General features: G+C 41.0%; 1 protein-coding gene across 1 annotated transcript; it reads left to right on the forward strand.

Moving 5' to 3' along the window:
• The first annotated feature begins 24,039 nt into the window (after window positions 1-24,039).
• On the forward strand, window positions 24,040-50,322 carry LY86 (lymphocyte antigen 86). Its single transcript, XM_007434109.3, has 5 exons — window positions 24,040-24,219; window positions 37,717-37,803; window positions 40,441-40,569; window positions 48,296-48,348; window positions 49,834-50,322. The coding sequence occupies exons 1-5, from the start codon at window positions 24,096-24,098 to the stop codon at window positions 49,915-49,917; spliced, it is 477 nt and encodes a 158-aa protein (XP_007434171.1). The 5' UTR covers window positions 24,040-24,095; the 3' UTR covers window positions 49,918-50,322.
• Window positions 50,323-67,057: the final 16,735 nt, after the last annotated feature.

Genomic DNA, 67,057 nt, shown 5'->3' on the forward strand with positions numbered 1-67,057 from the left:
CAGATCACCTAAGTTGGTATTAGTTTTGCTTTTGACTCAAATAAAGTTTGCCAAGGCTTAGAGGGACCCATTATTAACAATTAATGGTATGCATCTGAGTAGGCAAATGGCTGAAGGGAGCAGTTCGGTTGACCTGTCCCTAAATTTTCAACTCTTAATCTGATGCCTCCATCCCACAGGAATAGTAAATATGGAGCAACAACTGACTTAAGCCCAATGCACTAACAAGAGTAGGTGTCTAGCCTAATTCACTACATTATAATATGGCACAGATATTACAGAATATGAGCAAATAACACAATAAGATGCTGTTTCTTCTCAGCACCTAATGAATTGGTGTAGTGGTTAAGGCATTAGGCTAGAAACTGGGAGACCTTCTACCTTAGGCACAAAGCCAACTGGGAGACCTTGGGCTGGTCAATTTTATTTAGTCCTAGGAGGAAGGCAATGGCAAACCACTTCTGAAAATCTTGCCAAGGAAACTGCAGGGACTAGTCCAAGCAATCGCCAGGAGTCAACACTGACTTGAAGACGCGCACACACACACACACACACACACACACACACACACAAAGGTGATAATCATTGGCCCTTGTGTTCGTTCCTGTGAGATCTGCTTTTTTCATGGTGTGAAGGTTCTATTTTTCCCTCCTAGCTATTATTTCAGAGTCTGTTTCAGTATGGGTTCCAAGAAATACCATCGATTATTTCTTGCCAGAAAAGTGGTTCATATGGTATACTTTACAACAGCTTTATTTGACCAAAAGTATTGTGAAAATTGTTGGATTGCCATTCTGAATTCTTTTAAGAAGAGAAGTGGGTGGGATATGTTTGGAAACAATTCAGATATGATGTTTGATTGTGAAGCTGTCTGCCAATTTAATCTCTTCTTTTAATTCTTCTCCAAAAGAGATGGCGCCCTTCCCACTGGATTCTTTTGTTTTGAAATACTTAAAGTGGTTTAAAGAAAACATCAATACTTTGTCAAAAAGGTTTGCAGACACTGAGGACAAATCTAACATTTTAACATCAATTCCTTCTTCCTAACTGACTTAGGTTATTCATTTTTGAAGGAGAGAAAATAAAGGATTGCCAAAAATTATTATATCAAAGAGGGCATCATGTTTTGATACTCTCAGTACTTCTTAAATTGTTATCTTTCCAGTAGAGATAATCAGAAATGCAAGATAAGGCAGATTTTTCTCTGTATCAAAATATAGCTATTTCCGGTGAGAGGGAAGCACTGAAATTTTGGGAAACATATGCTATAGCAAATGTGTTAATCTTTAAAAGTCACAGGAGATGGCCGTACTTTGTATGGCTAATCTATACAAAGCTAAGCAGGGTTAGACATGGTTAATTCTTGGATGAGAAATCAGCAGGAAATGCTTCAGCTGTAAACTAGATTGGGAACTTGAAAAAACATCCCGGAAAAGAGTGATGGTAAACCACTTCTGTACTGCTGCCAGAAAACTACAAGGGTGTATCCATGTAACCATCAGGAGTCAAGTTTAGCATAAAGAATCTTTGTCTTAGGAGGCCAACAAGTTGGGGAAGACTGGACTGGATGCGCATCTAATTTCCCTGATCCCCAGAGCTCCTTATGAGAAGGAGGAAACTAAAAAAAGAACAGTATATTGTTCATTTTTGTACCTCTAGACTTGATAGTAGAGAAAAGAGAAGAAGCAGGATTGTTCTTTCTGGTTACACTCCCTTTTTCTAGACATTGAACTCAACTATAGAGAGTCTTTATCTTAATCTTTAAACCCTGGGTCTTCAACTAGGTATCCACTGCTGTCAATGTGCCTGCTGACAATTTCCATGGCATTTTGTTATATTTTATTAGATTTTCTTAAATTGAAAAAAATGAAGTGGGAAGCTGGCATGTTGTAAAGCACATTGCGAACTTTAAAGACCATCTTGACTTCCAAGAATGCTTCTGAGCCTCATGTAGACCCAAGATACATTCATAGCAAATAAAAATACTACAGCCCAGGGTTAGGAAGCATGCACATTTACCCAGAAAAAAAAGACACACCCTAGCACCATATGGCTTCGAACAAAGGTTGAAAACTGAGAACTCCAGCAATATTTGCATCAGTGGTGATTAAGTATCATATCAATTTACTTTCCCTGATGGCTAACACTTTCCTGCTGTACGGAGATTTTACAGATAAGACGCTACTCAAGTATTTAAACTGCTGGCGGTATGTAGCCTTCATTAACACCTGAATGTTGATTCATTAATTAAAATCTTGTTCTTCACCCTCCTCTCTGCTTTTCCCCTTTCTCTTTTTGTTTTCTCCACTATCAAAAATCAGACTGTAAACCTCAGGGGGAAAAGTTGTTGTTTGTCTCTTTGAAATATCACATATCTAAACAGAAATAAATAAGAAAATGTGCTTTATGTAAAATGAACATAACCAGAGATAACTATATCTGTAAGTACCTTGGCAGAACAATAAAATTCATCTGGGGAGTGTAGTCATTTACAAGCTGAGCACAAACCAGCAGGGTGATATAGCTGAACAACAAAAACAGAAAAAAGGTGAATGTGAGTCTAGTATTAACAGAACCATAATTTCCAAGTTATGGGTCAGACTTTACCTTAGGAATTCAGTACGTCACTGTTCCTCAATCTTTGCTGGCTGGGGAATTCTGGGAGTTGAAGTCCGCACATCTTCAAGCTGCCAAGATTGAGGAACACTGCACTGTGTGATACCCCTAGGCACCAATATGCTCCCAGATATCTCCCTGCTCTAGCTGATATTTTTGAAAGACTATTTTCATACTGTGGAGTCCTTGGGGTTCTCTGAGCTTGGTTGTGTTCTTGCAAATGTTTCATTATCCGGCTAGGTAACATCTTCAGTTACCTAGCTGGGTAATGAAACGTTTGCAAGAAAACAACCAAGTTCAGAGAACCCCAAGGGCTCCACAGTTCAACCCTGAGCTACACATATTCACTTCTATTGGTACTATTTTCATACATTTAAATAAATAAATGAGAAAGAAGCTGGTACAATGCAAAGTAAAGCATCAATCTCTAGCATCATACTTTTTTGTGGCAAAGACATTGGGCTCCACAGAGATCCCACTGGGATGGCAGAGAACTTTTGGTGAAGTTAGTTCACCTTCTGATAAATGAGTGTTTGGTGACTGGCCATGCTTATTATGACAGCTATTTCATGAAAAGGCAAGTTTCCTAGGGCAACTATTTTGTGAGTGTACCCATCACATCTCCTCAAATGTGTCCCAGTCCCAAAAGTCTGACCCATGACTTGAAAAACTGGACCCATTTTTCTAATGTCATATAATTTGGACTGCCCTAATTTCTGTTTTGTCCATGGCACTTTTAATACATGGAAACAATCTCCATGAGAGAGAATCTGTGTTTTTTTCACAGCTATTCTCTCTGTCCATGAAAAATCTAACATCCAACACAACCAGATGTGGTTGTGTAAATTGCACAAAAACAATTATTATATTCATGGAACTTACTGTAAAGGTGATAGTTCAGGCAATATTTCAAATTTTGTGCCCAAGGGATCAACTAACAGACCCCTTTTTAAAGAAAAGGAAAGGAAAAAAAACCTTTTTGCCTCATCATCTATTTTTCTAAAGTTAGCAAAATAGGAAAAAGCTGGAAAAGTGGCTGTTAATGGATAATGACAAGTCATTTCCTGTGGTCTTAAAACAGGCCATCAATTACAGGCAGCCTTTTAAATTCTACAGGCTAAAAACGGAATTCAATATCGTTCAGCTGGTTGTGTGTTGCTGAGTGATTTGAAACCTGGATAGGAAAATAATGTATTTTTAAAAAGAAGAAAATAAATTACAGTCTAATCCTTTATCTGCATAATAGTACAGTACTGTACAGTTGAGCATTTTGCTAGAATTATGGTTTGCAAGAACCCTCTCTAGCACTTTCTTTCATCTGTACCCTTCAGATCTCTTGGGATTAGAATTCCTAGCCAAATGGCCAGTATTGTTGCCTGAATTGTCAGCATCTAAATGACTGTTTCTCAACCTTAGCCACTTTAAGATATGTGGGCTTCAACTCCCAGAATTCCCCAACCAGCATGCTGGGAGCTGAAGTCCACATGTCTTAAAGTTGCCAAGATTGAGAAACACTGGTCTAAAGGCTTGGGACCCAAGAATCTGGAAGTCTCCCTATTCTGATACTGTCAAGGAATGTAGAGTTGACCTTGAGGAAGGCATGGGAAAGCTGTTAATGGGGGGAAGGAAAGAGTGAGCCAAGGGGGGGACTCTAAGAAAAGATTACACAATCCCGTGATGTAGGGAAGCATGAGAAAGAAACTCTGAATAAAGCTGCCTTGATTTTATTAGGATAGGATAGGAAAGGGAGAAACTGAGATAGGATTTCAAGATTCTGTTATTCTACCTGAGTGTTTCTCAACCTCAGCAACTTTAAGATGTGTGGACTCCAACTCCCAGAATTCCCCAGCCAGCAACTTGGGAATTCTGGGAGTTGGAGTCCACATATCTTAAAGTTGCTGAGGTTGAGAAACAGTGTTCTACCCTACTAGAGTAAAGAGCATCCCTGGACCCCCTGCTGTGCCAGTTTCTGGACCTGGACCTGACCTACCTCAAAGGGCTGCCATCAGTCTTGAAAGTCTGTTGCTTTTCTCACAAATAGCAAAGCCTCTGATCTGGACCCTTTAGCTTCTGTTGCAGTCTCAACCCCCGTGCCTGAATTCACACAGCAGAGAAAAGTCCATTCAGTCTAAACACATTATTTTTTTCCGATGTAAATTGCAGAGCTGGGCCTTCCACTGGATTGAGGCCAGCCTCACGCAGACATCTACCCAGGGTTCTGACTTGCTCTCTCTTTTCCTGGCAGTTCATGAGGTGGAGAAATCCTGCACTCAAGTCCAGATCTAAGAAGTCCATCTTGGACTATGACTTCCTGGTGCACACATGCCTAAAGTCAGATGTTACTGTTGCTATGGTGTTTTCTCGGTTACATTGAATGAGTCATTTAAAGTATTGTCTTGCTCAATATTAATTCATTCATATTATTTCTTCCAAATGTTGGGCAAAGTTTAGCCTGGCCTTAGCAATCCTTCCCTCCTTTTCTAAAAGTACTAGACTTTAGTTGTATATAACAGGACTTGCAATTTAATTCATCTGGTGAGCACCTAAGTATGCCTGCATCCCGTCATTATAGCAGATCTTCTAAACATACATATAATAAGCTATTTTGTAGTTGTGCCAGTTGGAAAGTTTTAACTTTGGCTGTGTCACTTCTACTTTGGCAGAAAGTGGTAAATCTTCATGATTGGAGTCATTTGTACATACGAACAAGTACTGTCAATGCTATTAGAGGAAAAATAAGGAACAAACAAATATTTGGGCCAAAATATTTCCTGTGTTATGGCGCATTTCTGACTTTTAGCTGCAAGGTTATTTCCAAACTGGCTGGCCCACAAAGGACATACTACAAGAGATAAAATAATGTATCCAAAGTTATTTCAGTTGCCACTATCCTTCAACAGATACTGTCTCACTGAGTCAAAGTACTCTGTGAGCTATTCTTTCTATAGTCTGAAGCGCCAGGAAAATCCTCACACCTTATTTAAACATTTACATAAATGATATTTCATATACATAGAAGATGGAAAGGGGCAGGAATTGTCCCAGGAAACACAACTTCATGGGAAATCATTTAGTACAAGTTCGGAATCTTTAAAAATCCAATTTATCTAGAATCATAACAACATCGGCAACAAAATATTGACAGAATTATGCAAGCTAACAAAACTTCCAACAGCATTTTGCAGTGTGGCACATTCCTGTTCAGTGTTTCAGCTACCCATCCATACCTTCTCCTACAATACTACATTCACTTCACTCTTTTCTTAACGTCCTTAGTTTTTTTCTACCTCTAAAGCATTCAGTGGGACAGGACAGGAGGCAGTTGCATATAGTTTCAGGCCATGGGTGGGAGAGAGAGCCGACCTTACTTTCAGACTAAATAGGCCATTTTCTGATTCTGAGTTCTTTTTTTACATACAGTATCTGTATGGATATGCTGGAATTGCCTATAGAATCAATTAAAAGTGTTACTATTTTATTGTAGATGGGGTTGGAGGTCAATGTCTTACTTGTCCACTGCAAACTCCTACAGATAATAGAAAACTGAATCTTTCCTGTGCTAACTTAATTCATACTTAATGTGAAACATTTTAAAAATAACCCTTCCTAATTAAAAAACACACAACCCATACAAGTGGTTTAAAGGTTGAACGGAGACTGTGTGTTCCATTGCTTCAGATTTCCATTGGCTCATTCCAACGCATATTCATTCCAGTGCTCCTCCTCATGTGCTTCTAATTGTGGCAAGATCAAACCCTGGTAACCAGTCTGACATGGCATGTCCTCCTGAAATTGCCTTTGTCTCATCCCCAGTCCATAGCTTTAGCTGTCCCGGTTTAAAGTAGCGTTTTCCCTCTTATCCTGGTCTAGCACACTTCATCAAAAATGCTGTCGATAACATGATCAAGGGTTGGGATCTGACCAGCCCCTACTGGTCATTTTAGGTTGTAAGGACACACCTCCTCCATTCTGCTCACTGGGTTTAGTTCTCTGTCTCTTTTGCTTAGGCTGCAGAACTGGACAGGACCACAAGTTTTCACAGATGCATCTGCCTGCATAATGCCTAACTAGCACTTTCTAAAATGCTTGTCAAGTCTTACAGAGGCTCCTTATATACAAAGATTTAGGGTTAACCCTCTTTTGAAAGCACATAAGACTTCTGTTGAAGAAAACAGTCTAATGGCCTATTGGGATAGCGCTAGTCCTCCACTGCACAGACTATCGATTTAAACTGGGAAAGAGAGCTGGGTTCCATCAACAATGAGCGTGTTATGAGTTTTCTGCTCCTTCTGCTGAAAGGAGTTTTATGTGGCTGGACTTTTCACTGTTTTTTATTACTTCAGTGGAGCAAGTGGCAACATTTTACCTTGCTTACTTTGGGGTGCTTCCAGCCACAGCCCCTCACTGTCAGCACCACCATTCCCTCATAGCATTAATCAAGACAGAGGTTGCTTGTTGTCAATCACTCCCTGCTGCTTCAACCACGTGCCTCTCCTCTGTGCCCATGAACAGTCAGACTGTTTTTGGACACTGTAGCTTTCTTTCATGTGTTGCCTGACTGGCAGGTAACAGGCAAGGGACATCTCCATGTTTGCGAATTGTTAGCTGGGCAACTTGGAAAATGGCTATTCTAAGTCCCTGTGTATGGTTGCCCATCCCTGCCCCACCACATGTTAAGGAGAGTGAGTGGCAGTAGTTTTTCTTGCTGGCCAGGGATACTTAGGAGGAGGGATAAAGAAGCAAGGTGATCCACTAGTTGCTTCCCTTAGATTACCTCCCATGAAAACAGTAAGAACTGTACCACTTCTTGGTCTTGTTATTGATGCAGGATAGGAATCAGGAACAAGGGTGTACAATTTATCCTGGCATACTTTTCTAGCAGTTCATGAACTGGGGCATGGCGCTTTGATCCGGCTGCCTACCTGTGCTCATAGACCAACTGAGCATTTGCAATCAAACCCACAGAAGAGACACTGTGTGTTTTAGTAAATATCTGTACAACCATATTTTTTAAAAATTAAAAAAAATGGAAATAATACAAACATTCTCTGAAAACTATGTATCTGGAGTCGTATGGAAGCGAAAAATCATCAATTTTCTTAAGAGTCCCATTCTCGGTTGCAAGTGCCATCATTGTATGTCTGCTAGGCAGATATCATATCTGTGGAGTCCTTGGGGTTCTCTGAGCTTGGTTGTTTTTTTGCAAACGTTTCATTACCCGGCTAGGTAACATCTTCAGGTAACATCTGGGCTAGATAACATCTATCATATCATGCCCACTCTCCAACCTTTATTATTTGACTTTCCTCCTTTTTTCCCCTCATCTCATCTCAATTTAAATCCTACATCGGTTTAGCCATTCCATGCATCCAACAAAGCGAACAATAGTTCACAAAAACTGATGCTTTTCGTAAAATGTATTAGCCTAAAGAGGTACTACCAAACTCCTCCTGATTTTAGGCTACCATAGACTAACACATCTCTTCTCCTACAATGTCATTTTGCTGGTGATGTTTCTCTCTTCGTGATAAAAGTGAAACCTTGCCACATGATACACTTTTGCCTAAACTATAAATGCAAACCTGTTTAGCTCCGGTCACGGCATCCAAAGCAGCTTTGGAATTAGAATTCCATGGAAAGACTTGGATTCCCGAAGAGAGCATACCAGTAGCCTCCCATTAATTACTAATAATTATTCCTTATTCACTGGCTTCATTGCACTGAAACTAGTTGGCAAGAATTCTCATCCTGATTTTCACTTGTAATGCAGATGTGGAAATGCAGTGGTGGGTAACATTCCCAATCGCAAGGGGTGCACAATTTCTTGGTTTGGGTGAGAGCTTCTCCTCTTTGTGTGGGTTTGCAGAAATGTCATTTGGAAAGAGAAGGAACTGCTTTCCACCCCCATCCCAGGGATTGTTCCTAATATGACGGATACGTTCCCATAGATTCGCAAACTACAGTCTCCATCAAATTGCTGACAGGAAAAGCATGAAGTTTCATTGCTGCACAGAATCAACAGGAAGAAATAGAAAAACACTGATATTTACTTACATTTATTCAGAAGAAAGATGAGAGAAGGCTTCACCAAGCCCCCTCCTTTGCCTGCTCTACCACCCCCAGGAAGCTTGAGCAGCCTCAAACAACACAGGGAAGAACAAGGAACCCTCTTTCCTTCTTCTTTCCTCCCAAAAAGGAGCCAGTTTCTCACTCTTATTAATAATGAGAAACCTGAACACTTGAAGGGAGGGTTGGGAGGTCAATGTGGTTCCAACCACCACCTAGCTAGTGACTATTCATAAAATTCCTAAAGGCCACATACCCCATCTTTGTCATTTGTCCCCAACTCTTCCAAATGGATGGCATTTAGCAGTATACAACCTCTGAAGTTAACATTCTTTTATTTATCCTGCTATAAATATGGCTAACTCCTTGCCAACATTTTTATTGGCTGTGCTTCTCACCTCTGCAAAAGCAGGCTGGCCTAGACCAATTAAGCAGGGGGTGCTTTTTGCAACCCTGCTTTTTTTTTTTTTTTTTTTTAAGTTAGGAAAAACTGTAGGGGGTCATATCTCTGTGGCAGGCTGGTGGTGAAACTACAGAAATAGATTCAAGAGAAAAAGTTACTCCACCCAGAACTAGGAAAGAGTTCTTTTTTTGTGTGCACAACAAGCATGTTGACTTGTAATTTTTGCCAAGTCAGGACAGAAATAAAACAAACTTGAAAAGCTGACCCCCCAAATGAATCTTCTGTATAAAGTCTGTGTTGTTAATTCAGCACTGGCTGAACAATGCAAGCTGGTTCACATTACTGAATCTGGCACATATACAAGACAGATTCAGATGATGGTGGGAAGGGCTAATGTCCAGCAGCCTGTGAAATAAATTTCAAATAGTGCTTATTCTATCCTCCATTCTATGATTCTATCAGTATTTTTTTTAAAAAAAGCTGTATTACATCCCCAAAGATAAAAGGCATCATGAGGTAGTACTATATTAATAATACAGAGTTTCTAAATCTTTGTGGAGCCTTGACCCCCTAAACTTTCCAATAGGTTTGTCTTTCTCATCACTTTGATATCATAAACTCGGGAATCTGCTCAAAATAATACATTTTAATAAGGTTATAAATTGATATCTTTGAGAAATGCACGGGTTTGGAATGTAAGAATACAGAAAAATCTTCCATATAAAGAATTCCTCTTGAGCTGGCATTTTTTGATAGTAAAAGGTTAAAAATATGATCCTGGTTGCTTTACTCAGAAAACTGGAGACATAAGGAGAAATAGCTTCATATCCTTTTTAAATGTGGATAGTGTAAGTAGGAGGTTTTTTTCTTCATTTAACTCTCCTTTTTTGAATATGGCCAATATGATACACAGATCATTAAACAGCTCTGAAAGGCTTTAGTAGTTAAGAGCATTAGTGCTACATCATACACTCACTAGCCACACTTCTGTTGAGACCTGGCTTGACGTGATACAGTTTTCTGCCCAAAGTCCTACTGAACTAAATTAGTATCTGAACACATAAAAATCTGGGAGAAATTCTCATCCATAAGCCATAATTATGTGCATCAAGTGATCAACAGAAATTAAATTCTTCATTAAGTGCTTAGCAGCTAAGACAAAACCTCACATTTTAACCCACTCTGCCTGGCAAGCTGGTTGTCCAGAAAGCCGAGGGCCCAATTCTGTCAGGGCTGTGGCTTTGTCCAAGCATGTAAAGCCCAATCTCTATCAGATGCACTCCACTCTTTCCTTCCCACTCTGCCTACACAAGTGGGGGGTGGGTGGGGAGTGGGAAACACAAGAAGTTGGGTCTTTGCTGCTCCAATGTATGCAAAACTTTTAATAACCAGTTCTCACAAATCAAACTGAATCATCTAGACAGCATCCCTGAGAAAAGCTGGTATCTCAAAGCTTATCAGGAAAAAAAAAACTGCCTGAATTCCTAGAAGGTGCGTGGTAATGGGGGAAGGTGGAACATTCCTGGGAGCCAAAGTCAGCTGCACTTCCATAGACAGTAAATCCAGGAGCACTTCAGAATGCATACAGTACTTAACTCTTTGAAGGCAGAGTGACCTCATCTAAACTTCCTTGCATTAGTAGATTTCCTAACCCACCATATCTCTATTTATCCAGTTTAGGCTTCAGTTTATTAGCTCTCATCCAACCTAATACTCTCTAAGGACTCTTGGTTAGGTTTTTAATAATCTCCCAGAGATCAAGTGGTGCAAAGGAAAAAGGACAACTCAGGACAGGCCTCCAGATGACTCCTCCTAACAGTTACTTACAGATGTTGAAAAGCATAGGTGTCAGCCTTATTAGGTAGACTAGAAAGGAAACATGACCAGATGAGCTAATTCTACTTTATTGTAAAGCTACATTAACAGAATCTTGCAAGTCTGAAAGTACAATTCTTGCCCCATCTCCTTTACAGCCTGAGAAACTACGGAGGTCTCTTCTGAGCCCATTATCCATTTGTGGGCTATGCTGTCTGTTATCTGACCGTTCCCTAGGCAGCATCTCTTGGCCCAGTCTCCCAAGTTCTTTCCCACATACCATTACAATAGGGGACAAGGCAGAACTTTGAGCTACCCCAAATGCCTATGGCTAAGAAGTGCAACAGAAGTCCTACAGTACCATCTTCTAAGTTTATTCCAATTAGAAAAGTCTAAAGTCACTATTATGCCATGTCTCCAAGTCCCATTCTAAAGATTGTTTCCAGAACTGCTCAGTCATGCTGGCTGTCTGTTCAAATATACATATGTCTTTATGTTTCCACCGACATCACCCTGACATGTTGGGTCAAGCATCTGTTTTATTCCAGAAACAGCAACAGAGTTGGAAGCTTAGGAGACTGTTAGGAATGAGAACAATGCCCCAATCAACTACAGAGGATTCAAAACATAACCAGTTATCTACTTCCTTCTTTTATTAAATTTAAGGGAGTTACTGCCAGGAAATTTCAGATATGTGCAAATGTTTGCCTGATTGCCAGGTGCTAACTAGCTACTTCTCCCATGGAAGTAGATTGACCCATCCAGAATCTTGATAAGAAAACTGATTCAGTCCTGAATTTCACACTGTTCTGGCACTAACCAGGACCGGAAAATACCACTCCAAGGAACAGGTCTCTCTGAGCACAGATCAGTAAGCTTAGGAAAAATGCTAAAACAACAATTCAAGAATTCAAGAATTCTGATGAACACTTTACTTTTTGGATGAGAAACATATATTTAAAACCTAGGCAAATAAAAAAAGTTGGATTCTTACTTGTTTTCTTGTGTTCTTACACTTTAAGGGAAAAGAGGCCTGTCTCTTTTGTGAAGGTGAGTGAGCCTATATCTGTAGATTGTTTTCAAAATAGTTATTAGTCTTTTTATCAATGTGAGAATCAACTCTTATACCAAAGCTTCTGGGACAGGGAAAGTTGGAATAAGCAAAGAATGGGCAATTGGCATCATTTCAGATTAGAACCTTGTAAGATGAAGAATCCTGGCACTTTGGAGGCACTTTGGAGCCTCCTGGTGGGCCGCACAGAAATCACCTCTGCCTTCTGGGGTCACTTGTCCCCTAAAAAGGTCAAAAGAGAAAATTTTATCTCCATCACTTTATGTTTCACAATAGCCAACATTAAAGTTCTGAGGAGATATGTCTAATTTCAAGGAAGATACTGTGTAACACTTGCTTAACATCAAACAGTCTGCCAAATGGAAGAATGAGATACATTCTGCAATGCTTAAACAAAAACTCCTGCTCATCCATCTATCCAAAAAAACATTTTTTCTACTCAAAATGTGAAGCAATTTCTCACATCTACAGAACTTTTCAGTGTGAAACAGCTGTTGTGAGAACAAATGAAATCAGGAAGGCTTTGGGAGAGGCTGCGAGAAACTTTTGGTAAACATCTGGAATCCACATTTCCAGGCCCAATCCACTAAGGTATAAAAAGCTTGTGTCTATTGGAGGACACCCAGTGAGGTCTATATGGGGGGAAAAAACCTAGGCCAGCTTGGGACAACATAGCCAAATCAGTGAGTAGAGAGCCTAGAGTTTAGCTGATTCAAGGCCTTGTGTTCCATAACATACTCTGCACATATTTGACCCACATTTTGAAACAAACTGACCTTCTGGTCTAATGTGTAGATGAGAACTCACCTATACTTTTGGGGTTTTGATTCTGTGAATTCTGTGATACAATTCTTGATTGAAAAAAAACATTGTCAAATGCATATAAGATGCATATATTAGGATAAAACATATTGGAGAGAGAATCCATTCAAGAGAGAAAATCCATTCAAATATATATTAAAATACGAACATTTGTTTGGATTAGCCAAAAAGAAAAAAAATGCAGGTTAAATGAAGGAAAATAAGCTGATGAATGAATAAATTCAATACTGACACTGAGAAATTGATATGGCCATGCCCACATGGGAATGACTAAGATTGTGGCTCTGGTCATTACTGAATATTCATAAATTGGCCTCCCTTTTTGAATTATAACAATACATTTTACAAAAGAATTGATGGCAGAGGCAGAGGAGATACAACCAAAAAAGAAAGAAAAGGCTGTGTCTAAAATATATTCTGCCCAGTTTTGGCACATACTGTCTGCCATAGTTGGTATATATCTTGAAGACAAGAAGCTGGACATTTTAGGTTGTTCACACAGCTCATGGATTTCCTACCATGAAATGGCACTTTGACGGAAGTCCTGGGGAATGCTATGAAATATTCATCAGCTTCAATTTGTAAATGGCCTAGCAGCATACTGTGTAAATGACCTCGAATAAAACATCCACATTAAAATGGAAGGGAGCTACAAACAACACGTGTTTTGTGAGCATGGACAAGCGGCAAACACAAACGGAAGAATTGCTGCTTGGAAGCAATCATGGTGTTGAACTACAAATGAAATGGTGACCTGTTTTCTTTGGAGATACATGCTAGTAGAGCTACCAACAACCAGATGCTCCTTAGTGTCCAGCCCCAGGAACCTTGATTATTGGCATGGTGGTGGTGTCTTCCCAAATTAGAAAATAGTGCAGCAATTACTGTTTTATTCCTTTCTCTATATGCAGTTTCATGTATCTTCATCTACACTAGGATAGAGAACTGTAGTCCTCCAGATGTGGCTGACCTATAACTACCAGCCATCCTGGATGTGATAGTTAGGGATTCTGGGAATATTTCATCAACAACTGGAGAACTACATTCACCATTCCTATCTTTTTGTGAAAATTACTAAAACATATTCATTTCCCAGCCAACACAAAGCTTATGTTGTAACAAACAGTTATCTGCTCCTTGTCTCTCCTTCCTTTTCCATTTCCTTTCTTCCTTTATCTCACTCCTGTTGAAATTGTGACTATAGAGTCCTCAGAGTAGAAAATGTATTTCACTGTGTCAACTCTGTAAAGCATGTTGTATATTGGTATAAATTACCAAAAAGATTATAAGGACCTAATCCTGTCAAATGCTTCTGCTTCATAAAATAAAAAAATGTATAAGAATAAGAATATTACATGCATAAAAAATTCTTTACTTTTTAAAATGCAACTTAATATGAAAACTTAAGACGTAAAACCATAACTCAGATATTCACTGAGTATATGCAACATTTTTCGAGATCACCTCTTAGTTTGCCATCTTTTCCAAGATGAAGATTACCTCTTTAACTAGCTCTTTTCTTTTAGGATTATTATTACCCTTTCCACCATTACCATTCCATAAAAGAAATCAAGAGAAGAGAAGAGAAGAGAAGAGAAGAGAAGAGAAGAGAAGAGAAGAGAAGAGAAGAGAAGAGAAGAGAAGAGAAGAGAAGAGAAGAGAAGAGAAGAGAAGAGAAGAGAAGAGATGCAACTGCAATATTTATACATAAACTTATTTCTGAACATGATTATATCCAGGACTGCAGGTTGAATAGCAATGGATTTCCACAGACATACTGTATTTCTTTTGATAGTGTGTTTCATTTTTACTTCTTGGACTGTTTACAGGGATGGATTTTCTCTCAGATTGAATTGAATCTTACTTGCAGATGCTGAGATAGGCAAGGAGACGTCCAGATCTGCAATGCATTCCTGCTGATTCTCAGTACCCTTGTCAGAATGTTCCACTCTAGAGAAATGGGTGGAACTGCAAAGCCATTTCAAAAACCTGTCAGAACAATCTTGGTTATCCATGATATGTAGAGGCAATTAACTTAGCCAGTTTGATCATTTATTACTAAGGTAAAAATTATAGTTGGCTGATTGCCCCATGCCCTGACCTAAATCAAATCAGAATCACCTCAGAGAGAGAGAGAGAGAGAAAATGAGAGAGAGAATGAATTGTGTTGGGAAGATATACCGTTAGTCAATATTCATTGCACAATAATGCACTAGCCGGCAAATAATGGTAATATTAAAAAGTGGAATATAAGCAAACGTCTCCATCTGGTGGCTGATGAGGGAACTGTTCTGCCCTCTCCCTGGTTTGCTGTTATGAATATGGTCACACATTTCTTTAGATGTCATTTTAATCAAATGGCAATATGGTGATTTGCCACCATTCAAAGAAGATAGTGCATAAACATTGATCCCTGACTCATCTCAATCTGCTTAAATAAGATGAAAGAAAAGTAGTCCCAAACCATTTTATCAGGGAGTTCTGAGACTAATGACCCCTGATAAAGAGAATATTTGGATATCTATTGGGGACCAGTGTACTTGATCTTTCTTCCTTCCCTTCCAAATACATATTTGGCATGAGTTTCTTACACGTATTCTAAAATTACCTCAAGAATTACATAAAGATAAATAAAATGAAAAGGTCAGCATATTATTTGGTGCATGACCAATCATATGTTCCTTCTAGGTGACACCTCTGAAAACCAGTCACTAAGAAATACAGTGGCAGATGACTTTGTCCTCATTTCCTATTTCTGGACTTCCCATGTGCTTACGGGGGTTGACTGTTGAGGACAGCAGGAACCTGGACTAGATGGACAATTGATCTGATCCTGCAGGAGTTCGTCTTATATTCTATTAGACTGTCAAGAAAAAAGCTGAAAATACAGACAGTTATCTTGGTAGAAGTGGATGGCTTCCTTGACTAAATAAATTGATTAGAAGAAATAAATCACTTAAAGAGGACATCATTAATCAAATAAGCAGTGTCTTTAAAAAATCAGTCATCCTTTTCTTACACAGGAGTGAATGCTTTTGACTATCAGATAGGAATCAGCAATATACTTCTTCCAGACCATTTTTATACTTGTTCCAGAAATCACATAGTTGAAATTTGCTACAGAACAACTGAAAGCATATATGTAAGCTTTGGTTTTAGCTTACCACAACAAAAACTCTAAACCTGAAAGAGACTCCTCTGAAATGCCATTGTAGTTACTCAGTTTCATCACTTTCCTTCCCATGAGGTCTTTAGCTGCAATCCTTCCCCATGAATGGGTTATAAGAATTGCATTCTGTGGTACTGAAAGCGCTTGCTGCTACTCTGGCAAAAAAATTTATTATTATCTTTGAAAAAGTATGGAGAATGTTAATAAAAAAAATTTAAATTATTTTTAAATAAATGAAGTGCCAGATGATTAGATGAGGACAAATATTTTTATCTTCCCCCCAAAAAGGAAAAGGAAGCTCTAATCTGCTATTGATACTGGGGAAAATGTAGTTATTAACAGAAGACATTAGCTTGGAGTTTTCAGGAATAAGTTTTACAAGACTAACTTTATCTCATTTTAGATTGAGAGACTTTTTTAGGAGGTTGGGAGAATGCTGTAGATGATTTCAGCAAAGCATTTGAAAACTATCCCATGACATTCTCATTAGCAACTTAATTATGTGGAGGCTGGATGGATTGTCAATTAAATGAATACATAGTTGATTAAAACATGGTACTGAAAGAGTGTTTATCAATAGTTCCACATCAAAATGGAGGAGGTGTCCAAGTGGGATGCCGCAAAATTGGTTGGGACAGTTAATATCTTAGAAGACAAAAATAAAATTCAAATGATCTTAGCTATTGTGTTTCCCAGAAAAGAGCAACTTTCAAAGAAATTATGTGATCCTTGTAAAAGATGTGGTTGCTTTAAAAGGTGAAGAAAATCCCATGCACTGCAAAACACCTCTTTCAGCCTTATTAAATAAGAGTCAAGTGTGTAATGTGACTCCATTAACAGAAGCATATTTTCCAAATCAGGAGAAATAACTATTTCACTTTATTTTGTACAGACACCATGTCAAGGACTCAGAGAAACTGGAACAGCTTCAAAAAAGGACAGCAAGAATTATCATGGGGCTAGAAATTGAGTACAATAAAAAGAAACGGAAGGAATTGTGAAGGTTTAACTTTGAGAAGACGGGGGGGGGGGATATGCCCTCTTCAAATATGTCACACAAAAGAAAATTAAGGCCTGTTCTCTTGCACTGCACAGGACCCAGAATGATGGATTTAAGTTACAAGAAGGCAGATTCTGTTCTTTAGAGAAAACTTCCCATTATTAAAGAACTTCAACACTGGAGCCATTATCCAAAAATAAGAGAGGCTTCCCTACATTGGCTTGGGTTCCAGTAAAGACTAGACAGCCATCTTTCAGGAATGCTTTAATCTGAATTCCTGCACTGAGCAACTGTGCTGGACTCAGTGGCCTAAATTATCCTTTCCAATTCTATGATTCTATGAACATCTAAAAAGCAAAACATATGTGTTTCTTTAGATGTACATTCCACAGAACTGTGCACATATTCTATTTTCAAGTGTTCCAGCCCTAACCTAGAGTTACATTCCTTCATAAGAAGGTCAGAGGAGACTAATCACATTTCTGTAATATAAGATTTTTTTACACACATTGTTTAGGCTGAGCATAAAGATGGGGATTCTCATGATTAACAGCCCTATAGATCCTTGTTTTATAGCTGATTCATTGGGTAACCCATAGTGCCATCAAATTTTTGACAGATCTCTATGCCAGGATTCTGTCTCCTTTTCAGACATTGTGCAACTTCCTGATACTGATTTACTTCCTGATACTGATCTCACTTGCCCCATCTTCTTGACTAGGGAGGAAGGGCAAGTGAAGGAAGAAAGACAAGATCTCTCCAGTCATCACCCATCTTGAGTCAGCCTAGGTACCCCTGATCAGGTCCTAAGAAATTGTGCAGGACTCCCACAATCTCCTCACAGAAGTGTTAGAGCCAAGAATTACCAAGCTGGAAGGCTTCTCTTGTGATTACCTTGACTACCCCATAACCCACAGCCAATATTAGGATTGTGGTATGTGATTATACTGCTCTACCATGCAAGTGTTGCTGTGCTGGGAAATACCCTCTGTTCTACCTGGTATAATAAGGAAGGAAGTTGAATGGATAGAGATAGATCCTGAACACTGATGATGTGGGTTCTAATATCCATTAAACAGTCAAACTTCTGCTCTCATTCATAAACATAACCTTTTGAAGATGTGCAGAAGAGACAGATCTGTGACATAATGAGGCCTACAGAGTACACTTTACGTCAGTCTGTTCTCCTACCTCACTAAAATCTGTTTATCAGAACAAGTCTACACCCTTTGTTCTTGCTATCATGCATTGTACAAATGCTGAAAGGGTTGGTGCAAAGAAAAGAGAAGTTTGCAACCTACTATATGGGTAGAGTAATAAACTTTTGGAGAGATAACAAAGGAAATGTTAGAGGAAAGAAAAAATAGAGATGGGACAGAAGAGGAGACAAGTAAAGAAACAGAACAACAAAAGTACAAGGTGGATAAGGATAAAGAAGCAGAGGATTTTAAAATCATCTAGAACGCATAGAAAGGCTAAGCAATGGAGGAAATGTACAAATTATTCAGTGCCAAACTTGGCAATCAATATTTCTCCCATGGATAGAAAAACCCAGAGTGAGGACACCAGAATACTCTTTTCACATTTGTACCATTGCAACTTCAACCGCAGCTGTCATCTTAAGTAGAATGTGACAAACTATATAAACTGGATATCCAAATCTCCTGTTAATGCTGATCTCCATTGGGAACAATGGATTTGCAAACTGTTGCATCCCGTCATGAATGGCAATCAAAAGCTGCTGCAGATTACAATTGAGGGCTGTGGAAAATGGTCCCTTAAATTCTCACTGGTTCTTCAAGGCATGATGAGTCAGGTAAGGATGACAAACCAAATGTCCTACTGTACATGATTGTGATATTTAGGTAGAGCACTCATTGACAGGGTTTTCCCTGCTCACAACATGGAAATGAATTCCTTTCCTGATAAGACTTCTTAGTCTTGCAGTGAATGGGAACGTGGCTTTTGCAGATTATTTTTTAGAAGGGTGTTTGTTTGTGGATGGCATTTCTCTCCCTTCTCCAAAGTCTTGTCCCAGTGCCAGGTAACAGCTAATTTTAAACTTATAACCATTTTTATCATTGTACCATTGAAAGGACAAAAGCTTTCCTCCTCCAGCTGGGAAAAATGGCAAGGAAACCCTGTTTGAAAATAAGCTTGCCTTACTGATTGAGAGCATCATGTGCCAGTCTACTCTGATTTGAGTCCAGTGGACTTACTCTCTTATATATCAATAATGGATTGCAGCACAAACAGGTGAAGTCCCGCAGGGGAGTAATGGATCAACACTGAAGGAATGTGTAACTGGAAGAGAGATTTACTTTTTCTCAATATGCTATACAGTACATTCTCTGGAAAGTGCTTCTGTGTCCCATTATCTTGGATCATAGTTGTTCCTTTAACCAGACATTTCAATCAGTTTATATGACCAATTGTTGGATCAAACCAGACAGACCTGTGGTCCCACATCCTTTTCCAGAGCTCTGCCCTGCCCTGTGAGTCACTCCATATCTGCTGACAAGAAGCCAATCTGCTGTTTGTAGGCCAATGGGGAGATTTCTGATTGCAAATACCAGCTTCAGGAAACAGATTCTCTCTTCAGAGACTCACCAAGGGAAAGCTTCGCATTTCCCTTCAACTCTGATTATCTTGATCACTAGCCTTGTTGCTAACTGAAGCATTTTTGTTTGTTTGTTTTTTGTTTTAACCCTGCGTTTTAGATCAAAGGGTAGATCAACTCAGCCTCAGAACCAGTCAGTAGAAAATGAATAGAGGTAGCAGACAGGACTCCGTCTTATCCTGGTCCTATTCTCAAACCACACCGTTTAATTGGGGGATGGGGTAGGGGTAGGAGTGCTATGCAAACTCTCTGATCTTCATAAATGATCCTTATAAACAATCCAGAGTGTACTAGCTAAGCCCCAACAAAACTGGGGCTAAATTAATTCCCCACCCCACGCCACCCCAGCATCTCCTCTCCGCCCCTAAATCCTCAGAACTGCTTACAAGGAATGGGTTGGCTCTCTCATTCCCAGGACTGAGACAAAGGCCTAGAGAAGCCCCAGGAAAGCAGAACCTTTCTAGGAACCCCAATGGTGGTCTCCACAGTAGTGTTCATCATCCTGGGTCATGGTAGGGTAAAAGATTGCACGAAGGAAATACTACTTCATTTCCACACAACCCATTGGGATGGGAAAAAGATTTCTAAAGGAAGGAGTAAGGAAGCCAGGAGAATAGTCTCCCACTTCCACCCATCTTTGCGGCAGCTGAGAAAGCAAAAAGGCTGATTTAGTCCAGCCTGTAAATGTGCTGCCAGGCCAACCATGCAGTATCTCCTTATGGCCTGTTCCCTCTCCTCCTTTCCTAGCACCCACCTGTACCTAACAGAGGCCTTTACATTTGCTGTGTGGTATAGATAGGACATGGGGACAGGAATGAGTACTCCAATTTGCAGCCATACTTGGAGGGGACTTGGTCCCAGGCCATGAGTCCACTAGCACAGATCCTGGCACCGCTCCCTCCTATTTCTAATGGCCTAAACCAGGTTATTCATATAAAACACAGCTTAATAGAGGTTTTTACAAGTTGTTGGGTTAAACCAGGGTTGCCAATCTTTGGCAATACCCTTTTTTACAAGTTCTAGAAACACCATTAATTGAATTTTAGCAGCATTAGTACCAAAAATGAGCACAGGTTCCTTCCATTTTGAGGTGGGAAACATGAAAATTATAATGTAGGGCCTAAAATAGTTTGAACACTTTTTAATAAAACAAAAGCAAATCTCAATCCACCTACAAAACCCCAGTTCCTCAGCAAATCCTTGCCCTGCCCATGAGTTTAGTTTGGCACTGCCCAATAGGATCATTGCCATCCAGAAGCCCTCAATGCAGTACTCCAGCATCAAATTTTTCCTATTTTCAGGTCAAACTCTCAAAAATCTATTTCCTCTTTTTCCCCCCCTTTCCAGTTTGTTTAGGAATGAAATTCTCAATAACCTGTAATCCAATTAGTCAATTTTCTGTATCACTGAATGATGACAAGAAAATGGCTATTATCAGGAACTGGGGGGGGGGAATGGTTTTGTTTTGTTTTTTTAAGTATTATATGGATGGAAAAGGGAATACAAAAGTGACTCACTACAAGACTGGCCATAGATCAGAGTGGGACCTGTCTCCACTTTAGCCCTGGTTAGCCTATATGCATTGATCATGCACACTAAGAAGTCTTAAAGTCCATACTATCAAGACAGGATTTTTCTTTTGTAGCAAGAAACCTCCTTAATCCTGCTGATTATAGTTGCAGAGTTGTCAATGGCTTGTGCTAGATCAGAGCTTGTAGCAGAGGGGTGCTGCTGTGAACAGGGAAAAATCCCAAAGGGTTCAGACATGGCAACAATTAAGGAAGAAAGAACTGGCCCATCAATTCTTGGTAGTGGGCAAAGACAACTGAAGCTTTCAAAAACCAAATGTGGAGAATCCAATCAGGTGGGGTGTTATGTAAGGGAAAGGCAACCTCCATTTTGTTTTTCTCAGGAATGGGAGCCCTTGTGGCTGGCTGAAAGTCAGGAAAAATATCCCTGACCCCAAACTGGAAATCAAGGAATTACAGAACAAGCTACAATAATTGAAAGCTAAATGCAGATTAGAATTTGGTATTATTTTATAAACTGAGATTGTGGGAGTTGTGTTATATGTGTGTTGAGTAGAACCTGATTAAAGTAGCAGCACATGAAAGCAACCTCTCCAGAAGTCTTCTTTCCTCCCTAGACCAAAGGCACAAAAGAAGTTTTATTAAAATGAAGTTTAATCTAACAAAACCATATTGGATATGCGCTGCTATGCCCTATGATCCACTTGGAGAAAAGAGCTGTACCAATAATCATCTCTACCTGGCAGTTCTTTTATGAGGGGTCTAATTAATACAGCATGAAGTCCCTGTAAAACTTATTGTGCAGAAGGATGTGTCGCACATCCTCCTTAGCTTGGGAATTACATAGGCAGAGGCATTCATGATAGAATCATTCGATAGTTGCCATCAGTGATTGCTGAAGGCAGAGCATCAAGTCTGGCCAAGGCAAATATTCCACAAGGTCTGTAATTTATTAGAGATTGGCAATAGTCCGCTGGCATGGAAGTGAAGGCAAGCCTCCAAGACTTATACTGCCTTGGTGCCGTACTAATGTCTGTTGTCATCCTGTGTCCAAAAGTCTTTTCTTCAATCCTTTTTTTGCTTGGTCATATTCCAGTCTTCGTAATGTCCCACAAGAAAAGCTATATAGAGACAGTTCTGTGATGCGCATCTTCCATGAGGATTGAAAGCTAGGTAGGATATAAACCAGTTCACTGGAAAGCCTTGATTTGATTATCAAAATAGGCAGGAACACATTAAAAGTTTGAAAAAGAGTTACCCTTTGTAAGGGAGTGAAGCTGGGATTGCTGTCTGTGCTTGGGAAAAGTAGCTACAGCCAGGCAGAAACGCTTCTCACCCCATTTCCCACATTTCCCTAACTCAGACTTTACTCACAAGCATCCAAGCCGGTGTTCCAGCTGCCTGTGATAATTGACCCACACCCTGGAATTTTCAAGGACATGCTGACATCCAGAGGCAGCCTCACCCCATCTAGGCTCTTAGCTTAGAAAAGCAAATGCTAAGACAGAGTGGGGAAGTACAGTGGTACCTCAGGTTACGAATTTAATCCATTCCGTCACTCTGGTCGCAACCCGATTTGTTCACAACCCGAAGCAAATTTTCCCATAAGGTTCAATGTAATTACCGTTAATCCGTTCCGGCGTCCGCGGACCACGCATCAAGGGCGGAAAAACGGCCGCGGACCATGCAGCAGGGCAGAAAAACGGCCGCGGACCGCACGGCAGGGCAGAAAAACGGCCGTGGACCACGTGGCATGGGCGGAAAAATGGCCGCAGACCACGTGGCACGGCGGAAAATGGCTGCGGATCCGGTTCGTACCCCGAGGTAGAGTTCGCAAACCAAGGTAAATTTTTGCGGCCAGAGTTGGTCGTAACCCGAAAAGTTCGTAAGCAGAGGCGTTCGTAACCCGAGGTACCACTGTATGTGTATAGGAGGAAAGGTGATAAGCAAATGGCATACAGACAGGGAAGCAGAGGCAACATCTGAAGATTGGCAGCTATTACAAGCAGGCAAGAGGACTATACAGGTAGTCCTCACTTAATGACCACAATAGGGACTGGAAAATTCCGTTAAACGGGGCAGTCATTAAGCAAGGCATCACATAACTGCACTTAATTTTACAACATTTTTTGTGATGATTGTTAAGCGAATCAAGCAGTCATTAAGTGAATCATGCAGTTCCTCATTGATTTTGCTTGCTAGAAGCCGGCTGGGAAGTTTGCAAATGGCGATCACGTGACCCGGGATGCCGCAACCGTTGTAAGCGCGAGCTGGTTGCCAAGCACCAAAGCAGGGCCATTGCAATGGTCATAAGTGTGAGGACCGGTTGTAAGTAGCTTTTTTCAACACCATCATAACTTCCAACGGTTATTCAGTAAATGAATGGTTATTAAGTGAGGACTACCTGTAATACAACTGCTAGGACCACAAGCTATGGTGAGCAGCATATCTTGATGGGAGTCCTGCCTGGAGCTTGGAGCTTTGCTGGGAGCTCAGTAGTAACTAAAACAATCACACTGAAGCAGCACCTCATCCCCACTAGAGTAAGAATGTTAGGAAAAAGGCAAAGGTTGTATGCTACTTTACAGACTTAGAGACTTTTGTTTGAGCTAGGTATTAAAGGACTAAGTATTAAAGACATATTTACATGGCAACATCACCCTGCAAGTCCTAGATGAGTGGAGAGCAATAGTCTGTGGTGGGGGAAGTTGTATGCTATAATAAAGCATTTTGCTATGCTCTGGTGTGTCCAATCCTTGGAAAGCAAAGAACCAGCATCTTTCTATCTTAACATAGACTTGAAGCATAATGAGAGGCCCATCTTTGGATTCTTCATTATTAGCAGAAAGAAGTATGGAACTGAGTGCAGAAAATAAGTAGTGTGGCATTTCTGCATTTATCAGAAGGAGGAAGTAGACAGGCTAACTTTCAAACCCTGGTGACAAGAAAGGCATCATTACATAGATACTCCTCCACAGAGACCATGAAAGCGTTCAAGGTTGTTCCTGTCCTCCTTTTGCTGATTTATACCGCTGCCAGCATCACCAGATGGCCTACACACACAATCTGCAAGAACAATAATTTGGAAGTAAAGTACAGAAGCTGTGGTGAGACCTCATAGTTCTGTTTAACTTCTTATTATGACCTTGTTTTTGTACTAGCAGCGTAGTGCGGTAGATTGTGCAGTAGATTGTTTGTGAAATGTATTTGATATTTCAGGTCCTCTGCAAAATGTTTTGTGTCTCTTGCTCCAGTCCAGACATGTGTATCTGGCATTTGTATATGTATATTCATTTCTTCCATGTCATTCAGAAACCAATCATTGTTCACCAGCCTTCCACAAGCCTCCAGATCTGTTTGATTACAACTTCCATCACCCACATCATAACCAAGCCTGCTGAAGAGGATGGAGTTTGCAGTCTGGAGGACACTAGCTTAGGAAAGGCTGACATACACAAATAGTTATGTATAGCACTTTTCTCCCTCCACTGAAATGAGAGAGAGAACATTATGTGAATTCCAGCATGTTTCAGAACATCTGAACCAAGACATATCACTTGATGAAGACAAAGATCACTGGATTGGGGCAGTTCTTTTTCAGCACATTCAATTTCCACTGGACTATAAAAATATTAATGACATGATTATATATAATGGTAACAGAGAATAAATACTATATTAGAAACCTGCTCAGTTTAACTTCATCATATCTTCTCCCAGTCTAACATTTCAAGCAATGCTTGAAGCATGTCCATTTTTAATAAAGAAAATAAACTCTGATCTAGTGAATGGAGGTCTAACACAGATTCATCCTACGCTAACCAACATCCACCCCAAATAGCTTGGAATGGTAAGAATCCTGATTTCTCTGTCTCCTCCCCCATCTTCTTCTGTCCCTACCTATGTAATAAACAAGGCACTGGAGACATTTCCCCAAGTGGTGCAAATCTGATCTTTTCTCTCCCTTCCCTTCTCACTCAGCCTAACTCAGGTTTAATGTGCTACTCAGGAAGGAACCATGTTGCCAAAAGTGGTCACTGGGTTCCCCCATGCAGTGGGATTCTTAGATCGGCAGTCCTTCCCATAGACAGTTGGTTCTTCCAATCTGCTGGCAGAGAAAAGGAGCAAGCACCTCTGAAATGGATGAAAATGAATGTGCTTGGCAGTGCTCCTTTTCAGCTTTACAGCTTGACTGGCCCTGTGCCTCAGCTGCTGCACTGATGCGAGGGGGATAAAGGGAATGAGCTTCACAGACATCTCATTCATATGAAGCACGTGATATGAAAAGTGATCAGTGGCAGATGAAGCCCCAAGTGTTTGTTTTTTCAAATTCATCCAAACACAAAAGCTGCCCTCTGTGAGTTTTCCTCCTTCCCTGAAGCTCAGGCACAGCTTTACACCTCCACGGAAATTAAAACAAAAATGAAAAAACAGTGAGGGACGCAAGGAGTAAATAAATATTTGGAATGAATCAATTCCTAGGAGACAAAGTCAGCTTTCAATGATTATAAGTGGATCTCCTGTAGTAGAAAGGAATAGTCACAGGACTGTTCAGGAGGCAAAATAGAGAAGGCTGCTTTTTATGAGTCAAACTATAAGTTCATTTTAGTTTAATGCTGTCTACTCCATCTGGCTGTATCTTTCCAAGGTAATATGTACCTGCAATCCATTTTTGAGAGACCTCAGGGATTGACGTTCTACATGAAGCCCAGCTGTTCCATCGCTAAGCTGTGGCCCCAACTCAGAATAAGAGCCATTTCTCATCAAGGAATCAAACCTTGATCTCATGCAGGCCACTATATTACTAAGAAAGAACAGATAACAGCAGTAACAGATATAGGCATATTAATGTTTTTTTTTCCCCCACAGCAAACTCATTCTGTTCACACAGTGGGTCTATGCACAAGCCCTTGGCTCATTTACAAGTAATAGTGACAACTACAGCTGTTAACAGCTATTCTTTTTGTATTATTCCCTCCTCCAGATGCCCTAGAGAAAGGAGAGAACAGGAAATCAGGCTTCTATATATCAACAATTTTGTCTTTAGCTGAAATGTCATCTAATTCAAGCAAATGCAATCTTATGTTCATTGACTTGGAAACAAGTCTCACTGAAATTCATGGGATTATTTCTGAGTAAACATGGTTAAGCTCAAGCTGTACATGTTTTTGAAAAGTGTTAGCTAGCCAGAGGCTGTCTTCAGAGAGTTGGGCATTTGTCCAATATAATAGATTTAACTTGGGGACTCAGTGTTCCTTATATGTAAACATTGCAGTGGACTAGGGTTTTTTTAAAGTATTTTTTAAACTTTACAGATTGGGTACTACATACATAAAATGCACAAACTGACTTTAAAGTATCCTTCAATTTACTATTTGATGTCATTTGTTTTATTTTTTAATCAGTGGGCATTATCAGAAACTTACTGGCTCTCTGTTTGCATACTGAGTTTATATTTGACCTTTCAACCAAACAGTGTTAGTCAAGGTGACTAGCACTAATAAAAATAAAATGCAAAAAATACTCCATTTTAAAACACAATAAGAAGTGTTTGGGGTTTTTTTTAATTAAAAGCCAAAAATTAAACCATTTCAAAACTTCACTCAGCTAATTCACCAAAGGCTGGTCAGAACAGGGACAGGTCCACCTGCCACAAAGTGACAGTCAAGACAGCTTGCTAATAAATCACTTTTAAAAAAAAGCTAGAAGCTGGTCTTCCCCAATCTCCAAATGTATTAGAATCGCAACTCCCCAAATTCCCACCTGGCCCAGTCACTGTAATCCCAGCAGTTCTGGGGAGAAGCAGCAGAAGGTGGTTAGAAGTGACAGAAGGCAAACCATTAGCATGGTATTTCATACCTATTTCAAAATGATCTTCCAGGAAAATTTGTTGCTGATCAGGCCTCTGCTAAGGCAAGTCTGGATGACTTTTTGGTGACCAAGGGCCACATTTAACAATTAGAAGGGGGTTGACAGCTGCAGAATAGATATGGCCACACGTCAGTCATGTGAAAGGAGTTGGGTTTGTTGAGAAATTGGTTTTTCAAGTGGGATGTGCAAATTTTAGAGCTTATACTGCAATTTTCATGCCTCAGGCCATTTCCACCCAGTCACTTATAACATTTTTCAGATTCATCCAGTTAATCATTGAGGAGATATAAAGCTTGTCTGTCCCTGTTATGTTATTTTGGCACAATAATGGTTGGCTGGTTATAGAAGACACTGTAAGTGACTAGTGGGAGGGCATCTATTATGTTGTCTCAAAATAGTGGGAAATTGGGGCTTCAGCAATCATCATCACAGGTGCTACAAAAAGGTCATAGATTGCTCATTCCTGAATTAAGGAGATATATAAAAAAATAAGTCCTATACTTCTGAAGACAAGTGATTTCAGGAGAATCACATTCAGAGCAAAAATATCAGTGGAAAGAGAGGCAGGATACACCACCAGCAGCACTTATTTTTCTCCATATGGATAGTAAGTCTTGCATTTGGTACTCTGTTGCAGAAAAAGCAACATGAGAAATCTGTGTGAAATGGTATTTACCCCAGCCCATGACCCATATTTCAGCTCACAAAGAGAATCTGCTTCATCACTAGTGTTCTCAAGGTAAGACTCTAGGGTAGAAATCCAGAGTCCCACTTAGCAGAATGAGCAGGAGGGCTTCTAATGCAGCAAAGCAGGTTTCCCATATTTTGGAATTATAATGAAAGTAATAACCATTAAAAGGGACTACTATGGTAACCACACATTCTTTATAGAGAATATCCTTCTCTTTGAAGGACTGTCAGAAAACAATCCTCTGTTTGGAGGTGTGTTGAATATGAAGGGCTGTTCAGACCACTTTAGAGATTGGTGTTGTTATGTACTATTGTGTCATAGCTGACTTCTGGTGCCTCTGCGGATAACAGCTCTCCAAGCTGTCCTGTCTCTCACCACATTATGCAATTCTTGCAGGTGCATTTCGATGGCTTCCAGTACTCTGTCCATCCGCATCATGCATCTGTCAGCATCTTCTCCTTCTGTCTGTAGTTGCATCAACTCTTGCGATGTGCCTGAAGTATGATAGTTTTTGTTTCATGTTCCTCATTTCCACTTAGCATTCTGGCTTGCTTTCCTCTAGTACTGAATGGTTGATTCCCTTGGCTATCCAAGGAATACAAAATAGCCTTCTCCAGCACCACAGGTCAAAGGAGTCAATCTTCTTCCTCTCCATGCCTTACACCCATGCATCATAACGGGGAATACCATTGAGTCAACCATTCTAACTTTTGTCTTGATTGAAATGCCTTGAGCTTTCATGAGCTTGTATAGCTTGTCTCAGTGCCTTTTTGTCCATTGTTGTTCTTCTCTAAATCTCTTTTGCCCATCCACCTTCATTATCAGTTCTGGAGCCTAGAAAAGATCCAGAACCATTACAATGGAGAGGAGTTGGCTTGAAGTGGTCCATCAACAGTGGATACATGAACAGCAGGCACCCAGTACAAATCACCTTCCCCACTATGGAGAGATGCATTATATTTCTGTCTAAATCACAGACACACAAACACATACATACATACATACATACATACATACATAGTCATTTATGATTTCTAAATATATATACCTATGACTATATAAATCAGAGTAATTATTTCTGGTGTACTTATACATAAAAATTAACATTGATTAGATTTATGTAATTCCTTGACCATTTTGTGTTCAGAGAGGTATCTTCCCTCCCCCCCCCGATAGGAGACAGGCAGCTAGTTTATACCACTCCATAAGACAGTTAAGCTCACTATCTAAAAATCATCTAATTTCTGAATCTGATTTTCTTTTTAAAAATGGGGAGGCTTGGAGCTGCCAGAGCTGCTATGTTTTCCCCATAATGACTGGGGAACATTATGGCTGAAAGAGAGTTGAACTCACATTCCCAGTCCACATTCCCCTCTGTCCTCACTGTACTAGGCCAGTGCTCAGAGTCTAGGCCTAGAGTCATGTATGTGAGATGAGTGGCTATATAAATGGAATAAATAAATCTTTATCAGAAGGAGATTTATCACAAAGTTCTTTCTCTTAAGTGATTACCTCTAAATTGAGGAAGTTGTCAAGATGTACAAATAATGGCAGGATGGATGCCTTTGAAAACTAGCCTGAATGTTAGTCCTTGCTTTGGAAGAGCTATTTGCCTAGAGGATTTCACCCCTTTTTGTAATATTTAAACAGGCTCCTTTCTTTTTTCTTTCTTTCCCTGTTTCCTTACCTCTCCCCCTTGCCTCCCTTCTACCCATTTTGTTCTTCCTTTCCTTTCCTTTCCTTTCCTTTCCTTTCCTTTCCTTTCCTTTCCTTTCCTTTCCTTTCCTTTCCTTTCCTTTCCTTTCCTCTCCTCTCCTCTCCTCTCCTCTCCTCTCCTCTCCTCTCCTCTCCTGTCTGCCCTGTGCCACAACCTCCTTCCTCTTCTCCCATCTCCATCCTGATAGTTTTTCTTCTTTTTGCTGTTTCCCCTGGAGGGACAGGAGTGAGCATGAAAAAGTTCATTTGTATGTTTCTCTGTGTGAGTGTGGTTGAGGCACAGAGGGATCAATTAATGTTTCAAATGAGATATCATATTTTACATATTAAAATTAATATGTAATCATTAATTGTAATCACTAATTATTCATTCAATTAGCCAGTTTGTTCATTTTTGTCCTGGGCCTGTGCTTTTTAAAAGTGTGGTTTCTGGAAGGTACATCTCCAGGACTGGTATAAACTGGAGTTGGCAACCCTACGTTGACAAGGTAGAGTTACTGGGAATAATTGCTCAGAACTTTTGCTTGTGTTTATCATGTTTTTCTCTCTGCTCTTGTTTTGGGGAGGAGCATCTTCAATTCAGGTTCATCTTCCTTTTGGCAGATCAGGTCACAGATCTTTCTAAAAAAAACAAACCAAACCACAATTGATATATGCAGAGGAACATAGAATCCAGGCTCATCAACTATGGTGACACTGACCAAGAAAACACAAACCAGGGAACTAGTACATTGTCTTTCCCAGAGGCTGTGGGCTTAGATTCAACTCTGTCATTTAACATGAAGCATAACCCAGTGCTATTTCCAGAAATCGACATCATGGCAGCAAGAAGAATAATATCCATAAGCTTCAAGGTTTGAAAATGGCTCCCAAATACCTCTTTAAGAAGAGTCAGCAATAAAGACTGATTAGGCACCAGATGGTTTTACAGATCATGTGAGACACAAATCAGACTGTGCCAGTACATGACAACTTACAAAGCCCACAGATATCTACTGACACACAGGATGACATCAGATTAAATGGCTGAGGGTCCTACTTTAGAGGAGATAGATCTTTATTTGAAGAGCTGTCAGAGACAGCATACCTGGCCACCCTAGGTGGACAAAGACTGTAGGATGGTAGCCCTATTTCTTTTGAAACCAGACACAGAAGCTTCGCATTCATACAGGCAACTGAAGGACATGGTTTAATGTAAGCGCAAGACCCCACTGCAGACTTCTGTGAGAGAGGTGGCTAAATTCTCATGCAAGATTTAAAGGCTATCATCAAGATTCAGTTGCAAAACAGAACACACAGAGACCCAACTTGTCTTTATTAGGAGCATCTGTTGGGATTACTTTCTTTCCTTGTAATACTTATATGTCATCCTTACTGACTAAACTGCCTCTAAAAATGAAAAAGGATTTTTTTGCATTTGGTACAGTAGCTCATAGATACATCTGTTTAGTGACAGCAACAGTCACATGATTGAACCACAGTTGCCTGGTGCAACCGTGGCTAAATAAAGGGTGGGCCATCATGAGTGAACTTCTTGCCCATATGGTCCCTCCTTTTGTCACAGGTCACACTGGAAGGGGGAGTCAGCATACTGATTCAGAAAGAGAGGCGTCCTTGAACCCAGCAGTATTGTTTACCCTGGTTGATAGCTACCTCTTCATTTTTACCAGAGAAGTCAGGACTGAAATAAAGATGATCTTGTTGCAAAGAAAACACTTTATAAATGTTGTACCATCTCAGACACAGCTGCTGCTAAGAAAATAATTCACTGAGCTCAATGCCTGAAGTGGCACGGTCTTCCAGATTCAATATGCTTCCTTCCTCAAAAGGAAGTAGAGGAAGAAGAAGAGAGAGACACTTGGTAGTTGCCTACAAACAATTGTAGATATTGGGCTTAGTGGTTTTATTGGGGTGAAGAACAGTGTACACAAGTAACAGTGGTTGTTGAAGTAATCAGAATGAGAAACGATGCCTTCTTAAGTTGGGACACAAAGAGAGGAGAACAGAAACAGAAGTCTAAGCTGCCAGGAAGTAAGTTCTCAGGAGAGTTTATTTTATTCATTCATTGATATCCAGAATTGGAGCAGTATCTGAGAGTTTTGGGCTGAGAAGCCAATTTAATTTAATTTTATTTAATTAAAAAATAAAATAGTTTTGCATTGTGGTTTGCAGGCTTCATGTTATTTAAGTATCTTTTTTTCTGGTTTGGATTTAGAGAAATGCTTTGCTATTGTGGCAAACCCTGTTTTAATCCCCACTTGTTTTTGTTTTTGTTTTTTAGTTGCAGCAGTATTTTCAACAATATTGTTGAAATTTTATGATTTATAGTTTACTGTAACTAATAAATAAAATAACAGGTTTCCTGTAAGCATATACAGTCAGGTCCAGAAATATTGGGACATTGACACAATTCTAACATCTTTGGCTCTATACACCACCACAATGGATTTGGAATGAAACAAACACAATGTGCTTTAACTGCAGACTGTCAGCTTTAATTTGAGGGTATGTACATCCAACTCAGGTGAACAGTGCAGGAATTACAACAGTTTGCATATGTGCCTCCCACTTGTTAAGGGACCAAAAGTAATGGGACAGAATAATAATCATACATCAAACTTTCCCTTTTTAATACTTGGTTGCAAATCCATTGCAGTCAATCATAGCCTGAAGTCTGGAACGCATAGACATCACCAGACGCTGGGTTTCATCCCTGGTGATGCTCTGCCAGGCCTCTACGGCAACTGTCTTCAGTTCCTGCTTGTTCTTGGGGCATTTTCCCTTCAGTTTTGTCTTCAGCAAGTGAAATGCATGCTCAATGGGATTCAGGTCAGGTGATTGACTTGGCCATTGCATAACATTCCACTTCTGTCCCTTCAGAAACTCTTTGGTTGCTTTTGCAGTATGCTTTGGGTCATTGTCCATCTGTACTGTGAAGCGCCGTCCAATGAGTTCTGCAGCATTTGGCTGAATGTGAGCAGATAATATTGCCCGAAACACTGCAGAATTCATCCTGCTGCTTTTGTCAGCAGTCACATCATCAATAAATACAAGAGAACCAGTTCCACTGGCAGCCATACATGCCCACGCCATGACACTACCACCACCATGCTTCACTGATGAGGTGGTATGCTTAGGATCATGAGCAGTTCCTTTCCTTCTCCATACTCTTCTCTTCCCATCACTCTGGTACAAGTTGATCTTGGTCTCATCTGTCCATAGGATGTTGTTCCAGAACTGTGAAGGCTTTTTTAGATGTTGTTTGGCAAACTCTAATCTGGGCTTCCTGTTTTTGAGGCTCACCAATGGTTTACATCTTGTGGTGAACCCTCTGTATTCACTCTGGTGAAGTCTTCTTTTGATTGTTGACTTTGACACACATACACCTACCTCCTGGAGAGTGTTCTTGATCTGGCCAACTGTTGTGAAGGGTGTTTTCTTCACCAGGGAACGAATTCTTTGGTCATCCACCACACTTGTTTTCCGTTGTCTCCCGGGTCTTTTGGTGTTGCTGAGCTCACCGGTGCGTTCCTTTTTTTTGAGAATGTTCCAAACAGTTGTTTTGGCCATGCCTAATGTTCTTGCTATCTCTCTGATGGGTTTGTTTTGTTTCTTCAGCTTAATGATGGCTTGCTTCACTGATAGTGACAGCTCTTTGGATCTCATCTTGAGAGTTGACAGCAACAGATTTCAAATGCAAATAGCACACTTGAAATGAACTCTGGGCCTTTTATCTGCACATTGTAATTGGGGTACTGAGGGGATATCACACACCTGGCCATGGAACAGCTGAGAAGCCAATTGTCGCATTACTTTTGGTCCCTTAACAAGTGGGAGGCACATATGCAAACTGTTGTAATTCCTACACCGTTCACCTGAGTTGGATGTACATACCCTCAAATTAAAGCTGACAGTCTGCAGTTAACGCACATTGTGTTTGTTTCATTCCAAATCCATTGTGGTGGTGTATAGAGCCAAAGATGTTAGAATTGTGTCGATGTCCCAATATTTCTGGACCTGACTGTATACTGTCTTCTCAGAAAAAGTGGGCTTTTTTATTCTTTTTTTCTTTCCATCTTGTTGGTATTCAGAGTTGCTGTTATAAACTGGTCACTGGGACATAAAAGTTTAAGAAGGAAGCAGTCTAGTTTAAGGGGCCTAGATCAGTCAGTACTGTACCCTACACAGTTCTATCATTCAGTAGAGGAAAACAGGCTATAAGCTGCTTCAGCTAATCCCACTGTTTCACCCTGTCCAATGATAGGGCTGTAAGTAACTCTTGTTTTGCACAAATGAAATGTGCTTCCAGTTCTAAGTTTTAAAAACGCAGGATATGTGTGATTGCTATGAGAAATTTAGGGAACACTGGTTGAAGGCAATATATTTCCTAAGCTGGCATACAATGGTGAGAAAACACTTTAGCTGTGATATTTAAAAAAAAGAAGAAGTCTATAATCATTTCTACACCAGGGCTGTATTAATTAGAGGGTATCTTATTTAAGTCTTTGAAGGCAGAAAGCACAATGGAAGTGCTAAGAATTAGTCTATTGAGTGTTCATTTTTAATTCTGTTCTACTACTGTAGCATGAACTTGGAAAAACAGGAGCTAAAATGATTCACTGCCTTGCCATTATTTAACTGTTCCCAGGAGTGAAATAGGGAAAGGCCAAAAGTATTGATGTACTCTGCAGAGTAATGGGATCCCCACCCCCATCCCAAACTATGTGAACTCAACCAGATCAATGTCTGGAAACATATGCAATTAATCTACTGGAGATTGTTTTCACAAAAATAATTTAAAACAATAATTTGTTAGAAAATTATCAACTAACTGTCCAAAAGTATTGAACCAGGAATAGCATGGGAATACGAGAGAATGGGGAAAGGGAAAATGAAATGTTTCATTTGTGATACCAATATGGTAGTTGGGGCCTATTGTCCCATTGTTATCATAGAAGCATCAGATATCTATTGTGTAGGATTTCCACCACTTGGAAAAACCTACTTGTTTAGGTAAATGGCTAAGACAGAATGTAAAGGAAGAATGGGCAATTCCTTAATGCATAAAGACTGACAACTCTAGTTTTACAATTGAGGATTGCTAAGGAGAGGATTATCAAGGCAGGGATATAACGTCAAAGTGGATAGGGCTTCTGGGTGAAATTTAAAAGCATGAAAATAGCAAAAACAAACCTCCAAGGCGTTACTACTGTGAAAGTAAATCATTAAAGATAATTCAATTGTAGCAATTTTGCAGAATTTTGGTAATATAATCAAAAAGGCCTCAGTGACCATAAGGATGCTATGTAATCTATGGGAGTCCCATCCCTAACTAATTAGCTTGGTGATTTGCATGGCTAAATAAATTTTGCCAAGATCAGTCTTCATAAATGGAGATTGGGTAATATGGTTGAAGAGATGTTTGATGGGTTATCAGGAACCAGCACTGAATGCCACAACCATGGCTGGTAAAGTATTGTACTTTGCAAAGAACTTGTATGTACAAATGAGAGTGAGAATAGTATAATGGTCAAGGTGTCAGACTGGCACCAAAGAGTTCCCGGTTCAAGTTTAGCTTCAGCCATGGAAGTTCATAGGGTGATTTTGAAACAGTCTTTTAGCTCAGCCAATCTCACTGGTTGTTATGGTGAAAAATTAGAGGAAGGAGTGCTATGTACACTGCCTTGAACTCATAAAGGAAAGGCAGGATATACATATAACAAATAAATAAATTTGATTTGATTTGGATTTGCAATATAATTCAATTCAGTCTTTCCATTTCAAACAGGAACATCAATACAGTTTGATTTAGACATCTGAATTGCTTTGGAAACAATGTTTCTAGAGACAGAATCTAGGATCAGAATACCTGATTTGATTCAGATCAACTTGCTAATTCTGTTCAGAAATCTACTTCAGTTTAGAAATTCAATCAAATTGCCTTTGAATTGAATTACCAAATGAAATATTCACCAATGGACGTTTTTTAAAAAATACACACAACAATATATGAGGTGGGAGATTTTGTAAAGCAAGTGGTTCTGAAGAAAAAGGTCTAATTTGGATTCTGGGGGAAAAAATAACAGAATTGGAGAATGTGGATAGACAGAAACCTGGAAATTCAACAGGGCTGTCTGTTTCTCAAATGTGGAGGGGAAATGAGAGGCTGAAGTACAGCATCATTTTCTCCTGGGAAAGGAAGATAAACATTTTGACTGTGAGAATTCAGGATGTGTACATTTTCACTCTGCAGATGGATTGATGGATGAGTGGATAGAACATGGTAACTCTCTAAGCAGTAAACTGGACCTTTTCCCCCATCTGTGCATTTTCCTGCGCAGCTTATTCTGCACCAAAGGTTATTGGAACTTGTGAAGCAATAAAGAGGAGTTTTATAGCCTGTGTAGAGCATTTTCCCTTTATCAATTCATTTACCCCCAACAACCTGCTAATCAGATAACTGGTAAAACAGGGATGGCAGACAAGTTAGACATCAAAGGACCAAGTACACCACCATCAACATCTATTATTTTAAGAAGATGACAGAATGATTATATCAACTGGCTGCCCTAAGCTAAGGCCATAATCATGTGTGCCATCAGCTGCCTGCACAAGACTCAAATTACCCAAACCAGCATCACCATTAGAAGGAAAAGAAAACAATTGCACAGACTGAAAATACACATGCACCAATTTGCCACGCTCCTTTTTCTCTCTATCTGAAAATATACCAACCAACAGAATACCAACTGCTGCACATCTGTTCCTGTGGCAGGAAGAAAACTAATTTACACTTGAAGACCCAGTGCAGAGGCTGAGCAAATGCAACTATGCTCTGACATGTGGCACCTGTAGCAAACAAGCACCCTTTATAGACCTTTTCCTATACTGTGCCATCTGCCTGCATGAAAAGAAAAAGAGGAGAAATGCTTTCATGCAAAGTCAAATAACTCTAATGTGAAATAGGCTGAGGACGAAAAGGGGAACTGGTAACCCAGAAAAGAGAGGTCAAGATGCAGTTTCTTTGGTGTTACAAAATGGTTTCATAACCTACTTAGGATATCTCAGTGACGATGGGATTGCAAAACAATTGTCAAAGCCGTTCAAGGAGCAAAATATATTAAACAGTGCTCAGTTACCACATAATGATAAAACAAAAACAAAACTGATTTTGAAAGATAGAGAGGGAAACACAAAGGGTTACTATTCCTGTCTCCTTACAATATATATCTTCCTTGTTTCCTGTGGCTTTGGTTTGATCATCAAAGCATAAACTTTTATTTAAATAGTTTCTTACAGAGCAAGTACATCTATTTGTGAGATCTGCTCACAAGGCATAAAGAAAGCTTCTGGCACAAAAAGTTACATGTGCTAGGGCTGTTTTCAACTATCTAATGAACATGTTGTAAAATATAGCATTGGTGTTGTTGCTGACTATTTCAGGGCTCTTTCTCTTTGTTCACCCTATGTGCCATGTAGCCACAGTAACAGCCACTCATTTCAAACAAAATAAGGCTTCTGGGTGCTACAAAATTACCTGCACAGTACTGTCCATGTGCAAAGGGGAATGCCACAGCACCCTTTGTCACTGTGTGTTACGTGGACATGTCTGCTAAAATTAAACATAGTATCTTCTTCTCCATACAGTAAGAGGAAAAAAAGCTACAAAATATATAGGTATAATACTATTCTGCATAAGTGAGTCAGAGAAATTTCTGCTACAAGAAATTTCTGCTATATTTTTGCTATATCAATCTGTGAGATTGACCTTTACATCTTTTTTTCTTTCTGTGGTGTTGATTCTTAAAGGGTAGTCTGAGAGGGTCAACTATCACTGGGGGCTCTGCCAAAAAAAAATTGAGGAAGAGGTTGGAAGGTTGGAGGGTGTCTTTGGTGGCCTCATCACATCCTGAAGAAGCAAGGTGCTTCCTGTTTAAATTTCAACACTGGCATTGCAGAAGTGGCATTTCAGAGCAGAAAGCTGCAAAGAAAGGTCTAGCCTTCCACACTTGCTTCTACTCAGGAAGCTCGGTTGCTTAATCGAGTCATGGTGTCAAGAGGACAGGGGCCACAGGGTTTTGAATTTCCTTCCCTGTTGAATCTCCCCAGGCAGAAAGCACAGTGATCCACAGAGAACACATCTACAGGAACTGTGAGGATGATCAAGCAGAAACCAAGTTTAAGAAAAATCCTTCTAATGTTTTCTTATCTATACTCTTGTATAGATAACAACTGTTATCTATACCATTATCTATACTGTTGTAACTGTTATCTATACTATTGTAAAATCAATCACTTGTGACTTGTATTATATTTTTCTCCACAGATCCTCTGCAAGATCTTGCTTTGGGTGTTGACAGTTGTTCCTATGTACCAGGCATAGTTATTAACATCCGAATAGCAACTATTTTAAGTAAGTGTAACAATTTCCTGCTCTGTAGTGCTGGGCTCCAGTACAAGTGGGCAGTCCTTCAATGGTTAAGATAATGCCTTGTGTTCTAAATTAAAATTATCAGCTACAAATTATTTATTTATTTATTTTATTATTTATTAGATTTAGGTACTGCCCAACTCCAAAACAATTCTGGGCAGGTCACAAAATCAAATAGAAAACAGAATAAAAACACAATACCATACAAATAAACAGATGGCATCCAGTTGGTCCATATAAACATGTACAAAAACCTCATCCACCAAGGGGGCCCAATCTACCCTAACCCAAGGCCTGGGAGAATAGCCAGGTCTTCAGGGCCTTCTGGAACATGATCAAGGTGGGAACCACATGGATCTCAGGGGGGATCTCATTCCAGAGGGCAAGTACTGCAATAGAGAATGCACATTTCCTGGACCCTAATAGATGGCATTGTTTAATCAAAGGGATCTGGAGCACACCAACTCTGCCAGCCAGCACTGGCCAGGCAGAAACCATGGGATATTTGCCTTGCTGAGTGAGCTTAATTTTGGAAAGGCATAGACTGGTACTCACCCTGCTAGATTTGTACTTCTTATAAAGTTATAACTGCCCCATATATTACAGTACATGCCTGCTCACTTGCTGATTACTTAGCTGAAGTTTCAGTAACAGACTTATGATGAATTAATGTTACATGACTTATTATTAAGGACATTTCTGATAGGAAACTGTGCCAAAAGCTGTTTCCAGAAGCAACACTGATGTCAGCAGTGAATATTTTCCTACATTCCCTGTGGCACCTCATGGGCGGTAGGTTGTAGGATAACGAGGTTCAAAGCTCAACCTATCTAGAAGATCACAGATTGTTCTCCCTTGGTATAAACCACAACTGCAGATATGACCTAACAACATTTCTTTTGTGATTCCCCCAAGCTTTAATTTAGGAAGGCCTTAAGACTCACAGTAGTTTAGGGAATCCATTTCATTCATTAAAACACCTGAAACCCTCTCCCCAAGCAGCTCAGCCCTGCTTATTTTTGGAGTTCAGTCTTCAACATATTATGCAAACTCTGAGCCTATGGATGTTGTACACCTGTAGTGTAAGATAACAACAATCTTTAGGGGAGGAAAAAATCTGTTCAATTGTGATGCTGTTGGCAGACATACAGTTGGACAGAGAGGGTCAGTTGTGCATTACCTCCTAACACTGTTTGCACCCAATTCAGCCTATTAAAATCTGAAATTAATGTCTATTTTTACTAATTTGTTTAGTTAAGCCATGTTTTATAGGGTGGTTAGGATCTGGACAAACATAATATTTTTTTACACAACGCATAATCAAACTTTGGAATTTGCTACCCTGAAGTGTGGCACTGGCTACAAGCTTGGCTGGCTTCTTCAAAAAAGAGTTGGAACAGTTCATAGAAGTCATGGAGATCAATGGCTATTCGTCTTGATGGCAGTGTGACTGCCTCTGAAGGCCATCTACTGGGAGATCAGTAGGCTTCCTTGTGCAGTTGCTGGCCATTGTGAGAACAGACTGCTAGACTAGATGGGCCAGAAGTCCTAGAAGTCTGATCTAGCAGGGTACTGCTTATGTTCTTATGTTCATTATCATGACCTTGACCTCACGAAACCAGAAAATAAAAGATGGTAATGATTTGCTTCTGAGACACTTAAGAAACTAATTAAAACACAGTGTTCCCAGAAGAGGTTTCAAGCTATGGTAGGGTTATTGTTATAAGAGGTGCAAAAATTCAGACAACAATTACACCTCAGCAAAGTGTTAGAGTTTTCTGTATCTCTTTGTGCTATGTAATAGTTACATCTGGATTTTTGGAGTCCAGATATGGTACTCCTAAACTGTAATTCCAAAGAAATATCTCTGACTGCCCCTGTCTTTGGATAATTCCAGTTCTGAGTTATAGCCACTTGGAGGGAATCCTACTTCTTCACCAGACCAAGTTTGCAAATTACAGTATAATAATATAAAGGTGCATTATAATAATGAACAGCTCCCCGTCAGGTGAAAAGTTCTCCCACCCTCCCTCTTTGCTATCCATGAACTGGATTCTCAGTTTCCTAACCCAATTCTGGTGAAGATCTGATTAATGTATTGTCACAGGCTCAGAGCAGAAAATAAGAAAAATGAACAAGGCACTAAAAAGCTTGGAGAAAGAAATTTGTGGCTGTGACCTCATCCTTAGACCTGCCAGATTTCCAATCATAATTTTTAGATCCAGCCATACTCTTCCCCCGACTTACCAAATTTCAGTTTTGTTCAACTCTGTGCTTGCAAGAATCAAATAAGTTTTTAAGCCAGTCTGAGCTCAGACTGTAATTCTGTCCCAAGCATGAAACTTACTAAAGATGGATCTTGTACTTGTTGGCTCAAAACTAAAGTCCCACTACATTCAATGTAGATATTTTTCTCAGAACATTGAGCATAAGTGGGAATGACAACTTGCTTTAAATTTGGGAATTTACAATACGTGAGGCATATTACATAAACAGCATTTTGCACACACATGCATTCTCTCTCATTCTCTCTCTCTCTCTGAAAAGTACATTAGCACAGTGGCAAGGCCTTGTTCCCGTGTACTTTCTCATTAGATTCATACTACATCTATTCTACAGGGTACACCATCAATGAACTCTCTGTGGATATCAGTCTTATTCTTAATGGACAAACTATACCAATTTACGCCAAACAACTTTGTGAGCAAAATCACCCAGAGTTTCAATTCTGTGGAAAGAAGAAAGGAGGTAATTTTATATATATTTATATATATAGTAGTGGTTCTTAAAGTGTTTGATCTGATTACCCATTTTCTTGGTCTTGAATAATGTCATTACTCCCACAAAAAAAACAACAACTCTGCTCTTTGAGACAAGCATCTTGGCAGTTGCAGCTCCAAACTGGATCCTCGACTCACAAACAAGCTATTACAAATTGCTCCATTATCCCCAGGATATGCCCTTACCCCTATCACAGGAGGGTGTGCTTACCATTCTGTAATATTCATTCATTCATTCATTCATTCATTCATTCATTCATTCATTCATTCATCATATTTATATAGCCGCCCTTCTCACACAAGGTGACTCTGGGGGCGTTCAACAATTAAAAAATAAATACATAAAAACAGACATAAAAAACTGTAAAAACACACAAAATAGGAGAGGATGAAATTAATAAGGGAGCCATCGTAAAATCTCCCCAGTCCCCTGGGAGCCCCAGGCCTGTTCACATAACCAGGTCTTGAGGGACTTACAGAATGTTAAGAGGAATGGAGCTCTCCGGGGGGAGAAGATTCCACAAGGCGGGTGCCACAGCAGAGAAGGCCCACCTCCTGGGAACCGCCAAATGTAATTCTCTAGCAGACAGGATCTGCAGCATGCCTTCTCTGCCAGATCTGATGGGATGGGCAGATGTAACTGGGGAGAGATGGTCCCTCGGGTAACCCGACCCCATGCCATGAAGGGCTTTAAAGGTCAAAAACAGCACCTTGAATTGGACCCGGAAGCAAACTGGCAACCAGTGCAGCTCACGAAGCAGAGGTATAACATGTACCACCCTAGGAGCACACATAACTGCCTGCACCACTGCATTTTGCACCAACTGAAGCTTCTGGATACTCTTCAAGGGCAGCGCCATGTAGAGTGCATTACAGAAATCCAAACAGGAATGACCAGGGCATGAGTGACAGTAATTAGGTCCCTCTGATCAAGGAATGGGCGCAACTGGCACACAACACGAAGCTGTGCAAAGGCCCTCCTAGCCACAACTGCCACCTGCTCTTTGAGCAGGAGTCATGAGTCCAGGAGGACCCCTAGATTGTGTACAGGGTCTGTCTGGGGCAGTGCAACCCCATTCAGTCCAAAGATGGCATAACTCTAGCATCAGAAGGCCCCAGAACCCACAGCCACTCAATCTTGCCGAGGGTTCTGGGTTGAAGTTGAAGCCTGTTGTTCCCCATCCAGACCCTCACAGCCTCCAGGCACCGGGATAAGACCTTCACAGCATCATTTAATTCACCAAGGGCATAGATGTATAATTGGGTATCATCAGCATGGCAATGGATGAGCTCACCCAGCGGCCTTATGTAGATGTTAAATAGGAGGGGGGAGAGCACTGAACCCTGTGATATCCCATAGCAAGGGCCGACGGCAGGATCTCTCCTCCCCAACCACCACCGACTGGAATCAGCCCTGGAGGAAGGAGGTGAACTGACACAACACAGTGCCGCCCACCCCCAATCCTCTGAGCCGATCCAGAAGGATACCATGGTTGATGGTATTGAAAGCCACTGAGAGGTCAAGTAGGGCAAGGATGGATGCACAACCCCCATCCCGCCTCACCAGAGATCATCCAAAAGCGCAACCAATGCTGTTTCCATCCCATACCCAGGCCTGAATCCCATCTGAAAGGGATCCAGATAATCTGCTTCATCCAAAGTCCTCTGAAGCTCTTGCACAACTACCTTCTCAATCACCTTCCCCCAAAAATGGGAGGTTAGATACTGGACAAAAATTGTCCAGCATAGTGGGGTCTAGCGATGGCCTCTTGAGGAGGGGGTGAACCAAAGCCTCCTTAAGAGGTGAGGGAACAACCCCCTCACTCAAAGATGCATTTACCATCACTAGAGCCCACTCACACAATACCCCCCGGGCTGTTTTCACAAACCAGGAGGGGCATGGATCTAAAGAGCAGGTGGCTGAGCTCACAGCCCAAAGGACCCTGTCCACTTCCTCAGGTCCAACAAGCTCAAACCGTTCCCAGATAAATGGCTGCTATAATGCTTTGTCATTTCAGAAGTCTATTTAGAAACAGTCCTGGTTTCTGAATGCTTGTTTTTTTCACTCAGGTTATTGGAAGTTGTTTTTCTATTTTGCTGATTGTGTTTTATTCCTGGATCTTATATAGGTGATTTTATGGATTGTGTTATGTGGTGGTTATATTGTCTTTGTTACATTTTTATCCCATCTTATTCAGAATCACTTCTAACAAAAAATAGCCTGGAAGCTCTGTAAATAAATAAGTGAAATGAAAATGTTTTGTAACAAATTTCAGATAGACACATATATAAAGAAATATTCTCCAGACAAATCTTGTAGGCAAAAATATTAGTTATAATAACTATTGTTTAAGATTTGAGCATGAAAGTTCCATGTGGCTCCTTAGTTTGACCATAGGCAACTGAAAGGAATATGTAATACCCGTAAGCAAAACAGCATTCTATGTCATGATCCAAGGGAATGTCACATTTGGACAATATTGTGGTGATTGAAAACCTATTACGCTAACAGCATTCAGTGAGGAGAATGGAAACATCCATTCACAAAAGAGAAGTATCAGTCAGCTCAGAGGAACCCATGTTTACCAAAGATCTTCGGGGAGGGGAAGCCCTAAGAATAGGGAAAAAGCCAAAACATCCCAATCATGGTTGAGCAGGAATCACAGAATGCTGGCTGACTGAGGCAGAAGAACCCCAACCAGATGGGGAAGTGGAATGGTATATACAGGATGAGCTCCCACCTACTAGTTATATCGCAGTGATGGTTATTGATCTCTTTAGCACCAACAACATAAAGTGTGGTAAACAGAAAAACAAATAGTTCATCTCTAGAGCTAACTAACCCGAAAAAAGAGCAGGACCAGAAAACAGAGAGCCAGTTTGTTGTAGTGGTTTAAGGTACCAGGCTAGATACTGGAAAACTGTGAGTTCTAGTCCCACCTTAGGCAGAAAGCCCCTGGGTGATCTTGGGCCAGTCACTCTCTCTCAGCCCGAGGAAGTAGCAATGGCAAATCACTTCCAAAGAACCTTGCCAAGAAAACTGCAGGGACTTGTCCAGGCAGTCTCCAGGAGCCAAAAACTGATTCAAAGGGACAAAAAACGAGAGAGAAAGAGAAGATAACATTGATAAACTGAAAGCAATATCTGAGAGAAGTTAGGGCACTGAAAGTATAAGCTTTGGTCTATTTTCATATTTAGAAAGTTGGGGAGGAATGCTTGTTAATAAAAAGATAGAATCTCCCTTGAGTCAAATAGCATCTGTGTTATTTTCTTAGCAATGATGTAGAACTGATTTGCATTACTGCCTTGCAGGATATTTTTCAGCTTCCTATTCTTGGGCTTTCTTGATGGTGTTCCTTTCAAATACTACCAATTCTGACCCTACTGAGCTTTTTCCAGATCAACCAAAGTTGGATAAGTGCTGCTCCCTTTTCTACAGAATGTGTGCTAATTCTCTTGGAGTCATATCTGCTACTTGATTTTTTGCCCCAAATCAACGGAAAGGAGTAAAAATAAAAGTAGGGGCAGGGGACTCAGATGCTTATCTCTGATAAAAGTAGCTATAGCCCAAAGAAGGCTTTAGAAACAGATTTAGGAATTTAGGTTAGGAATTAGAAGTCCACTGCTGGCCCAAACAGCTGATTATCACCACCTGTTCTGCTTAATAATTCTGTTTCACATATATGAATACATGGATAGTGCAGCAAATGAGAAATAAACATCAGGTATAGCACAATAAGCTAATCAAACAGATTGAAAAGTGTCTTAAGTCTCCCATGCTGACATCTTCATCAGGATCATAATCATGAATACAGTGCTGTAAGCTTCATGCTGATGCAACAATCCATCCACTAAGATGTGCTTTGAGGAACAGCTAACACAAAGTTTATATGGCTCGAAGATATCAGACAGAATAATAGCCAAATGCCACCTAAGCAAGCAATCATGTAAATTATGGAGATGAGACTGATGACAAACTTAAATTCTCATGTCCTTACAAATCTCCTGGACAGCTGTCTCATTCTGATGAAGTACTTAATAAAAACCTGTAGAGAATATAAGAGAAAGGGAATCCATTGCAGAACCCACACAAACAGTTCCTTATGTAGACAAGTAGAAAGCCAAGTTCTTTTATTGTTTGTTTGTTTGTTCAATTTACATAGCTGCCCATCTCACATACGTAACTCTGGATGGCTTACAAAGTTAAAAACAAAAAACAAAAGAAATACAAAAATAACAAAAAAATATAAACACAAAAACAGTAAAACAGAAATAACGATTAAAACCATGAAAATATAATCAGCAGGAAAACACAGTCAATACAGCCCTTTTGCAGGCTCCACACCACCACTACCAGATCCCCAGGCCAGATGGCAGAGTGATGTCTTCAGGTCCTTCTGGAAGACCAGTCAGGTCAGGACTAGTCTGATTTCAGGAGGAATGATGTTCCGGAGGGCGGGTGCCACAGGAGAAAAAGCTCTCCCCTTGGGCCCCATCAGATGACATTCCTTTGTGGAAGGGACTTGCAACATGCCCTTTCTGCTGGACCTGATGGGATGGGTAGTTATGATTGGAGAGAGTCTCTCAAATAGGGAACGCCTCGATTTTACGGCTCAGAAGCCCTGAATCTTCAAAAGGAAAGGAAACTGTAATGAAGCATATTATGAAATAAAGCCATATCTGATTGGATTACATGAATCAGTTGAAGATAGAAAATCTTTATTAGGACCATAAAAACTAATAAATGCAGTACGTTTATTAAAATATTTAGTCACAAATATTTCTAAAAATCCTTCTGGATTATTTATTGTTCTGCCACAAATTTTGAGCACTCATTCATCAGAATTACTATAAACCTAGCAGATTTTGAATCTCCATCAGTACATACTAGACAACCCATCCCCTGGATAAAATAACCTTCTCTTTGGGAAGAATATGAGTTTATTTTAAAAAAGCAACTTTAGGTCTTATCGTACCCAGTTTGGTAAATATCTGCCTCCTCTTGGAGACACGTGTAACTTACATGAAACTTACAGAGATATCACATTAGACTGAAAATCAATTATAACATGCACAGAGACATTATTTCCATGATCAAGGGGAAAAAAGAAAAAAACGTTAGCTACCATAAATTTTGAAAAAGTAGAAAACTGACAAAATATAACTATAATGAGGGGAAAAGATGCTGTCAGGGTCGACCCAGCCCCTCCTCTGAGGTCCTTCAGTTCTGTGGTACCCGCGCCTGGGGGTGAACAGCACCTGGGAAATTAGGTCCCTTTGTTGCTGCCTCCTCCGCTTCACTAGAAACTGGTTTCTCCCTCCACACAGTCCTCTGGAGAGGATTGAAGGGGAAAGGAACCAAGGAAGGATTGAAGGCCAAACACCAAGGGGAAACAAAACGAGTCAGGAGCTCAGCCAAGCTGAGGCTGATGACAGAAGGCCACCAGTCAGGACTGAAACAAAACATAAACTTTCTTAAAGGTACCCAAAGAAAGTAAGCTTCCACTCACACAACACACAGTTTAAATACAAAAACCCAAATCCAATTTTAACTAAACTAACTTTCAACCTTGCCTGAGGCCACCCCTCATCCGGGACTCCATCCAGCCCCTTCACCAAAGCCCCACCAAAGTCTTCCCGCCAAAACCTGACAGAACCCTGGGAGAATTCTGAGAGTTGAAGTCCACACATCCTCAAGCTGTCAAGGTTGAGAAGCACTAATCTAAGGCATCAAATATCTTAAAAGTCCCAACATTTATGATCCAAATTGTCTGCTAAGGTTTTTATCTACATAAATTCAGCCAATTCTAAAAGCCATAATGTCATGGGGAGAGCACTTAGTCCAGATTAAATTCTGCCCGATCTATTAGCTGGCTTCATCCTGCACAGCAAGATGTACGCTATTCCTTCAAGCAAGGAAGATTTTTGTTTTCTCTGTCTTCTTAATTGTGGACACATGATAAACATGTGTTGGCCAGTATTTTAGATGAGAAAATTTTCAAGCAACAAAGCAATCAAAAAATAAGGAGACTGCCACTTATTCAGGAGAGATCTGAAGTCATAACTTCAGCACTTCACCATATTTGAACATCTTTTTTTTTTTTTTACTTCGGATGTAAATCAGGTAATTATGACTGGAGATTTCAATAAGATTTTAGATCATAATTATATCGTAACACTAAATCTAATTCTCATATATGGAAAGTACTGCAATATGTTGGAGTTTTTATTTATATATCTGTCAACTCCAAAATCCTCTGCAAAAAGAATATACTTTGTTTTCAGCTCCACATTAGAGCTTTGTTTTCAGCTCCACATTAATTACTCACAATTAGACTAGTTACTCCACATTAGAGTTACTCACAATTAGATAACAATGTCTGTTATCTCACCCTTTAGTTGAATTGATTAATAAATGTAGTATAGATACTATTGCTATATCTGATCATCATCCAGTATCAATATAAATTACTACAAAAAAAAGTTGTCCCAATTTTTCTGGATGGCCTGTAAATATATAATTATTAAAAGATCTGTTTTTTAATCAAATTTTTATAAAATAGAAAAACAGTTTGAAGAATTTTTTTGCCATTTTTTGATTGTTTCAGATGCCTTTAAAGTATACATGAATAGTTGTACTATTATTCTTCCTTTATGGAAAAATTAAAAATCAAAAAGTTAAACAAGAGCATTTGTGGGGGGGAGGGGTCTGAACACATATGCAGCATGACCTACACCAGAATTATAAACAGCTTTATGACTATTAAACAAGAACCTAATTCCCTCTATGCACTTAACAGAATATTCATTGAATCATAGAAGGCAAAGATAATGGGAATAGCAAATTATTAGTCTCTTGGTTGAAACAGTTACAACAATGCAATATTATCTCACTATTAAGGAAGCACAGGGTAAATTATGTAAAAATTCTGACTCATTTTGTCATTCATCTGTTTAGAAAACTAATCCGCTTAGGGTTGATTTGTTTTTTTAAAGCAATATATGTTTGCAGTCTTTAAGTTACCTCAGAATATTCTGTCAAACCCCACTTTTTGTCAGTGGCCCTTTTATGACTCTACTTCTCGTCACCTACATTTACTATGTTTATGTTTGTTAGTTTTTCATTTAAGGGCTAAAGGCAGCATACAGACCTCTCCCTAATTATATTTTTCTCCATATACCTCATCTTGGTAAGGCTACTGCTCTGGCCATTGCAGTATGCTAATGGAATTAGGGCATCAGCTACAGAGGACCCTAAATATATATTATCTGAACCCCTTCCAGGAAGAGTTCAGTCCTGGGCATAGGGAATTATAGTGGAATCAGTTAGAGGTGGGCTATTGGCTGCGACTTGAAAAACAAACTGCTGTAAATAGAACATTATTTGTTAATAAATAATATTATTAACCTTTAAACCATTCACAAAGAGGCAGGTACAGGTTATAAAATTCAGCAGCTCATTATTGTAGCGAGCTGAAGACAGCGTGCCAGGTCTGTGTTAGAATAGTAACTTTGCACTTAAGTTAATTACTGAGCAGAGATCTATTCTTGGTTTCTATCCAAAAGAGTAGCTGTGTTTCTGTGTGTGCATGTGGCATGTTTTAATCATGGGGGTTATGCATGTGTTCATTGTGTAAAATAGTTTCTGCCTCACCCAGTTTTCTTGCTCACCACTGGAAATGTTTGTTTTGCAGAATATATTTACTATGAAGGGCCTGTCTCCCTGAACATGGAAGGCATCCCACAAGTAAGTTTTTCCTAATTCTTTCTAAAATTTTGTGAAAGAAAAACATTATTTGTGAAACATCTAATAGGTATAAGTAATGCTACTATTATTTATAAATGAATGTACTGGAGAAGTAAGAGAATGGGGTTGTTGCAATATTATCTAGTAAAATGTCATACATAAGGATCATGTATTCTCGTATGATATCCTGGGAGAAATTGATATAGTCGCTTGACAACTGTGCAGGATAGAGTACACAGCCTGGACTCCCAGGATTATTTGAGAACTAGAGATAACTGTTACTACAGTACCTTGTAATTTCTAATGTGACAAAAGGAGAAAATGATTAAAACACCAGAGGAGAATCATTAACAATATTAAGTTTCAATGTAAATGAAACCAAATCAAATGTACTGTAGTTCTTGTCTAGGCATGTTTGAAGCAGAGCTCCAAGCACAGCACTTGATGACAAGTAGAATTCTTGGCTTGAAAAAGGAAGACTGGTTGGAAATTTACATTAGAATATGGCCATAATAAGAACAAGCCAGACTAAAGAAACAGTTGGTTTGATCAGCAGAGCTCTTCATATACTCTTAATTTAGGAGATCACTGAAAGCGTATGAGCAAATGATTTAACTCTCTAATGCAATTGTGGAGAACTTATGTTGACGTTGAACAAGTCCCAGCAGTGACAACTAACATGCCCAGTGGCAAGGGAAGCTGGGAAGTTTAGTTCAGCAGCATTTGGGAGACTCCCTGTCCTCATAAGGGACGGCAGTTAACTTTAAATTGCATGCAATGAAAAATAAAACAGGAAGAATTTTGTTTGTAGAAAGACTTGTGCAGACAGGTGCTTGTGTGAAATTAAATATATAGAATTATCAACTTTATTTAGGAAATTATGATACAAGAAGGAGGGAGAGAAAAAAGCAGAAACTGCATGTGGTGACAGCCCTGAGAATATCAGCCTCTTCAGGAGGAGAATGTTACGTAGAAATGAAAGAAGCAAGAATTTCTAGGCAAAAGTGCAGAAACCATCTGCTAGCCGTCATTAAATCTATTACCCCAACGACCAATAGGTATTTTAAGGTTTATAAGGTGCAGAAACCCAGGGGATGCAAATGATGAATCTTCAGACACCCATCCACAGATCCATCCCTTTGCTAAAGCCAATAACTTAGTCTTGTTTTTGCCTGTGAATTTACTCCAAGAACAACCTTGGAGCCTTCAAGAGATTATGCAGCAACAGCAAGATGAAAAAAGCACTTTCACCCAGCTAAGAAAATCTAATCTTATTGGTCTCTCACAAGTCATTTGAAAGTCTTTTTTCCCAGTTTATTTCAATGCCAGCCTCAGTGGCAGGATAGCTTTTGACAATTGCCATATAACGGGTTATTTTGACCAACTCAAAGCAACAGCCACAGTAACGTTCCGGAAGAGAAGCAGTAGCTGCCATAAACTAATTAATTCCTTCTGAACATATCCCTTCTTTTCTTTTTCTTACAGGGAGAATTTAATATATCTGCGCAGCTCTTCAATGAAAACCGTAACACAGTTGTTTGTGCTGATTTTTTTATCAGGAATCGCTGAGAAGATGCTGTTTGTTGCTTTTTGAGCTGGTATTGCCTAGGCCAGTGTTTCCCAACCTTGGGAACTTTAAGATGTGTAGATTTCAACTCCCAGAATTCCCTAGCCAGCATGCTGGCTGGGGAATTCTGGGAGTTGAAGTCCACACATCTTAAAGTTCCCAAGGTTGAGAAACACTGGCCTAGACAGTGAAAATCAGCCTAGGCTTGAGAAGTTCGAGGAGAACCCATTTCAATCTACCCATTATAATATACTGAAACAATGGAAAAAGGAGATCTGGTGGCTGATTGAGTTCAATTGCTTTTAAAGAAGTTGCACGACCCTGATATATTCCAAAGGATTCACCGCACTACATTTAGTTTTACTTTCTGTAAGACTATGCTTCCTTTTATTAAACATTTTGTTAAAATCAAAGACCGTATATTTGTGCCTCTATTAGGTCCATTCACAACAAATTAATTTCCCGCAGAAATTCCCTTTCCAAATTATTCTTCTCCAGGAGATTCATTTTCCTTCCATCTTCCATCCTCATCAAAGCAAGACTGAACACCCTTTTTCCTGTTCCTCAATCAGTCCAGCTCAGGTTCAGCATCTGGGATTTATGCAGGGGCATCCAGGGGGTGGTCAAAAAAGTCAAGATGGCGGCCACAATTGTGTAGTTGAGGCTGCCATCTTGATTTTTTTGACCACGCCACCACCACAGACAACCCTGCATGGGGCTGGAAATGAGTCTTTTGGAGAAGTAAGAAAGAAGGTGATCCACAGGAGCCTGCGGCATTATGCTGGAAACTTCTTGCGCTGAAAAACAAGGCTTGGACATAGCAAGCTAATGAAGCCACAAATGGGCAAGTGCTGCTATCCACAGCCAGCTGGATTAATAAATGAGCAATTTTGCCCTCACCCTCTTCCAGGAAAAAAGACCAAGAGCCCATGTGGCAAGCTGATCTCATCTGGGCTGGATGGCAGGGAATGCCATTTTGGAAATTCACTGCAATGTTGTGCGTTCTCTGAACATGCTCCTCTGCCAAGAGATCAGCTTAGTCAGATGGAATGTTGTCATTTGCTGCAGGAGAGGTGGGGGAACTACTCAGTTTTGTTCCCCTTTTGTTGTGAGGTTTCCTGAGTTGAACAAAATAAGAATTCAACTCTGGTTACTTCCACACGCAATAGCTACAATTCAGTATCTTGTCTCATTAATAAATATATCAGCTGAATGAAGAAAACAATATTCACAAGAATATATAAAAAATGAGCCCTCTGCCTTTGAGAAATACATTAACAGAGTTAAGAGCAACTTTGTATAAAAGTGAGGTAGATTTAATGAAATGTTCACAGCTATGAAATAGTTTCCATTTGGGGTTATAGTCTATGCAACCTAAATCCATATTTGCCAAATGCTCGTCTCTTGCTTTGTCAGAAAACGACAGACACGGGTTCGGTTGTCCAGTAGACAGAAGTTTTTTTAATGGGCACGTTTGCAAAGGTGGGTCCCTCCCGCAGCAATGGAGGAACCCCGAAGCAAGGTCTGACAGGTTTTTATACCCCCTATCTGTCCTCCCCCTCCTACAAGGGCTTGGCTCACAATCTCACCTTTTTTTACCACCCCGGAGCGCCGCTAATTAACCGCAAAACCGCAGACATTCCACTTTCCGAATCCAATCAGCACAATACACATTGCAATACCCACTTGACCCGACAGCCGCCCCCTGCCGTTTCTCTTCACTCTGGTGCGAACGTGCCTCTTGCCTGCAGTCTTTCCTCCCTCCTGCCGTCCCTCTTCACTCTGGTGCGAGTGTGCCTTCTGCCCATCCTCCCTCCTGCCGTCCCCCCCAAGGCTGCCCCATGGTGCACAGCGCTCTCCCCTAGCAAACATGGTTCGTTTGAGGCCCTCACTTCTCCCTGCCTTCTCACAATCCCCCCTTTTTCTTTTCACGCCTCTGTTGGGCCTCAAACCTGGCTAACAGGATTGCTCCCTCGTCCCGGACCCGGGGCTTCACACACTGGGACAATTCCCACAAGCAGGGAGGCATTGCATTAAGCAACATACTAGGACCAGTAAGGCAATGAAGCCAATAGCTAGCACAGAAAGTTGTTTTAACCAAGCAAAGTTAGGTAACCAACTAGTGAGCCACGACCAATTCCATCCCTCTGGATCCTTGGATATGCGAGAGGCTAAGGTCTTCAACTTGGCTAGTTTTGCTTCAATATAATTCTCATTGTTGGTTAGGTTAAAGCAACAAAGACCTTGAAAAGATTCACAGCCTTGTCCTGCCCTTAATAGGAGATAGTCTATAGCTATCCGATTTTGAATGACCGCCCTCCTGATCTCAGTGACTTCTTCAGTGAGGGCTGCAATGAGAGAGGATGTAAGGTTGACACTTTTAGCCAGGAGGCAGGCCACCTTCCTTAGGTCCAGGTAAGCTCTTCCGCTTAGTGCAGGAACCCCTACTAAGGAGAGGGCCAGAGCCATGGCTTCTGTTTCGGACAAGAGTGTCACATCACTCTCACAATCAGATGGCAGCTCCCTTTTCTTTTTCTTTTGATGGGTGCGCTTGCATTGGAGGCAGGGCATATAGAGAGGTCAGGCGCCCTATGGCACAAGGGCCCCTGAACTATAGGCTGGAACATAGGTGTAAGCTTCATGTCCACATAACAAAAAGAAACCTTTAGGTAGGTATAGAGGGGTTGAGGCGTAAAGGATATTATAGACCCCTCCACAAGTGAAAGCAGGACCTTTTGAGGGCAATGGGGGGTACGGTTCTGGGTATTGTTGAAATATACACATTGAGTTGCATTGGTTATCCCCAAGAGATTTAGAGCCATTTGCCTTTGATTAGTCCAGGGTCTTGGTATGGGAGAAGACCCAAAATGATAGAACACCCCCCCCCCACGGGGATCATCCCCAGTGATCAAAGCTGTCTGTGCCAATTCTACGCCTTTATGTTGGTCATCTCCTCCCCTGCCTTAGTTCAGTTCCTTTTAAGTTTTACTTTGAGTCCGTCTCCCGGTTGGGCAGTCCACAGTCGGGGGTCGGGAGCTCGCTTAACCCGATGGTAGTGGGTCCAACCCCCCTGTCGGGTCCGAACCGCTGATTCAGTTGTCAGGAGAACTTGGTATGGTCCCTCCCAAGACGGTTTCAGCTTCTCATCCTTCCACGTCTTTATCAGGACCCAATCCTCTGGCTTGTGGGGGTGTTGGTCTTTCAGCAAGGGGGCCGTTGAGCGAGGAGTCCCTGTTTTCTTAGAGACAAGAGAAATTGTGACAGTACCAAGAGATACTTTCTTAGGAAGGCATCCTTTAGCTCGGGGATAGGCTCTCCCATTGGAGCCAGGAAAGGTCTTCCCATCATCAACTCGAACGGGGAGACCCCCACATCCTTGCGAGGGGCTGTCCGCATTCGAAGCAGGGCAACCGGAAGTGTCTTTGTCCAAGATAGCCCTGTTTCCAATCCCAGTTTGGTGAGATGTTGCTTCAACAGCCCGTTGGCCCTTTCCACTTTCCCACTGGAGTCAGGATGCCAAGGGGTGTGGAGTTCCCATCGAACCCCCAGGCTCCAGTACCACGGCTTTACAGTGTCTACCAAAGCCTGCACCCCCCAGTGAGACCCTTCGTGCAGTTTCTCCACCATCCCCCTCATGTCAGCACGGCTCACTACTGGGGTCCCCTCAATTGTAACCCAATGACCTGCTTCCTCCCTGCAACCTTCCCTTTCCAGCAGCTGTGAGTAAACCCCGTTCCAGCCAAATTTTCCTGAAAGTGTGCACTACTCCCCAGGCGTATTGCAAGTCTGTGTAGACGATGAGGGACACTCCCTTTCCCAACTCTAGTGCCCATTTCAAAGCGTGCACTTCACACAGCTGAGCCGACCAGTCCGCTGGTAGTGCCCCCTTCTCTATTGTCTCTCCCTCCGCCGTCACTATCGCATATCCTGACTTCCTTTGTCCCTGCTCTACTCGGCTAGACCCATCCACAAACCAGACCTCACCCTCCTCCAGCGGGACCTCCTGCAGGTCCTCCCGGGTCTTTGTTTGCAGCTGCAACAGGGTGAAGCACTCGTGCTCCGCCGGCTCCCATTCTTTCCGCTCCCCCGCAAGAAACTCCGCTGGGTTCAAATTCCTGTCTGTTCCTACCACCACATCAGGACTTATCCGGAAAACTGTCTCATATTTCAACATCCTCCCTTCTGTCATCCAAGCAGCCGCCTGCTGACTAAGCACACTTAAGATCTGATGGGGTGAATGGACAATCACGGGGCTCCCAAAAGTGAGTTTTTTCCCTTCTGTCACTAACACAACAGCGGCAGCCACTGCCTGCACACAAGTCGGCCATCCCCTCACCACTGGTTCTAGGGCTTTGCTCAGGAAGGCCACTGGTTGATATTTCCCAGCCCGTCTCTGAGTCAGCACTCCAATGGCAGTTCCCCCATGGGCTGTAACGTATAGGTGAAAGGGGAGGGCCAAGTTCGGTAGAGCCAGAGCCAGGGCCGTCACCAGGCTCCTTCGTAATTCTCCCCACTTCTCTGTGTCCCTGTCTGTCCATTCTACCCTGTCAGATGATCCTTTCAACTTCTCATACAGAAACTGAGCCTTGCTCATGTACTCATCTATCCATAGCCGGCAATATCCTACTAGACCCAGAAACCGCCGCACCTCCGTTTTAGTATGAGGGGGCTTCAACTGCATTATCCCCTGTATCCGAGAAGGATCAATCAACTTCTCGCCCTTCCGGAGTACATGTCCTAAATACTTGACCTCCCTTTCCACAAATTGGACCTTCCCTTTTGACACCTTCAATCCTTCCTCAGCCAACCAGTTCAATAAAGCCACTGAGTCTTCTCTCACCTTTACTTCCTTCTCTCCAGACACCAACAAATCATCCACATACTGCAGCACCCGAGAACCCCCCGGGGCCTGGAACCCCTGGAGTTTCTCTTCCAATGCCTGTCCAAACAAGAGGGGGCTCTCGGTGTACCCCTGGGGCAGCACCGTCCATCTCAGTTGTTGCTTCAGCCCACACCTCCCATCCCGGGACAGCGGGTATTGGGCTTGCCGCAAACCCGTCAGCCCTGGTTTCAAGGGGATGCTAATTGGGGCTATGCGAAACCGACCCGCCCCCCCCTCCCCTGCCCATACCTCAGGGTTCACTACCTCCACGTCCGCCTCCCGCAACAAACACATCCTTTCTGCCTGTTCCACATTCCACAACTCCATTCCTAGACTACCCATTAGATCCCTTTCCAGCAGGTTCACTCTTGCCTGTGGGATCAGTAACACATCTGCAGTTACCTCCTTCCCATTCCACTCCAGTCTCACTTCCTCCAGTACGTTTGCCTTGACCGGAGAGCCTCCCACCCCCATCACCGATACCGACGCGCCCCGGGATTTCGCAATCCCTGGGATCGGTTGGCACAGCGATGTTCGAGAGGCTCCGGTGTCCACGAGGAACTGCTGTTCCTCGCCGGTGGGACCCACCGTGATGTTTACCAAGGGTTCCCCGTGGGTCCCGGTTGGGGAACCATAACCCCCCTAGTCGTACAGGGGGAAACTCCTCTCATGTTCTCCCGATGTTCAGCATTATTGGGATCCCAATTTGGGTCTGCCAGAGGGAATTTAGTATCCGCGGCCAGGGCATTTGGGACATTTGCATTCCTTCGCTCCCAAGCCCCGAGCGCAGCTCGCCGAATCTGGCCCCTCTCTTCTGGCGTATAGAGGTGGGCTAAAATGTAATTCAGTTCCCCCAGGAGTATTCCACCGGGCCGAGAAAAAGTTCCAATTGTTCGGCGGCGGTATGGGCGTTCTCTTGCATACGAGGGAGGGTCTTTTTTAATTCCCTCAACTCACTGGGTTTGATGGGAACCGTTACGTAACTGGTGACGGCCACCCCCTGTGCGTTCGTTCCGTTCGGGACCTCCAGGACGGAGAAGGCACTGGCTGACCTTAGAATAAAGGGCAAGTTCTGAATGTCTTGGTTCAGCTGGTCCAGCTCTTTCCGCAGCCCGGGATAGGGTGGGGGCGCCGAAGGGGGAGCGGTAGGAAGAGGAGGAGGAGGAGGAGGTGGCGGCCCCCATTGAGGTCCAGTCAGCCAGAGGTCCTCCTCATCCTCCTGTTCTTTTTGGACAAAAAGTTTGGCTAACTTGGGTCGAGGCCCCTCCCAATGAACATGGAACCAGACTTCCACATAGGGTTCCTGTGTTAACATTTTATGCTCCACAATGTAGTTTTTTAGTTGGGTCACCCAGTAATTACTGGGGATTCCAAGAGTATCCCAATGGTAGGGGAATTCAGGGTCCACTAGTGGATATTTTGGCCATTCTTTAGTGCACAAAGTTATCATGGTCGGTTTTTCCAGACCCCTGGTGAATGGACACAACCAGGGTGTCTCCCATTGTTGCAACAATTGTCCTAATGGAGAATCCGTGGGGATTCCCCCTACTGCGTTTTTCCCACTGGCCCCTGGCCTTACACTCTTACTCTGCGCCTTACCCATCCTTCCTGACTACGTTTCCCACCTTACAGAAGGTCCCGGACTCTTCTGTCCCCTTGCGGCGTCCAACGCCTCGTAACCACGCTAATCTCCCCGAGGTTATGGGTAGACTGTACTCACCAGACCTCCCGGAGGTCCCCTCGTCGGCCGACTTCCTCTTTACTTCTGTCTGACTGGCGATTGGAGTCCCGTCCCGGACCCGACTCCGGGGAAAACGGGAGACACCTCAACGGGGTGTTACGGCCGATTACTCACCGGTTCCCCACAGTCCGGTCCACGTCGAGGACTCCTGGCTGGCTCGCCAATTTTGTCAGAAAACGACAGACACGGGTTCGGTTGTCCAGTAGACAGACGTTTTTTTATTGGGCACGTTTGCAAAGGTGGGTCCCTCCCGCAGCAATGGAGGAACCCCGAAGCAAGGTCTGACAGGTTTTTATACCCCCTATCTGTCCTCCCCTCCTACGAGGGCTTGGCTCACAATCTCACCTTTTTTTACCACCCCAGAGCGCCGCTAATTAACCGCAAAACCGCAGACATTCCACTTTCCGAATCCAATCAGCGCAATACACATTGCAATACCCACTTGACCCGACAGCCGCCCCCTGCCGTTTCTCTTCACTCTGGTGCGAACGTGCCTCTTGCCTGCAGTCTTTCCTCCCTCCTGCCGTCCCTCTTCACTCTGGTGCGAGTGTGCCTTCTGCCCATCCTCCCTCCTGCCGTCCCCCCCAAGGCTGCCCCATGGTGCACAGCGCTCTCCCCTAGCAAACATGGTTTGTTTGAGGCCCTCACTTCTCCCTGCCTTCTCACACTTTGGAGATACGTGGGATTTTTGTTTGCTTGTTTGTTAGTAACACTTATATCCACTTTTGGTTCAGGAGCTCAAGATGGTACAGGCAGTGCTCTCTCTTCCATTTTTCCCCACAACAGGTAGGTTTGGCTGAAAGAGAGAAACTGGTCCAGAGTCGCACAGTGAACTTCCAGGACCAAGGGTGGACCTCAGCCTGGCTCTCCTGGTGTCAGTCCACACCTTAATTGCTACATTGCAGACTACAAAGTCCACACATATTTGCATACTTCTAGGACTGCCTTTTCCATTTGTTTGTTGATACATGGTTTCCTTCTTCCCCCACAATCAGGTCCTGGGGAAAACTCTAACTGGAGGTGTTTGTTCGGGAGCATTTTAAGGAGAAAATGCCTAACTGTGCTTCATAGCATGATTCAGCACAATAAACAGTGGCCACTGCTCCTTCCATGGAGCAAAATTAATACTCTGGTTGCTACAATAAGCAAAGGAAACATGAAGTGGCTTCAGGAGCAAAAAGGAGGCCCAGCACTGTTTTTGGATCACAGAAAGTTGCCTTCTTCCAGCGTGAGCCTTTGATCCATGTAGCTCGCAGTTGTGTATGCTACAATCCAGGGTTTTAGAAAATACTATTTCCTGGCCCTACTGGAAATGTTGGAAGTGGAAACTGGGATCTTTTGTATGCAAAGCTTAGTAGGTACTACTGTGACCCATCCCCAGCAAAGCTGCATCTTCTCTTGCTGGTTTGGAACCTTTAAAATAGGATTTTCTTGATGTTTCTGTTATCAGCATGTGAGAATCAAGCGACACAAATCTCTCTGGGTTAACCAAAAGTAAAAAGTTTATTGGAAGCATTTGCAAAGGCTGGTGGGCCTCACTGCAAATAAGAAGCCACACCCACATACAAACTCCGGCATAATTATATACATTCCCGATCGCAAGTCCCTCCCCTTTCCCCATTGGCTAAGGTACTCAGGGTGTACAGTCTTTCCGGCCGCTCTATGATTTTTCCCTGGTCCCTCCCACCTCATCCATTGCATCTATGGTAATTTTCTCAAGGTTTCAGCTAATCTGCATTATACTGATAAAGATTGCCCCAGATTAAATCAATTTAAATTTACATTGTCCCTCGCAAAGAGGCAACTTCCTCTCCATCTGCCACTACTTGATGATCATAACACTTAACACTACTTCTTTATCTCTCACAAGCAGAATTTGAAGGGCTTATACATTGGCTGAAGTTAGCACCACTAAAAGGTAAGCCTGGACCAAAATATTCTGTTGCTTCAGGTTGAACCATGTATCAGCAAACCAAGGGAGAAGGCAAACCTAGAAGTGCCAATACCAGGTTGCCTTGATTCCCACAACAAAGTAATCCAATCAACCATTAACCCAGTCAAATCTCTTTATTAGCAGTTCTCACAGCACTCAGTCACACCATCTGGATCAAAAAGCATTATTTTGAGAACACAAGAGTCCTTGACCACTTTTTCCACAGTGCCTACTATCCCATGAATCTTTGAGCCTGGAAAGGACTGGCAAGTCTGTAATATCATAGCCCTCCCCCTTTTGCCAGGCAAGCAATGGCAGTAGGCGTGACTGCAGCCAATCAGGGTTTGCGAGGTATGTTCTATACATTGCCAACAAGTTTTTTTATGGAGAGAAAGGTTTGTTTTTTCAGCTGTTCTTCTCCAGATATTTCTCTTAAAGGACTAGGAATGCAAAATAAATCAAGTGACTCAGTTTAAATGATTCCTACTCTTCAACTTCATTGGGTCAAATTAGCTTAATTCTGTATCTGACTGGGTCTGTTTAGGGTTAAGCCCTGTGGTTTATTGACTGGAGTGGTTAAGTCCTTTTAGGTGTTTACAAATCCCATTGTGTGACAGTTGGTGCACTGTATAGTAGACCTTGTCTAGTCCCCCAAATTAAGCAGGGACTGACCTGGTTAATACTTGGATGGGAGACAACCGAAACACCCCAAGGCAAGACAATAAACTTCTAGAAGAGAACAATGACAATTATATGAATGTGTCTCTATAGTCACCAGGAGTTAAGCTCCACTTGAAGGAATCTTTACTTTTATGATGCATTGAAATACTGAAGTGTGCTAGAAACAAAACTAATGTTGTATATAACTTACTGAACATGCTATCAGAGGTTTTCAAGCTGTATGTAACAAAGTGATATCAAAAGCAATGCTCCATCCCTTAATGAAACTTTTCAACTCAAGTTCTTCAGTGATGGTTAGAGTGTTATCTTCCCTACTAATATTTGCTTAGTCTAGTGTTTCTCAACCTCATCGACTTGAAGATGTGTGGACTTCAACCCCCAGATTCCCCAGCCAGCCATGCAGGCTGGAGAATTCTGGGAGTTGAAGTCCACACATTTTCAAGTTGATGAGGTTGCAAAACACTGGCTTAGTCCTTTCATAACTTGTGGTATTAAAACACAAACATAACCTGCCCTTAATAAATTGTAAAACCATCATATTTTTTTCAATGTACTAGAAAAATCTTTCACGTATGCCTGAATACAAAGCATGCATTTTTATGAACTCTAAACTATAGTATTCATATCTACAATATAGTAGGGACTTACATGCTTATAAAGTTCATCCATTTATTGTAACATCTCTGTAGCGATGAAGCATTTCATAGAACTCTAGCAGCATGGCTGCTTATTATAACCCAGATATATCTTCTTAATGCATTTTTGTCTTTAGGTTTTTAAAATCAGAAATAACAAAATCCAAGTTATGAGCAATCCACATGGTGCAAGAGAACATCTAAAAGTAGAACTGCATTTTGCAACCTTAAGTTTTCCCAAATGTAGGATTTCCTCATGAAGGAAATAAATGGTTGGGAGGACCATTTACACGGGAGTGGGGAAGAAGTATAGGAGAGAAGTAGTTCACTAATACTTGAGTTCACCAATTCAACTATGGATCCCACTCTGTGTGCCTACCTGATTTTTATTTTCTCTTTTCATATAAAAAATAGCTAAACAGAAATCTGGAATGCAGCAAAATAGAGTATAGCATCTAGCATCATAGTTATTTCCTGTAATAGTCAGTTTACAGACTGATAAGAATTCAGGAAATAGCTTTATAAACAACCATCTGCAAGTTCCTTCATTACCTGTGAAAAGAACCTCTCGCTGGTTCAAGGAAAGTTGTTAGAAAGAAACTAAGAAAGTTTCTATATTAGGTGATAAATTGGTTCTAAATTGGAAATAGCTCAGTTGCTAAAATTCTTGTAACTCTGTCCCCATAAATCTTGTTAAAGAAGACTCTGTGGGCATTTTGCTTGGAAGAATTACTTTTGGATGTATTGACTAGCAAAGAGCCTGATATTCCCAAGAATACCTCCGGGCCGTACATGAGTTTGAACAATCATTTCTCAAAAATGAGGCTATCAACAGCATAGAGCTTTGTCTGGAAAAGTTTAGTTCTGCCAGCAGAAAATAAAAGTGGATGGTTGGGGTAATAGCATCTTGGGGTACTAAAGCATGTAGCAAGAAACAAGTCTATCAGTTTGTCTTCTGGTAAATGCAAATTTTGTGAAAGGTCTCAACGTTCATGGCAGCAATTCTATGAACAGTCAAGCTTCACCATGGCAGTCATTTTATGACAGCACTCACAACTTGCTCACAGAATATTTCTTAAAAGGTCCCCACTAGCCCCCCAAAATTGCTTTCCTCTGGCCTCATCTGTCTAAGATCTCCAAGATCAAAGATTTCTTATTGTCAGAAAATCCCAGCAAAATGATATCCATCAGTTCAAAAAGACTCAAAACTGACTGAATTAACAAGAACCATCTATCCTCCGCCAATTATTCCTTCAAGGGATAGTGCTAGGCAGGTTTAAATCTTGCTAGTCCTTGGACGTGACAATATCTGAGCACCTCCTTGGTTTCTAGTTTATGAAGAAGTTCTATTATAGATCAATAACAGGTTAAAGAAAAAAAAGCAGAGAGAAAGAATGCAGTGGAGAATACAGTGGAATTCTTCCGGGACTCCACTGTTTACACCCACTCAGTACTTGTAAACACTTGTACTTATAAACAGTGGAGTCTCGGAAAAATCAGTATTGGCACAGTGCTTTTAAACCGGTTCAGAAATTATCTGAAGCTAGGCATGAGCAATGAGATCACCAAAGGTGATGAAACCGAATAATATAATTTTTTTAAAAAAGTAAAAAGTTCCAAAACAGTCCCTGGGAATTGGAGGAATGGGGATTAAAGTGACAGTGTTAAGTGTGATGTGATCCACATTGGGGCAAGAAATCCTAATTTCACCTATACACTAGGCATTCTCAATGAGTCCAGATGGCTCTGTATTACCTCCAGATGCTGGAGAAAATGGGTGGGAGGGGGCTATTAGGCTCATGACCTGCTCCTTGGCTTCCCAAAGGCATCTGATTGGCCCCTGTGGGATCAGAAAGTTGGACTAGGTTGCACAACAGATTGGAAATCTAATAAATTAATCAGTGAAAGAAAACTGGAATGTAGCATGGGAAAACTAAGCTGGAAGCAGGAGAAGTTAAAATACCAGTCATTTGCCAATGAATATCAACAGACACAAGCGGGGTTAAATACAGCTTCCTCCTCCCAGTTCTCCCCTTAAAATGCACTAGATCATATTATTTTAACAAATGTGGGTGTGTGAACACACATTTGCCAAGGTGACATGCAGTTCCATCCTGATTTAGATCTCACTTAACAATTACCGCATCAATCTAAAATAGACTTACAATATCAAACATGGCTAGGCCTTAGCAACTTAACAGATCTCAAGTGTAACAACATCCTTGGGTGACACATAGCTCTTGGGAAGGGAAACACTTTTACAGGAATTAGACCCTATGATCATCTACCTCAGGTTTCCTAAAAATTGGGATCTGGATCAGGAGAGGCTACTGAATGCTCAGGTGTTTTATTCAAATCTTTTCCTGGCTCTGGGAGTGTTGGAGTCAAATTTTACCATCTTTAACACCATTGTTAAAAGTACTACTGAACTTTGAAGCATTCTTTGAGACGTGTCATTCAGTTCTTTTGTGAAATTTTTGGAACAGGAGAGTAGAGAAACTGAAGATTGTAACTGTCAGCCCTACAAGGTAGAGCAGACTAAGAACCAATGCCATATGGATCAGGATACAGTACTCTTGTTGTAACAGCTATAGTAATAGGATCTTGCAAGTCCAGATGTGCTTCTCCACTCTCTCACTTTATCTTCATGTGAACTAGGGAGGGGCTTGTCTGAAGCATTTTCTCAAGTTATTTTCAAGCCCCCTTTATCTGACCATTGCCTTAGTACCGATTCTTCCTCCTGTCCTTCTAGGCCATTTCCTATGCCCTCTACGGTAACTGATGAAAATAATGTTTTTAATACTTTTCTGGGTGGAAATTCTAGGAGTTATGGTCTGAACACAAAGCTAGGCAAATCTGATATACATCATACAATGGAAATTAAAAGTTGGGGAAGATTAAGTCTCCTTCAAACTGCTGATAGATCAGGCATTGATTCATCTCCTAGCAGTGACCAGCCAGATAACCTTTAGAAGGAATCCTACAGTAGATCCCATTTCTTAACACAGATATGTTCTTCTGAAGGGATGACACTAAGAAGGTGGAATCACTAGTTGTCACCACTCCTAAATTGGAAGAAATGAGAGACAGGAATGCTGCAGTGGTGGGAAGGGCAGGGGACAAAGATAAAGATGCCCCGATACTGCCTGGCATAATTATGAATCTGCTCCAGATTTGATAGAACACCTTATTCTGTTACCAAGCAATGGCAATGATGGTCAGCAATACTTCAAGACAGCATCAAATGGAACTTGGGAGATCATGTACAAGTTATCATTTTTATTTCCCCTGATATAAGGGGACATTGTGCAAGGTTTAAACAATTGTTAGACCTGGAATTGTTCCAGAGGAAGACAGAACAGTGAGTTTTGCCCCATTATTGACTACACGATGTCATAACTATGGGTTTGCAGTTACAAGCAATTTTGATTTCTGTGAGCCAGTGGCATTCTGTCAATGGATAAGGAGCTCCAATTTCAGGGCAGTGAATCCTGTTCAGAAAACAGTGATTTATCATGACTGGAAAGAGTGATCTGTGCTTTTATTGGATGAGATTTGTGGTTTATCCCACCATCTGACTCCTGGGATCCCATGATAGCAGCATGCTGACATGATTAGGTAAAGCAGCCCAAATGCAGAATTGTCACCAAGTCAGCATTAAGAGTTTGGAAGTTAACAGAGCAATTTTTATTTATTTTATTTTTCTGAATAGAGTGAGTAATGGATAGCAGATGCAGGAGAAAAAAATTGATGGAAAAAGACTAAATTTAGTATAACTTAAAAAAAAAAAGGAAGAAGCTTTATTTAGGAAATAACATGATGATAGAAAAGCTGGAGTTATTTCATTCTGCAGATAAGAGCCTGTAATATTATCTCCTTCTTAATGGAAAAAGAGCAAGTCAAGTTTTATTTTATTTATTTATTTATTTACTTATGATATTTATAGAGCCATCCATCTCACAAAACATTACTCTGGGCAGCATACATTTAAAAAACAAACCATAAAATAAACAATATTAAAAACATTCTACAATTAAAAAACATCCATTGGTATTTATTACTAACAAATTAGTAGAGAGGATTTAATGTCACAGGCAATGCAGCCACATTGAAATGCACAGGTTGGAGACAGAAGAGAAAGAACTAAATTGAGGGACAAAGGGAATGATGAAAGTCTCACGAATATCAACTGAACCAGTAGGAGGCATGTTACACAGAGACATGAACATTAAGTCTTTTCAACAAGAAAAGGATATAAAAGTGCAGAGTCCCTCTGCTAAGTATCTCCATCTATTGACTTAGTGGTCAACAGGTTTATAGGTGTAGAAAGCTGATGAGTGCAAAGTTGAATTCCAAAACAGAGTAAGCAAAGACTTGAGAAAGAAGTTATTGGCCAGCAATTAAGAATAGATTAGCTGATAGTTCCATTGGTGATTCTTTTCAGGCTCCTGACTTCCAAAATTATAAATATGCTCATTCTCAGACTGTTGTGATGTCCACAGACTTCTGAAAGGAGTTAAAACAGATCAAGTGCTTGGAAGAGGGTGTTGAAAGAGTGGGAGAGAGAAAGGCTGGTTGTCTGAAAGAACAGTAGCTCATGCTGTGAGATGTCTGGTCTGGAAAAAGAATTCAAGGAATTCTCAGGTGGTGATCAAAAGAATCTGTGCACAGGAACCACCCGTGCACTCCTTTCTCTTAATACTCAGACTGAACTGTAGTGTTCTACAGACCAGGGCCTAAAATTGTACTTTACAGTTTATGTGAAATATTTATTGATTTACACGTATGTGGGTAATAAATAGTATAAATATTTTTTTAAAATTTAGAACCTGTTAAAAGCAATCCCAAAGCAGAGAATGAGTAATTAAAAAGAGTTTATAATAAATTAATACATCTAATCTAAATAAATAAAATAGTCCGCGTGTTTAAACCTTGAAAACTGCTATAATAGTACAGGCTATCAATAAGAGGAATGATATGGCACCACATATTTAACTTGGATTTATCTGAATGAACAGCTGGGTTTTAAACTAGCATCACTTCTATTAAGAATGCCCTTTCAGGTTACTGCTTAGCAACTCCCTAGCAAATATTGCACCCTCGAGAGAACATCTCCACTAGCTGTTAGTTGATGGACAGATGTATAAGGGAGAAACATCCCAGTCCTAAGCCATATGGGGTTTTATATGTCATCACAAGTATCCTAAGGTTAGCCTGACAGCCAACTGGCAGCCAGTGCAGTGTGTTCAGAACAATGGTAATGAGTACACACTATCCTGCTGTGCCATCTTTTACTGGCTGCAGCTTTCAGAAATAGCCCCACATACAATGCATTGCAGTAAAAACAATGCATGGATCACTATTGCCAGGTTATCCATGTTCAGAAACAACTATAGTTAACTGTTTCAGAAGTACAAAGCAGATGATTGCCTAATTCCCATAGAAAGGAACTGCCTCTCCACAATGCTTCCTTCTTGTCAACATTCCATCTCAGCTGATTGACCCTCAACTAGTCTTATTTGGGTCTCTATAGCTACATTATGAATGGAACAGAGCAGTGTGCTTTCATCCATCTCTGTCTTCATGCCTGGCTTTCCACCACCTCTGTTCCAGCTATCTTACAATCTGCATTATTGTTCACACAGGTCCGCTGGAAATCGGAGGGATTGCATCAGTGGCCTGCCTGATCTTGAATTTCCACAGCACCACAAAGATCTCAGCAGAATTGCAGGCCTTGTTTTCTGGAAAGTCCTCCAAACCATTCAGGAATCTTTTGGATTCCAGTGGATGAAAACCCCGTATGGACTTTTTTGCTGAAAAAGGAGAAAAACAAACTTGTGATTTATGGGTTTGAAGATTAGAAAGGACACCTTATGGAAACAAGGAGATTATGATGTAATCTCAGAGGGAGAGGGTAAAATATAAATGCAGTTATAACCATTGACAAAAAGATTGAAAGCCACTTCTTTATAATCTTTTCTTTTCTCTTTTTCTCTTTTTCTCTTTTTTTCTTTCTCTTTTTCTTTCTTTCTTTCTTTCTTTCTTTCTTTCTTTCTTTCTTTCTTTCTTTCTTTCTTTCTTTCTTTCTTTCTTTCTTTCTTTCCCTATTCCCTATTCCTATTTTTCTTTCTTACTTATTCACTATTTTTCTTTATTTTCCTTGTTTTTCTTCTAATATCTGTATTGTTTTTATCTTGTTAAAATTTTCTTCAATAAAAATTATATTTTTTTTTAAAAAAGGAATCTTTTAGATTCCATTTCCAAAGCAGGCTATCTCTACCTCCTATCAAGATCAAGATGACTATCAGCCCAAATCTGACCAGGAAGTGGTCAGGCCACGATCCAAGAGGATGGCACACAGAGTGGTTTTAGATCACCGTTTCTCACAGTTTGAAGTTATGAAAAGACTATGAACTCACTAATCCAGTATGCAAGTTCCTGACTTCAAATAAGTCTAAGCATATATCTTCTGCACTTGTCTCTGGTTGGTAGATCTCATGTTAAATATTTGGAGCCACAGCAGACCTTGCCAGTTTGAAGTCAATCCACCTTTATTTTAGTTCAGAAAAATGCCTCCCACATTTCATACTCAGAGTTCTCCTGCTTCTTGTCAAAACTACTCTCCCTAAAGCCTCACAGCAGGTGGCAGTGTTAACCTGCCAAAAGTCACATGGACTTGAGGCAGCCATAATCTTTTGATGCAAAAACAAATCCTAAGTCAGGACAAAGGCTATAGTTAAGGTAGGGGCCGTTAAAGTAAAAAATGAAAGAAATGAGAACCATACAGAAATGTTAGCGCATGTATATTTTACACATGTACTTGAAGAGTTGCTATGTTTCTTAAGGTGAAAATGCAAGATTAGAAATCAGTATGATTAAACTACCACAGCTGTAGCTTCTGAAGCACAGAGGAGGCTCACTTTGTTGCTAAAGCAAAGAAGGTTCACCTGTTAAACTCCCAGCCAAGGGTGTCCACATGGGGGGTAAACAAGGTCAATATGGCAGCCACAACTATGTGAACAAAGCCCCGCCCCTTTTTAGGCATGTAAAAAGGGGGTGGGGCCTTGATTGCATAGTTATGAGTGCCACCTTGGCCTTTTTTAACCTCCCTGCTGGCACCAATGGAACAAGCAAGAGAGGGACAGGGGAGAACAGCAGAAGCATTGGTTTTGTCTTTTGCACATACCTGGGGTAGAAATATTTATTTAAGTGTTTTTAATCTGCTTTACTCATAGGGCCCTGAGCAACGTACAGCAATATCTTCACACAA

This window comes from Python bivittatus, unplaced genomic scaffold (genome assembly GCF_059951505.1).
Source record: "Python bivittatus isolate LINGU-HERP-01145 unplaced genomic scaffold, Pbiv_v1 ctg000840_np1212, whole genome shotgun sequence".
In the NCBI taxonomy this organism is placed as follows: domain Eukaryota; kingdom Metazoa; phylum Chordata; class Lepidosauria; order Squamata; family Pythonidae; genus Python; species Python bivittatus.

What these genes read in the sequence shown, in the direction of transcription:
- LY86 (XM_007434109.3), top strand. Translation starts at nt 24,096, where the DNA reads ATGAAAGCGTTCAAGGTTGTTCCTGTCCTCCTTTTGCTGATTTATACC. An exon ending in AGTAAAGTACAGAAGCTGTG is followed by an intron (nt 24,220 to 37,716) that starts GTGAGACCTCAT and finishes TTTTCTCCACAG; the next exon opens with ATCCTCTGCAAGATCTTGCT. An exon ending in CTGTGGAAAGAAGAAAGGAG is followed by an intron (nt 40,570 to 48,295) that starts GTAATTTTATAT and finishes TTTGTTTTGCAG; the next exon opens with AATATATTTACTATGAAGGG.